This window comes from Scaptodrosophila lebanonensis, unplaced genomic scaffold, assembly GCF_003285725.1.
Source record: "Scaptodrosophila lebanonensis strain 11010-0011.00,11010-0021.00 unplaced genomic scaffold, SlebRS2 tig00000053-arrow-pilon, whole genome shotgun sequence".
In the NCBI taxonomy this organism is placed as follows: domain Eukaryota; kingdom Metazoa; phylum Arthropoda; class Insecta; order Diptera; family Drosophilidae; genus Scaptodrosophila; species Scaptodrosophila lebanonensis.
Genome location: NW_022060548.1, coordinates 10,260,657 through 10,332,745, shown reverse-complemented (window position 1 = coordinate 10,332,745; position 72,089 = coordinate 10,260,657). Strand labels below are relative to the sequence as shown.

Sequence of the window (72,089 nt, the reverse complement as noted above, 5' to 3'; positions counted from 1 at the left end):
AAAAAAGAAATTGAAGAAACGTCTAAGAAAATTTAAAATTGGTTTTCAAATAAATGTCGGCCCAAAACAAGAAATAAATAAAAAGGCGAAATTAACTCGGTCTCATAAATTCGAATTAAGAACAACATTTAATAATTTAATAACTCAAAACAGATATCATTATATAATTAATGTGTATTTTTTGAAGTACAAATCCAAACAAAATGAATTAATAACAAACTCTTTCAGTTTTGATGCAACAAATTTACAGTTTTCAATCTTCTGCAGCGAATTGTGTTTTATGTAACTTCGAATCGTCAAATAATTGGTAAATAAATAATAAATCTATAAATAATTTTTCGTTAAATAATTTCATGATATTTTTGTATTCCCCTTTTAAATAATGAGAAATCAACTTAAACACAATCTGATTCGCCAACTTCTTAAATCAGATGCAAATCTAACTATCTGTTCTAACTAAGCCGAAAACAATTTTTATTCTAATGATAAGCTTATACTAGGTGTGGGTGTGGGCGTGTGCCTTCTATGCACTCAATCGATACAATACCAATACATCAATATCTGTTATATTTCAATTACATTCACGTGTTTCTTATCAGTCAGCTATTTACATAGACAATGAAGTATCGGTTAATAAATTTAACCTATATCTGCTTTTGGCTTCAACATAATCTAAGTATTAATGGCTATAAAAATGAACAACAAATAAAAAAACATAAATAAGTAGAAAAAAATCATACATTTTTAAAACAGTTCGATAACCTAATCCGAAAAAAATATGTGTTCATAGTAAACGGAAAAGCTACTATTTCATATTCCGTATAAATTTATGGAAATTTGAATAAATTCTTAATCTATATAAACAGAGCAATAATAGCATGCCCAATTATAGTGGTTTCGATTAAGAACCTGTTTGAATTCACCTCAAATGGCGCGAAATTGTGGCAACAATAGTAAACATTTCGCGTTGAGCACTTTTTTGTAGCATACATTTGTGCGCGCTTTTAAAATGGCCCCAGCCGCGAAATGTAGAGCACTTTTTACAGTTCGTTTAACGCATTTTCATCGCACACTCATAAAATTGGTTGCTTTGCTTTTGACGCATTTCACTTGTCTATCCGTCTATCTGTCTCTTTGTCCGCATATTCTGCTGTCCGTCTGTTTGCCACTCGTATTGTGCGGTTTCTTGGGTGCTTGGTTTAATTGATTTGCTTTAAAGCTTAAGAACTCGTTTCCAATGACGGCAACTAGGCAAAACTTTGCCAGCTGCTGAAAAGAAAACTGCAGACAATTAAGCGAACCAACGAACGAAGAGCAACTGCAGCAATTACTTATTCGAAACCTGCCTCTGTTTCTGCCACTGTTTCACCCCAACCCTTGGCCCCTGCCAACTGACTCGACACTGTTAGTGGCTGTGGCAGCATCAGTGACGGCCACGGAGACGGCAGCGGCGTGAAAGTGAAATACTTTTACCAAGGACTTTCATTGTTGCGGTTTGGCTTTCGTTGCTGTTGCTGTTGTCTGTTGTTTGCGCAAAATATTGCACAAAATCTCTGCAGAATGAGTGTAGAGAGGAATTGTGTCAAGCATTTGGTTACGTTTTGATTCGAGTTTTCCGATGGTTTTGGCACAGCAAATTGCAAAATTCTTGCGGCCAGACTTAAACGCAGCTGCTTTTTCCCGATAAACGCAAAGCATGCATTAATTCAGCATTAATATTTGAACAATGCTGCTGAAAAGCGTAATAACAATTAGCCGCACTTCAAAATAAATACAAGTATAGTACATGCCATACCATATATACAAATACCATTCTCGACCACGCCATGGTCAGCCAAGCCACATATTAACATTTTAAAATACAATTGAATCAGAGCGCAAAAAGCGCGGAAATTGCATTGGTTAAGCATAACAAAGCGCCATTGGCGTGGTTCAGAGGGGGAGCGATATCTATAAAATGGAACCGAACGGAAAAAATCACTTTAAAGTGCGTGAGAAATTAATTGCAACTGTAACCGAATTGAATAACCGCAAATAAAGCGGCGCACATTGTCCGTCATTTACACACTCGGCTTTTAAAAACTGAGCACAAATTGCAATTGGGTTGAGTTTAAATGTAAAATTAAATTGTAAATGTTAAGCGTGTTAACGCAATTGCAAAAAGCCGGATCATGATTGGTCGCTTCTTCAGTCGAAACGTAGTAAATGTTTGCAGAATTCAATTCAATCTGTTTACTTAAATAAGACAGCGGAAATTGTTCAATATCACTTCTTTTTTATAGTCGGAATAATTTTTATTTCGATTTTGCTTATTTTGTGATTTTTACAGTTTTACTCCAAATGAACAAATAGTTCATAAGAAAACGTCGTAAATATTTTATTTAATGAAGATAGCAGATATTTTTCAATTCAGTGCCACTTCTTTTTATAGTTGGATTATTTTTTAATACAATTTTTCTTATTTTGTGATTTTTACAGTTTTACTCCAAATAAACAAATAGTTCATAGGGAAACGTCGTAAATATTTGCAGAATTCAATTTAATCTGTTTACTTAAGGAAGACAGCGGAAATTGTTCAATTCAGTCCCACTTTTTTTATATTATTTATATTATTATTTTTACAGTTTTACTCCAAATAAACAAATAGTTCAAAGGGCACAAACCATCAAAGCAAACAAGTATGCTTTTTTTCTATTCATACGTACTTGTGCATGTGTTTTCCATACTCATTAGCGTTTGGGAGGTTCTTACTCAATGGGTTTAATATTTTAAGCGTTGGTTGCACATCACTCAACATGACTCGCATTTGCATGACTAATCCAAATGCGCTGCAGCAAGCCCCCTTCCCGGCTACTTAGAGTCAATTGGCAACATGGGTGTGGATGTTGCAGGAGACAGTCTCGACGAGCAGTTCAACCATTGCCTGGACAGCCACTTAGCAGCGCCAACAGCTCGTCGTTTATCAATTGAAAGCGATTTGACGATGCTGTTGTGGTTGCCGTTGTTATTGTTGTTCTTGTCAGAATAATGTGGGTGTGGGTGTGGCTGTGGCAGTAGCTGCAGCTTCTTGTGGCTCTTCAGTCAGCACTCTAGTCCGATTTCTGCAAACAAATCTCGAGGCAAACAGAAGTGACGGGCTATCCCATCACAACATGTCTGGCATGCCAATCACCATGCTGCCCTGAACTAAGATCACAATGTGTGGGCCAGATGCTGAGGGTCTGTTGGCACTCAGAATGCCAGTCTGTTTGGATGTCACTTAACCGGATGGGAGCGCCTTTCATTTTATGCCCGAGGCTCTGAATAATTTCAACAATAGGGAAATTTATCACCTTTGTGCTCATAACTAGACAAAAGAGATGAGTTTATCGGAGTCACCCATTAACTAGTAAGCTTTTGAAAATTACTGTTCAATTTATAGTTAGTAATCGTAGTCACAGTCGAGTCAGTTTACAAACAAAATGAAGTCTGAATAAAAAATCTTTTTACTGAAAAAAATCTCTTCAAAACTAGAAAAATATATAAATAACGGGAAAGACAAATTTTTAATTTTACAATATAGATAGATAGCCAGATATATAGTTAGATAGATAAGTACATCAAGAGACATATACAGATAGATTGATTGATTGAAGTGCTGAAACTTATTTGATTGTTTTTCTAAATCTCTAAGCTGCTGAATTACTATATACTTATTGCTTAAATATTAGCCTTGAACACTTAAAAACTTGCAAGGAAAAATTAACAATTTTTAATTCTAATAAATCTACATTAGAACTTACACTTCGGGTCAGCATTAAATCTTCAATTAATTACAGAAAAAAGCAAACAGACAGTCCAGAATTAGGCCAGCAACCTTTTTCGAATTTTTAGTACTGCTGTACTCACAATATTGCCTAAACATTGAATCCTTCAGCTTTAAAAATTGCAGAGGACAGCAAATACAATACAAATATTTACAGAATGTATCAAGCGACCTTTTCTGAATGGCAGGCCCAATCGGGGATTGGGATGTCACATTTTTCCTGAGACCTGCAACAGCTTATTAACTGCCTTGAATAAGTGTGCCAGTTCATAACGTAAATTAATCCAAGGATATTTTAAGGACACTTTATATAGTTCGGTATGTGTTGAATCTGCCTTCAGTCAGACACGTTAATCGTTTGAAATAGGCACATATAGATATTTCTCATTCCCACGTTTGAAAGTTTCTCAACTCTATTTTTTGTTCAATGTCACTAAAAGCGGCTTATCCTGCTGTCAAAGCAGTGTGTGCTTGTGTGTGTGTGTGTGTGTGTGTGCGCTTGTGTGCGTGGCCGTGTCAGCAATGTTATTTATGTACTCGTCACAAAAGTTGCGCGTCTTATTAAAAGTTTGGTGCGCCGCTGCAGCTGGCACAGAAAAAACACAAAATAATATGAAAAAAAGGAAATGTAGAATGAAAGAAAAATCTGATTAACTTTGAAAAATTGCGTACACTTTGACTTTGGTAAACTATGTAAATTGCAGTTTTTGTGCCGCAACCCTTCCGCGCCACCCTTCCCCACATCCCTGGGCTCAGCCGCCATACACGAACAGTTTCAGTTTGCTGAAAACTTTACTACACGAGTGCTCGTACATAATTCCAACACAGAAATTTGCTCAACTCCATTGAAATTACAACACACTTGAAACGCTTAGCCAAGCAGCTCAGCTGCTGATTCGGGATACTGGATGCTGATTCAGATGCTGATGCTGATGCTGATTCTGGTGCTGATTCCCCCCCTCGCCAAACTGGCGCACTTTGCATAAATTTCAACTGAAGCATTGCACTTACTTGACACATTTTCTTTTCTTTACTCTCTGATACCGCAGCCTCGATCTACATGCCAGCGCTCCCCAGCCCTCGCTAAGTTCTTGTACAGTGGAATTAAATCGCAATTTAGGGGTGAAAACTCCATAACTTTGGAGCCACAGCAAACATTAACTTTGTAGCTTCAATTTTTTAAAGATATTTCTTTCATATGTTGTCTAAATATTTATTTAATAATTATAAATATAGTAAGTTTGGTGCTTAAAGATATTTCAGATTAACAAGTTTTTGTGGTTTTTTAACATGGATCAAAATTTTGTTTTTAATTTTCTTATTTTTCTAAACATATGTACAGAGTATTTCGAAGTCGGGACACCTGAATTTAGATTCTCTACTTGTTTTAAATTAGAAAATATCGTCATATCTTCATATTTATCTAATAATTATAAATATTTATTTAATAATTATAAATAAGTGTGGTGCTTAAAGATATTTCAGATTAACAAGTTTTTGTGGTTTTTTGTTAGGTGGCATATTTTGAATTGCAGTAATTAAAATAATAAATAAAAGAAATGCAAGTCTAGAAAAAGTTCCACCATGGTTTTCATATATTTCTTTATTATTCCCAAACTAATACATTTGTTTTTAGCATTAATATACTGCACCGTTAATCAACAAATAGGGGCTATATATTACTCTTAACGATAATTTGATAAATCGTAAAATACAAAAATTTTCAGTTGGAAAAAAATAATACGAGTGCCCAAGAAACTTAGTAACATTAAAGTTTAGTTAAAATATAATAATAATGTTTTAATATATTACATATCTTGATGGCTTTTTCAACGGCCAACAAGTTCATATAGAAATATTTTAAACTCTCAATGAAATATCTCCTATAAGTCAATCCAGAGGTTCTCAGAGCTAATTGTGTTACTACTGTCGAGATAGTTGCTGAAAGTTGGAAATCAGAGTATTTTAAATTTTTACATTTTTGCCAAATCGATAATCACAAATTTCAAATAACTTTATGCTGAAGTTATATTTTTCCATATTTTGAACACAAGTAAACTACTCTTGGGTTTTTGATTACATTTTCCCCCAATTTTTTTTTGCATATTAGAAACTGTTCGTTCAATCGTAAACTGTAAAAACACACTTTATATTTATATATTTAAGTTGATAAGGTTTTATAAGCTGTTCTCTTTATTATTAACTAATTATAGATACACACCAATTTATGATGCCAATTTTAGTGAATAAATGAAATGAAATGAATATTTTGAACATTTTTTCCGTCTAACTTTTGCTTTTTCTTCTACAAATTTAAAGCACAATTTTATTTTTTGTAGCTTATTGCACCTTACTGGGTTTTTTAAAGTAATAGTTGAATATACAAGAAAATGTTTTATTCTTGCAAAATGTTTGATTTGCTGAGCCACTGTGACTCACTAAGCTTCATTGTTGTTCATTTGAAAAAGTTTTTGTCTCTGTTACGCGGCTGGCAACAATTTACGGTTAAAAGCTCAACATTGTAACACTGGTTTTTCACTTTTCACTAAGTACCGGTTTTGTATTACACACGTAGGGCCGGGAGTGGAAGCAGCCGCAGGAACGGAACCAACAAAAAAGTGTGTGTAAAGAAAGGGACATTAGGGAATGAATGTGGGGAGGGACTTTTGGGGAGCAATTTGAAAAGTGCGCACAAGTTTTTCCACCGTCTTTTGTGTGGATTTTTGCTTCACGTGCAACGTGCAGCGTGCAGCATGCAACGTGCGAAGTTTGTCACTCAGTCAGTGAAATTGTAACGGCAACACTTTGTCTGTGCATCCTTCAGAGCCCCCTTCCCGCCTCCCTCCTTCAGGCAGGTGAGTTTCCCGTCGGCGTGTCAACACAAGTTTTGCATTTTCCAGTGTGTTTTTCTTTTGTCACTCCGTTTGCCAGTTGTCGAGTTTTGCTTGTGTTTTATCCGCCTCCTCACTAGACCCCCTTCCCCCTGCATGCTGTTGTTGTTGTTGTACTTGCTGGTTAGCGACGCGCCAGAGCGTCGACCATGTCTTTTAAGTAGTTAAATGAGTTTTCATAGTTTTGCGCCATTTGGCGCAACCCTTGCCCATCCTTGCAATCCTTCCCAATCCCTCCCAGTCCTTGGCTGCCACTCTCCTGCAGACTCGCCTTTGGTTTCATTTGCGCTGCGTGTAAATTAATTTTTGTTGTTGTTGTTATTTCTCTTCTTCGGTTAGTTTATAAAACTCACCATTGGGGCGCATTTTGTGCAAAACTTTTGCCCCATTTTATTAAAATTTAGAACAGTCGCAATTTGGCTTAAGAAAGTTGATGCATAAGTGCAGCGCCACACACAATAGCCTTCCATGGCGGACCATGGATAGAGATAGGGGGATGGTTCAGGAGTTTCCTGCTAAATAAGCAATAGTTATGGCCACCACTCACGCCCCCTTGCTTATGGTTTCAGTGTAAGGATTCGAAATTCAATTCGATTTTAAGTTTTGGGCCATTGATTGTGGTTTCCTTTCTTTGCGCCTTAAACTTGTATACTAGTTGGCAGAGCTAGAGAAATTAAGGCAAATATGTAAAACTCTGAGCTAAATAAACGCTTAAATAAATGCTGAAATCTAACAAATCCAATGCTACCATATAATTTAATAATTGCCATTCTTTGGACAGATATAATGGATATCCAGCTAGTTATGTTCCAAGAATCATTTGCCATCATTTCCGTCAGAGTGTATCTGCTTTTGGTGTGTTGGTTTGTAAAATTTCGAAGGTAGTTAGACCATATAGATCACATGTTATAGTTAAAGATAAGATTAGCAGGACGAAAGGCATTGATAAAGACATGTCAGGCTGTGTGTCTATCCATCTGTCTGTTGAAATAACTATTAACTATTCTGATTAAAATTTGCGTTAAGGGTTCTATCTGACGGACAAATAAATATAATGTTCAGACCGACTATATCAGATCACTACTCGTATATCATATAGCTGTTAACCAACTGATATAATATTGATTAAAAACTTGTTCATTTCTAAAGATATATGATCCAGATTGAATATTACGAATGTTGTAATCATTACTCGAGGGTCGCAAATGGTCCCCAGAGATGGTACCAAATAAGTAATCAATGTTTTCTACTGAAAGATCAGAAGCACTCGACTGCTCGAGTATATATTTAGATATAGCTTGAAATTATTGATTTAACTAAATTTAACTATTTAATTCAACATCAATTCAATGTGCGCTTTTAATTTTGAAAAGATAAAAGTTGACTGACATGAAATTATAGCCAAGCTATGTTAGATCCATAGACAATAGAAGTAAAAAATTGGCCAAAATACGTATCCCGGCTAAGCAAAAGTTAAGCAGAAAGAACTCGGAGCTTAAAGGAAGGAAAAAGAGAGCCCTCTTCTGAATGAAATGGCAAAAGCAAACATCCCAATGGACACACACTTTTACGAACACAAGCGGAACAGATTCATTTGGCAGCATTTGCCATGAGGGCAACCCTTTTCGGATTAGCAGATCAACGCACAAATGACCCAAACAATCGTCAGACGTCTTACGAGCACTCACGGGTCTTTGTAATCGGGCCATTGGGGTTGAATGTGGATTGGAAAGCTTATTGACGAGCAAGCTTACAAGTATGTGGCAAGGCATTTAGTATTGCTGTACAATGAATGGATATTTCTGCTTAAGTCCGTTGTGGGAAAACCAATATTCGTGTCCTAATTAAAGCAGTCGATACAAATACTTATATAGCAAAGGCATTTGTTTCTGACATTTCTGCTGAAGAAAAAGTTGAAGTGCAGCCTGTCCAGTAAATGATTTTCTCGCTCTTTGTTGCAAACAGTTGCAAATTTTTGACACTTTTGTGTGCGCCTTTTGTGTCCCAAAGAGCTGAGCAGCTGAAGCTGTGGTCTGCGACCCAAACTAATCATTATTGAAAACGTGTGGAAAAAGTTTTTAATGCGCCTCAGTGGCCACCACACAGCCTATGATGGTTCGCAGCTCGGCAAAAGTCATTCAAAAGTTATAACAAAATAGCTTTGGTCAAATTGTTTTACAAGCCAATTGTGTTATTTGTAGCATTACCTTTTGCTTTTGTTGCCTCTGCTGAGCCGGGTTGCCATTGTTTGTCGAAGCGACAAAGTCTCCCAAAGGGACTCAGCAGTTCCAAAAGGGACGACGATGACGAGAGAAATACCCGTAAAGTGCCAACACATTCAAAGAGGGTCTTACTGTGCCCTCGAAAGGGGCAAAATAGCTTTGTTGAGACGTCTCCAACTCTTCAGCAGCTTCTCCAATCACCTAAACATATCAATTTTGGACCAAGGCTTTAATTTGGTTTTCAAAGTGTTGCTGCTTATTTCAAATTGGTTTTATATTTAGAAACTTGTTTATTCGAAATTTATTCACATTATGGGAATTAAAAAAAAAATTTCATTTAAATTAACATTTTATGCTTGTTTATGCTTTTAAGTTGTGCACATGAAAAATGTAAATAATCATAAATTAAATAATTAGTTGAAGGGTACTCAAGTATTTGAAATACAATACAAAACAATATATTGGGGCAGCAGCTAATATCTCGTATTCTTAATCATTTAAGCTAATAGAAGAAGCATCAGCTATTCTATAGGCTTTGTTTTTCTTTAGTTTTATTTAGTATAAGTTATGCATTGTTTTGGGTTTGCCTCTCGAATCGACAGCTATGTTTGTCGATAAAATTAAATTTAAAAAATAAATTTGTTTTAAGTAAATATCAATAATGTAAAACATAAACTGTGTCTTCTCTGTACTCCCCTTAACTAACATTGTTTGTCTCCGTTTGGCTGCCCTCTTCACTGGCAAGGAATAATTTTGTTATTAGCAATGCTTCTAAATACTAATCTGACGGGATTTGGAAGGTAGGAGGTAAGCATCTGTTTAGTTAATTAGTCAATTAAATGGAAACTGTTTGGAATATTGTTGAACACAGTATTTGGTTTGGTTAAATATTTTGTTCTTCTTATCTGCACACCACATTCAAAAAGAGCATTTAAAGTGTGGCGTGCAGACAACGCTTTTTTTGGCTGCACACTTTTCCTTCTTGTTTCTGTTACTGTGCTTCGTCCTTGAAGTAGCAGAAGGACATTGATGTAGATTGGTTTGTGTAAGGAATTTTTTAAATCTAATAACCTTGGTCTGGGAAATCGTATTTTTAAATGAATTAGAAAATATAATGAAATCTTAAAGAGTACAAAATCAAGAGATGCCTTCGAGGTACTGCGGCTGTTGTTGCAACTGGTGTTCGTGTTCCAATTGCTGTTGTTGTTGTTGTTGCTGCTGCTGCCGCAGAAGCTGTTGCTGTTGCTGATGCTGTTGTGGTCGATGGCCGCCACGCCTCCTTCGTGTGCGTGCCGCCTTTTGTCGCGCCTCGCTGGCCGCACAGGCAGCCTTATAGGCAGCCTTCTTGGTATTCCCATAGTCGGCCCGTGCCGAGCTTAGTTGGCGCAGCAGCATCTCCACACGATTGCGTGCCGCCTCCACCAGCTGGGTCTTCTCGATGAGCTCCTGCTGGGCGCCGCTGGCCGCCGCATCCGCATTTCCCACATTCTCCTGGGCTATTTTGATGGAATTTTGGAGGGCCTGTAGCAGGAAGTGTGCCTGTTTGGCGGCCGTGGCCGCAGAGTTCAGATTGCTTTGGGAGCTGCTCATTGATGAGCTCTCCTCCTGCACCACCATCTCGGCCTCGCGCACCTCCTGCTCCAGTTGCTCGACAATTTGCTGCTTGCCCGCTAAAGCCGCTTCGGCTGCTTTGGCCGCCTGCAAGGCCTTCTCGGCCAACTGCGTCTTGACTTGCCGGGCAGCAGCCTCGGCCGCCGGCTGTTGTGTGTCCGAAGCCTGCTTGGCTTCCTGGGCGGCTTTCTGGGCTATATTCGTGGCCGTTTGCTTCGAGTTGCCTCGATTTAAAGTCATGCCACAGCCAGCCTGGTGGTCAGAGCTGCCGCACTCCTCGCCCTCTCCGTGACCCATGCGTTGAAACTGCGGATAAACGGGCTCTGATGATTCACCTCTCGAAAATCCATGAACAGCTTGAGTCTTCCCTTACCTGACGGTGCAGCTCCTGGGCCTGCGAGCTCGTTAATGTGATCAGAAGTAGGAGAGTCGCAAGGATAAGTGGCAGCGGTGCAATGCGCATAATTACGTGAGCCTTCAAAGTTTCTGTAACTTTTCTTTTCCAGTTGCCGCTTGAACATTTTTACATTTCAAGTAGTTTCCAAAGTCAACGTGGAGTAGAAAATACAATTTTGTGATGAAGCTTTGGCGACAGAACGAGTGTTGGCGCTGCTGTGTGTGTGTGTATTTGTGTGTTTGTGTGTTTGTGTGTGTCTGTGTGTGTGTGTGTGTGTGTGGGAGTTATAAAGTACAACTTTTATGCGCCATTTAACAAAGAGCACTTTTTCATTTTGACATCAGCGACTGCGGCTGGCTTAAAAAATGTGCTGCTCTATGAACTTCCAAGTCCATTAATTAATTCGGCCACTACATTTGTAAAGAGTTCTCCAACCACAACACGGCCGGAATGGTGAAAGCTAACTTGTCAAAGCATGAAAATCTCTGTCCACAAAAACATGCTCAATCATTAGTCCAAATTAGAGGTGAGCATCGGATGAAAGAAAGTTTTTAATCCATTTCAAGTCAATTTCTGCTAATTAAGATCGAAGCTGAGTAGTGAAAGGTGAATGATAAGCCTTTTTCTCAAATTGCTGCCAAAGACTATTAACTTATTTTATTCAGAATGGACAAAAGCTGCAGCTTTGTAAAAAACGAGCAACCAAGGAGATAAAGTGTGATTAGAATTATAGTTAGTCTGTTTTAAGTCAAACAAAAAAATTTGTCAATAAATAAAATAAACAAATAAAAATAAGCTGCTGATGGGGAAAAAATATATAAATTCAAGTTTGGGAGAAAATAAGACAATAGTTAATATTTATTTATATTTATTTAATAAACAACTTAAAAATTAAATACATACATGTCATCAAAAATGATTAGTAAGCTGTTGATGCGGGAAAAAATATATATAAATTCAAGTTTGGGACAAAATAAGATAATAGTAAATATTTATTTATATTTATTTAAAAAAAAACTTAAAAATAATATGCATACAGGTCTTAAAAAATGATTATTAAGCCGTTGATGGGGGAAAAATATATATGAATTCAAGTTTGGGAGAAAATAAGACAATAGTAAATATTTATTTATATTTATTTAAAAAACAACTTAAAAATAATATGCATACAGGTCTTAAAAAATGATTAGTAAGCCGTTGATGGGGGAAAAATATATATAAATTCAAGTTTGGGACAAAATAAGACAATAGTAAATATTTATTTATTTATTTTTATTTTTATTTTTATTTATTTTTCCATCGACAAACAATGCAGTCGATATACATAAAAAAATCAATACAATAGAGAACTTAAACTGAGTAAAACTAAATAAATAAATAAATAAAAAAGCCTATAAAAATGACAAAAATATCTAATAGCGAATCCGACACTGTGGGGGAATTTTATTTGCCAAACGGCCAGCTATGCCCCGTTTCACAGCAGAAAGTAGTCAGAAACGTTATTAGACCTATCAAAAAAGAAGTGGAGATGAAAAAAATAGCAATAAAAGTTAGAAGAAAACTAATTAAAATTAAAATACTTAAATAATAAAAGATAAAATATAATTAAATATTAAAGGTGAAGAATCACTGACCCATTGGGGGAAAATTTATTAGCCAGTCCGACAAGCTATGAAAACGCTTTTTAAATAACTAATTAAAATAAAATTTTTTTAAATTATTTTATATAAAATTAATTAAAAAATAAACACTATAGACATCTAAGAACATTTCATTTTTTATTTGAATTCAAATAAGATACCGATATCTAAAAATATCTAAAACTATTTATGGAAGCTATTTGATTTCAAGCCTGGATGATTTAAATATTAAATGTCCATTAACAGCACGAACGACTAAAGTGTATGCCTTTTCAGGACAAATATCCGCCTTTATGCTCAACTCTGGCACAAAAAGTGTGCGGCTTGTGGCGGACTTCTGGTGATTGTTTGGGTCATTTGTGCGTTGATCTGTTAATCCAAAAAGGGTTTCCCACAGCAGCCTACAATGTCTAGGCTTACCATGTGGTGCCCATTTTGTTTTTTATGTGTCCTGTTGACGTTGATGTGGTGTGTGTGTGCGTGTGCTTGTGTGCTGAAATGCTGGATTTGCAATTTGATTGAGCGGCACTTTTGTTTATGGTGGCTTAACGAAGGCGCACTAAAAACTAACATTTGTAAAGTGGGCCAACTTAAGTCTAAAGCCCAGATTCCAACTCTCCACTCGACATCTATTGTTTTTGCCGTTCTCTGCCCGGCTGGCATATGTTGTTGTTGGCATGCCAAATATTTGCGGACACTTTAATGTCGAGCTTGCCAAGTGTTGAATGCCTGCCAGCGGCCAACAACAAGAGCGACGAGAATGCCAACAACATAACCGAAAGTCATGCGATAACTTGGCGGCCTTGTCAGTCAACAAAATCAAAATAAACCGCAACGCCAGCAACCATGTCGCCCAATATAGCCATCGGCCCGAACAGAACCGAATAGGAAACTAGGCTTCTAAATGTATTCATTTCGTACAAGTATCGGTGTATCAGTGTATCGGTGCTTGTGTGGGTGCGTCTCTCTCTGTGTGTGTGTGTGTGTGTTGGTGTGACTGTGTGCGTTTGCTAGTTTCTCGTTTCCAATTTCGTTTCGGCGTATTTTCGGAAACAAATCAAAACAAATGAAATCAATTCAATGAAGCAAATCAAATTTCATGCGTATTTCGTCGCTTTTGCTGGACAATAAAAACTCGAGACGACCAGAAACTGAGTAAAATCAAATCTCTGGCTGATGTGTTGTTCCATAGCTACGTATTGTTGTAGCTATAGCTATTGTTGTAGTTCTTTTTGTGGTTGTTGTTGTTGTGATTGTTGTTGTTGTAGCTGTCGTTGGCTTAAATTGCGGGAAATATTTATGGGCGTTGAGTAATCCAAGAAAATAGGCGTAAATTGTGTGCCTATGCCTTAATGCATACAAACACATATAAACGCGGCATATATGAGCTGGACAGAGTTGTGCGTGAGCGTGCTTGAACGTGCGTGTGCAAGTGAAAAATTAAATTGAATTCGTATATGGTTTCGATTTTTTAAATAATTAAGAAGTTCGTAAATCGAATGTCGTTGCAAAACTGCGATATTTTTCAAATAAATTGAGATAAATTTTACAAAAATTATGAAACATAAATAACAGTTGCTAACAGCAATATCGATATTAAAACATACTACTAGAGGCATAGAATCATATATTTTAAATTGCCTATAAAATCTAAAATGTGCTCTAAATAAATCCAAATATGATTAATTATTTGTAAATAATTTTTAATTAATTTAAAAAGTACTTTTAAAAGATTTCTACATGAAAGTATTATTTTGTAGAGAAAATTTATATGTTACGTTAGACAAATAATTTGCACATGGATTTATATAAATAAAACTTGATTAATAAAAACTTTTCATTTAGAAATGCATTTTTTATACCAGCAGATAAGTTTTTGACTTTCCTCCAAAATGCAATAAATTTCTGAAAATTATTGGTCTGCACTCTTTAGATCTCTTAAGTCAAGAAATAGTACAAAACAGAAACCTAAACAAATAACAATTAATTAATAGCAATAAGTATTGTGTCGGGAAACTATATAAAATACGCTTCACTTAGAATAGACAAGTTTTCTTCATTATTTCTGATTGCAGAACTAAATTGAGAAATTACTTCGTGCGTGACCGACCGTAGAGAAAAATAGTTTTTTTTTGTCACGCACACACGCTTCCAAACTTAAATGTGGGACTTATATTTTATGCATAAGTATATGTGGAGAATGTGTGTCGACTTAGTTACAAACAAAGCACGCCCATGGCGGCAAATGGGCGTGGCAGGGGAGGCATAAAAATGCAAAGCAATTGTGGCCCGAGTCGAACAACATAATTTGTGTGTTTCTTCAACTGTGGGTGGGGCAGATTTCTAAGTGAGTGTAATGGCTGCTGTATGCATATGTATGTGTGTGTGTGTGCCTGTGCACTAAAGTGTTTGAATCTTCTCTGTGTGTGTGTGTGTGTGTGTGTGTGTGTGTGTGCCTGGCATTCAAATGAAAATCGACAATGGCGCAAATTTGCGTAAATTGACTTTTGAACAGAAGTTTTCAGCCCGCTGCCTGCAAATTGCCAAAATTGAAATTGATGTGGGCCTGCCCGATAAGTGGATGGGTGTGGGTGTGGGTGTGGGAGGGCTTGATAGCCCACGGCCATTAGCTCCGACAATGGCGATTACAATTCAGGCAATTGTTCAAATTATTCACACAGCTGCCAATCGAACGACTCATCATTAACATTTACCTGCGATGAGCAGTTGCTCTCGAAAAATAAGAAAATCCACAGTGGGCGCGAAAGCTCTCACTTTTGCATGAGCATTGGAAAAGTGTTGTTGTTGTTGCTGTTGCTGATGGCAACGCTGACTGATATTTGCACATTAATTTCATATCATTAAACATTTGCCTGCGATATGATTATTTACACAAAACACAAGGCGGTCGGGGAGCAGACAAAATCCCAACGGTTTTGTTGCCATTTAATTGGAAACGGTTGCCAGCAGCTGAATGGATGGATGGTTACCGGATACGAGTACCAATGGCGGCGAAAGGGCGTGGGAATGTGTTGTAGGTAGGAGGGTTGAGTGTTATGTTGTCGGTCGGCCATATACACATACTCCTATGTACATACATACATATATTGAAATATATGCGCAACGTTGGCAAATATGCTTGTTTGCTAAGCTTAATGGAAGTTATTACCGAACGGAGCTGATTAATTGTAGTTGCCGTTGCCGACGCAATTAGCTTGATTAAAAGTAATAAATGCCGCATCTAGTAGGTACACCTATGTTCACACTATTATGTAGTGGGGAATGTGTGATATGTGTGAGATGAGCTGGCAATAAGAAGGTGTTAATAACTAAAATATTATGAATTGCCAGAATGAAATCGACCCCTTAATGTATTATCGATTTTTGCTGAGCGCAGTTCTATGCGATTTATTTCTAATTCTTGATTCTTTAAGTTTTTGGAAACATAAAACTGTTTATCATATGCAAAGACACAAAGATATTTGTTGCGTATTAAACTAATGAAATTAAATGCAAGCTTAGTTAAAGCATAAATGCATTTCAAACGCTATACCTCATTCAATTGAGGTTTTAAATATTTTATAAAGACGACTGTTTCTTCTTTATATATATATTGACTATATTTTCACTAGACTTCGTCTAGTTTGTTTTTCTGCTCCTTATTTTTCATATCGTAATTCCATTTACAAGTAAATTTAGTTATTTAATAATTTAAGGGTATTCAATATTATATTGAAAACTCGTTTTGAAACAATATTCGTTTTAATGCTATTTATTATTTTGCAAACATTCTTTTATATTTGGAGTAAAATTTAAATATTCTTGCTAAATTTTACGCTTAATATCAACAATATCAAGATCTTCAAAGTAAAAATTAGGTAAAATATCAATTGGCAGCATTGCCTGCAATCTTGTTTTCAAATATATTTTATTTTTAATTCTAATAAATCAATATTTTTTCTCTCTCTCTCTCTCTCTCTTTCTGTTACATTATACAGATATTTTCAAAAGTATATAAGGTAATTAATATTATATTATTTGAAGCAGAACGTATTTACATCTGTTTTGTACTAAAAGCAGGGGATTTCCATTTAAAAGATTTAAAGACGCAAGTTTCTTCTTTAATACTTATGATATCTCTATCAAGAATTTCCTTACTATTATTAAACACAGGCTCGATTTTAATCACGCAAATTATTCATAAGGTAATGTTTTTAAAAATATTTCCAAGCAATACAAAGTGGAACTTTAATTATATGACAAGGATGATGATTGCATTAAAAATGTATAAGAGTAAACTATTAAGGGAATTCTTCTTAATTTTTCATCGATTTTAATCATATTTTCTAAATTAAACCGCTTAAATAACTACTTTCTTTAAGTAGTAAGTGTTTGATTTCTAAGGGAATTTAAATTTAATTTAATTTTTTCCATCAAACTTTAAATCATTTTCAGTCTTATATCAGCAGTTCTTTTGGCAATATTTTCTACACCTGCTTTCCTACTTTCGCACTAAAGTTTGATGATGAAACGTTACATAACTGTTTTCTTTGTCCCCATGGCCTTCTATCTATCTTTAATGATTGAATTTGAAGTCGTGCCAAAGGCTTAAATTCCTGCCTAAATTGCAAAGGAAAAATGGTGAAAACTATTCGAGTGGCAAAACCACAACTGCTCGCAGTATATTGTGAATCGTATTGCATTTCTCGCTTCCCCACTCCCCCATTCTCTCGGTTCCTGCCAAACGAACTTACAAAACTCATTTGCCTTTTTTTGTATAGCATTTGCACATTTGTCGGTTTGTCGGCGTCGCATTCGGTTCTCGTCACTTGTCTGCGCCTTTTTGCGTGGCCAAGTGGATGTGCAGAAGTGTTCCAAATGACACTCATCGTGGGCGTCGATGCTGGCATTCCACACCGCAAAAAAGGAAAACTTTTTGGTGTGCACAGAAGTGCGGTACTGAGCATAAAGCCATGTATTGGGCTTGGCCTTAATTCTAATAGGCCCTAAAACTAGCATCTTTTTTTTAGTACAATGATAATCAAAACTGATTGATTGAGAGAGTTTTATTCAGATAATAGGGTTATGTTTAACTTATTTAAGAAAGAATTGCAAATAAACTGCAACCTTTTAAATGCTCATCAAGAAATGGAGTTAAGCAGTGGTCTGAAAATACTTTAAAAATTTGGCTTATTGTCACAAAAAAGTTTATTATTATAATATAGAATTATTATATGTTGTAATTGAAGAATCATTATGTTACGAAATACTCGTAAAATTTTAATGGACTTTTTATGTGAAGAACGCACCTGTTATGATTTTTATTTAAAAAAAAAAAAACATAATCTTAGAAAAAACTAATACTCAAATTTTTGAGTTTTTTTTATTTTATAACTGAAAATTCTAAATTTGCAATCACTTTATTCTAAATATGCAGGTTATAAGACCATATGTGTGTTTTAGATAATGGGTTTGAATTCAATTCCGACTTATAATTTTTAGACTAATTGCAAGGTCCGATCTGAAGGACTTGAACGACTGCCAGATTCACTAAATTTAAACGAGAAGAGCTTACAATGTTTGCAGGAATTGTAACAATTTTAAGATCGTACTTTAATTTAATTAAATAAAAAATGGTTCGAATGTCAAATTAAAGGCATAAGAAACTAAATTCTACGGCACTCAGAATAGATCTGTCTTATTGAACTTTTTTCCCATCATCCTAAATAGAGTATAGTATGTCTAAGGCTACAAGCAGATATAGAAAAGTAATTTGAAAAGAAAGTTCTTGAAAATACTATAGTTTTCGATAAATTTGTGTGAGTTTTGTTTGCCTGACCAAGGCTGAAGTTCGTCTGCAGAACAACGAATAAAATCTTGACATGCTTACTAAAATCGATAGATTTGTGTGCAAATTATTTGCCATGTCTGGTCATAAATAAAGCTCTTCTGTTATTTTTATTCCACAGCAAATCCGTCAATTGAAGAAACTTTAAGTTCGCGACATACTTACATACTAAATTCGATAAATTTGTGTGCAAATTATTTGCCAGTCTGACCATCAATTGAGTTCATCTGTTATTGCCATTCCATAGCAGCTGTAGCTCATAACTGTAGCTCTGCAAACCTAATGCACAGCCAGCCCAAAAGTGCAACACACACACACACACACGAATACTCCGACACATATACATACACACAAATTCAATTTCCTACACTGCAAAATTGCAAGCGACGGTATACGAGCGCCATTCCAACTGCTCTGTCTATGGCTGTGAGTGTTTCACGAGTGTGTGTGTGTGTGTGAATGTGTGTATATTATATTTATGCCACACCAAGTGCTTATTGATGTCACATCTGAAATTGAAATCTACAGTTTTTAGCTGTGGACAGCGACGAACGAGCGACGACCAATGGCCAACCGAGTGTCGGGATCATTTACACTTGCAGCTTCAGTATCGCATTCAGTTTTGATATTTTTTTTTAATTTTGTAGCTTTTGCATCGCTCTCACTAGTTCAGTACTTTTCAATTAAGCAAGTTGGCATTTTGACATTTTACATTACAGTTCCCTAAAGTTTGGAGCCATGCCGCTATCGCATAATGTTGTTGCTTGCCAAAAACATAATTTAATATTTATAAGGCCGTGAAGCTGTGGAACAGACAGCGTGAGATCCCACAGAGAGACGTGTGCTGTCGGGGCCACAATAAAAATTAATTTTAATGCATACGCAAATTGAATTTAAGCAACAGGAAAATTGTTCGCACACCACAAAGGTGACTTACTTAGTGCTGCTCAGGTGAGGACGGCAGCCCACATATGTATGGAAAGCACAGTGGCGAGTAGCTACCAGAAATCTTTGCCCAATTCTGTGAAATAGGGGGGCGACTGGAGGTGGTCTGCATATTCAGAGCAACAGACCACAAAAACCGAAGCATAAAATTTGCTCTAATAAGAGCAAGACTTTGTGTTCCTGACAACGTTGATGTTGATGTTGATGATGATCAGGTTGCCTGAGAAGCAAGACTGTGATGATGATGATGCGATTGTGGCTTTTGCCAGGCAGATATGTGCTAGTATCCTAAATTTTAGCTCGTAACAAGGCTGGCAAGCCGGGAGACTTAGGCTATGGACAGGCAGACAAATAATTTGCACGTAATTTCCTTCAGTTTTACAAAATTACAATTGTTTTGAGCAAAAAGCAATGGAAATGCTGTGCGTAAACGAAATGTTCTCCTAAATAGATATGTTCATGGTCTATTTCAAGGATTTGCCGAGTCCATTTGAAATGTTGTTGTCTTCCTAACATATAAACCATCTAACAGCATAAAGCCATTCACCATTAACGTGTCTTAGTTAAGTTAAAAGCTGCTCTTCGTCAATTACTCTTGTCACATAATAGCTTAACTGCAAATATGACAACCTTTTAATATTTACGCAATTTTTAAACTTGTTTTAACAAACATATTTACAAACTGAACTTTCTGAGCCATCAAATCTGTAAAGAATGGCTTACAATTATTAACGAGTGGGGTATAATAGTCTCAGAAAATAATGCTTTCTATAAAGAAGACGGTAACTGTTTCAATTAATCATAATTTAAATACCGTTCTTATTTTTTGGCAATATTTGACATCATACTTTATCTTTGCTATAATTTTCATTACTGGCTTGCACAAGTACTGATTTTAATGTGAAACGTGCAAATAAATTAATATTTTGATGAAAAAATTAAGCTTGAAGCATCAAATATTTTAAAATACTTTGACGAACTTGAATACAAATATTTGCAGTGAATATTTCTTCCAATGTTGCATTTAGTTCATAATCAATCATTTTGTAATTCACACTTTATTTGGGCACTTCAATAAATTATTTATAGGACTATCAAAGAAACAGTGATTAAATATTCAGCAACGATTTGTTGATGAAGTGGCTGTTTAATATTGATATCTATTTTATATTCATGCACTTAATCAGTCTTAAGTGAAAACTCCAGCTATCCGCCGGCAAGCAATTTCAAAGATGACAACGTTAACGAATTAAGTAGTATTAGCAATTTAAGCTTTTTATTATTTTTGTGTGGCTCTGAAAATTCCAAACTTACATGGGTGGAAAGCAAGCTTAAGTATTTTCAGATATGGTATCATCATAGTCCCTCAGGAGGTGCTGTCACAACTAAGCAGGACGAGATAAACAGCAATGGATGAGGAATGTACGTTTTCTTTGAGGTTTTGAAGAGTCTTTGAAGAAACTGGAAAGAATTTATTGACGCCCCAAACTCACCCTTCGATTAAAAGTGTTTTTTCTTTAATTTAACGATCTATGCCAATACAAAAAACGCCAAAAGTTATAAACTGCAGTGTATGGATGAACTGAAATTTGAAACACCAACAACTGGCCCAGAAGTGTCGCACGTCACTTCTGTTTGATAATCCAGACAAAGTCTTCAAAGTTAATAACACCATCGCCATCGTTATCAGCCTCGCGTATCATCTCGTCAATCTCCTCATCCGTCAACTTCTCGCCCAAGCTAATCATCACCGAACGGAGCTCGGGAGCATTGATAACCCCATCACCATCTCGATCGAAAATCTTGAATGCCTCGCGCAACTCCTCCTCGGATTCTGTTTCGCGCATCAAATTGGACATCATTGAGCAAAACTCGTTGAAATCTATCTCGCCATTGCCGTCTACGTCCACCTCCATGATAAGTTCCTGAAGTTCGGTTTCGCTGATGTTGTGCCCCAAGGAGCGCATTACCGTTCCCAGTTGATTTGTAGAGATGTTGCCGGTTCCCTCTTTGTCGAAGACGCTAAAAGCTTCTTTGTATTCGACCAGTTGTTCATTGGTAAGGTCAGCCATTTTGAGAAAATTTTTATCTGAACTTTTTGTTCGTGCTACTGGTGCTTTCGAACTGGGAAATGAAACTATGATATACGAATCGCCAGCTACTTTGCCTGCCCGAACCATCCCCCTACCGCTCCGACATCATTGCGACAAAAGCCACATAGTTAATGTTGCCCTCGGTGTCTGAATCCGCGTCGCGAATGATTTCCTCGACGTCATCTTCGGACATCTTATCGCCCAGATTGGTCATAATGTGTCGGAACTCGGACTCAGATATGTATCCATTGCCCTCCTTGTCGAACACTTTGAAGGCGAGTATCACCTCGTCTTCGGGCGTCATATCTCTGTATCGTCGCGACATTATAGCCAGAAAGTCACTTAAAGTCAACTCCCCTGTATTGTCGGGATCGAAGTCTGTGAGTATTTCGGTCTGCTCCAAATCTGTGGGCACATGAGCGACGGCTTTCATGCACTGCCACAGCTGCCTGACGCTAATCATGCCCGTATTTTCCTGATCGAAAAGATTGTAGGCCTCGGTTAGGTCCTTGACCTGCTCGTCGGTCAGCGTATGGGCATGAATCGTTCGCTGACGTTCCGCGGGCGGTGAACTGAAGTCGAAGTTATCTTCCATTTTCGGGGACTAGGCAGGCGGGCGGTGGTGAGGCAGACAAAAAACGCACTCTGTTTGTCTTGGCTATTGCACTTAAATTTCAGGTCTATTTATTGTTAACGACGAAAAAAAAACTAAACTATGTATAGTGATGGTTTTAGCAGCGCCAACCCCACCGCCATCTCGAGCAGCATCTCGTCAGCCTAAGTCTGCTTCATCATAGCAACGAACTCTTCGTAATCAATCATGCCATCTCCATCGGCATCTGCTTCGCGTATCATCTCTTCGATTTCCTCGTTGGTCATTTTTTCGCCCAGGTTGATCATCACCTCCTTCAGCTCGTTATGACTTATGAAGCCATCGCCGTCCTTGTCGAAAATTTTGAAAGCTTCACGGATTTCCTCGTCATTATCGCCGGTGGTCATCATGCGAGCCATCAGCTGGCAGAACTCCTCAAAATCTATTTCGCCATTGCCATCTATATCGACCTCATTCACCATGTCCTTCAGCTCGGCCTCTGTGGGGTTCTGGCCCAAGGACCTCATCACTGTGCCCAACTCCTTGCCAGTAATGGTGCCGCCGCCATCTGTGTCGAACAGTGCAAAGGCCTCCTTGAATTCGGCAATTTGCTCCTCGGTCAGGACAATTGACTGCGAAGTGTCCATTTTTCAGCCGTATTTTTTTCTCTGAAATTTGTTTGAGACTCGGCCGAAAGCTGTTTATGTTTATGTATTGCTCCTATTGTCTGTATGTAGGCTTGAGTTATAGCTCAATGAGACTACGACCCATTCGTTTTCACGGCAAGTCTTCTTCCTCCAGTAATCCAGAGCTTCACAACGGGTAGTCCAAACAAGAGGTACGGCCTAGAAGGACTGTATAATTTGATTTTTGTTCTACCATCAAACTATTTAGCTATTCATGAGAGCAAAGATACGAGCTAAGCTTGAATGCTCGTTCCCCAAACTTATGCAAATTAGCAACAAATCTCGTAAATGCTCTAAAGTGCGGCGACGCCTCAGTTGCATAACTGTGCTGTTAGTGTCCAGGACCGTTTATGCCTGATTAAAGTCAAACAAACATATTATATGCCACGCACACACACACACAAGCTGACAATCTAGTTTACCCAACAAGTTTGCTCTTTGTCCTCAAGCAGGGGTCGGTTTGAGAGTTTCTCGGAAATATCTGCGAGAAGTAAAAGTAAAAGTTCTTTTTTTACGAGTATAATGTTTTGGATAGAGAAGACCGACCAGGGTTGCCAACTGATTACTGATTAGTGTGGCCAAGGTTTGTTGGGAATTTATTGTGAAACCTTAACAATTAGTACACTTCTGGAAAACAACAGTTGTAGTATTGCATCTGCCTAAAGATATGGTATTACAAAAATCGCAATGTGAAGATAGTGCGAAGATCGCACTGTATTGTAAAAAAAAATGGTGTAAAAAGATTAATTTATTTATTTAGTTGATAAGTTGACAAATAATACAGGATGATACAAAAATTAAGAAAATAAAAATATAATAATAATAATAATTCCAAATAATAGGAAACAAAAGGAATATACAAATTAAGTTTATTCGCCAGCAGTCCAGAAACTCTTCCTTTTTTAAATATTATTTTTCCTGCCCCTGAAATTTGAGTCGTTTGTAGAAGTTAATTATGTGTCTTATTTATTTCCAGATTGTTAAATATGATACCAAACTTTCTTAATGAAGTATTTATAATATATGGAAAAGTAAGTAAGTATTTCAATTTTATATTAAAGAATGAAATCTCTACCTTTTAAATAAGATCTACACCTCAGACCCAATTGATTTAATATGATTAATAATAATTTAATGAGTAAACAACCATCTTATATAGCCGATATTCATTTGAAAGGTGACTCACTAAAAATAAAATTTGTATATACTTGTAAATAAAAATATATGTACTATATATATTTCGAAAAGAAAACTATCTGGTATACAAATTTGTCAAGCTACTCTCGTTGCTCTCAGGATGCCTGACTCGATGCTAGTGGCACACTCGACTAATCTATGTTGAGAAATGTTGACAATGTTCGGGGCCGGGCCAGCCTATACACGAGTATACGAGTTGGTACTGTTGAACGACTACGTTTTGCTTTCATTAGCAACGCATGCTGCACTCCGTTTGTCCATTATTGTTGTAGTTGTTGTTGTTGTTGCTGTAGCATTCGCATTATGTAAAACACGCACGTGTGAATGCTATGGCGAATAGGCAGAGCAAATATCGAAATTGTAACCAGAACTTATGGCATAGAGGGAAGGAGACTCGATACGAAAAAATGCGTTGCATACCAAAAGGGGTTCCCAGCTATGCCCGCTGGTTTCCCCAAAAAGTTGCCGCAATTTACATACAAAATAAACAGAGAGCGCATAAAACAAAGCGGCGCGTTTAATTAAAAAAGTAATTAGCAGCTGGCTGCAACAGAAAGATGATGAAGGCAAAGGCATAGGCACAGGCCGAGGCACAGCCTTTATTTAAAATGCGCCGCTGGATTAAAGGGAATGCATGTTAATGCCACGAATGGTAGCTGACAGGCGGCCATTTTATAATGCTGTTGCTGTTGTTCCAATCTTTTTAGGGCCAATTACTCATGCCTAATTTAGCTTGTTGTTGGCTTAGTAAGCGCGCAAAAAAAGCTCATGAATATATGCTTACCAAGTGAACGGGAGACTGGCGTTGAAGTGTAAACGCGCCGATAGCAAGACTCCATCTCCCATTTTGGCCGACTAGTGAGAGGAAGTCGCTTCAATAACCTCGTTCCCATGCCACTGGTGTGCCACTTGTGTGATGGAAATTCTCATTGAAGTTGTGTGCAAGGCAATTTTCAATTAAGCATATGAAAGCGTTCGGCGACACTCTGATTCAATTGCGCGCCCATCGAGTGGCTGGCCAGGGAAAATGAATGCATTCACTGTTATCTGTAGTGCCCGTGCCCGCTATTCAGACAGTCAGCCAGACAGACAGACAGTCGGACAGACAGATGGTTTGTCAATGGTTTTCATTCGCTCTCAGTCAGTTACAAAGTAATGTCATTCAATCAGCTGCTCAACTCGCACATTTGTCTGTGTCGGTTGGTTCAATGGCCAAACATTTTCAATATGCGTTTCTGCCAGCATGTGCTGACATGTACGAGCATGTGTGTGTGTGTGCATGTGTATGTGGGAGTGTGATTGCAAACCGGAAATGAAATGTGGCTCGAGGGCAAGCAATCAGCTCAGCGCAGTTTCTTTGACTTGGCACTGGTTGCTGGCAGCAGGGACTGCGCTTGAATCTGCGTGCTGGCTCACGCAAGCCGACGTGATTGTGAAAGTTATAAAAAAGTACAATACTTACAACAGCCAAGTAGAATTGTCTATGTGTCGGTATATCAGGAAGTTGGACCAATTTCTGAGTAAGTTGTTAATGATAATATTAGAAAATTGTGTTGCTTTAGAGAATAATTCAATGATTTAAATATCGTTAAAAAAATCAGTATTTCCCAATAGTTCTTCTGTAGAGAAAACTAACTTAACGAATCAATTTGAAATATACCCCGAGCGGCCGTGGAACAAAACCCCGAGGGAATCCCATTTTGGACAAGAAATATATATTTTATATATACAAGTACCTGTCTGAAGTGGCATTACAATATTTCCTGAATTAATTGCTTTTTTGAAAAGTCGCGAAAAATCTTTTTGAAATGTCTTGCGAAAGGTAATACTTTTTTTTACACTTTTTATACCCTGTACCCGTAGGGTAAAAAGGGTATATTAGGTTTGTGCAAAGTATGTAACATACAGAATGAAGCATCTCCGACCCCATAAAGTATATATATTCTTGATCAGCATGACGAGAGAAATCGATCTAGACATGTCCGTCCGTCTGTCCGTCTGTCCGTTTGTCCGTCTGGATGAACGCGAGGATCTCAGAAACTATAAAAGCTAGAATAACCAAAGTTGGCATCCAGATTCTCCTAGGTCCGAGTAAGGACGAGTTTATTTTTTTTTTTTTAATTTTCCCCCCCTTCCCCCGCTGCAGAATTTCGTCAATAGCGTCCACAATTCAAATGCTACCTAAACCAAACTTTGCACACATAATTTATATATAATTGTCTACTGTTGTTCATTTTATTCAATTCGGTCAATTCTAAGAAAAGTTATTAGCGAAACAAATTCTCGCCAGTACAACCCCCCCAAACTGCAGCAACAAGTTCGCTCTTCTTTTTCCTCTTTTTGCTGCTGCTATGGGCGCATATAACTCAGTGACGGAAGTTTACCTGGGTACAGGGTATTACACTGTCGGGCTTGCTCGACTGTAGCGTTCTCTCTTGTTTTATTTTAATAAATAAACAAATGTGCTGTAGGTACAGATATTTGATATTTTAATATATTTTATTACAATAATGATATGGAATGATATTTTGTTAAAATTTCAACTTAGAAAATAAGAAAGGATCAAAAATAAGTAAGATCTTTAAGGTCTATAAATGCCTCCGACACGTTGGGCAAATTTTATTTGCAATTTGGCCAGCTATGTCCCGATTCATAGCCATATTTTTTTAGAGACATTATAAACCTAACAAACAATAAAATAATATAGTAGAGGCAAAAACTAAATTATATTTAAGTGCTAATTAGATAAAGTAAAGAGTAGAAAGAAAAAGAAGAAAATCTTCAACCCGGTGGGGGAAAATTTGATTGTCAGTCCATTAATCTATGGAATAGTTGGTAAAAAAAATCGTGAAGAGTCTTTTAAATATTGAAGAAGAAGCGTGTACCAGGCGTTTAACAAAAATCGAAAGAAATTAATTATAATTTTTTTGATGGATTGAACATGTTTAAATATTTAGTGTGTGCCATCATCTTTCACAATATTACAAAGAAAATTGTGCGAACGTGAGAGACAAAATAAAACAAAATGCTCATCAAGTGTTGCAATAAAAACAGACTTCGTGACAACAGTTTTCTGACACGCGCACTGCTCTGCTCGCAATAAAAACTGTGCCATTGTCGTAACTTTGGCAACAACAGCAATAATTACAATAATAACAACTGTAGCTCCTGCCTTGATTGTCAAGTTTTTATCCAACGCACTATTCATTACCGGCGAACCGCACTAACTTTTCACAACTCTGAAAGTCAAGCCAAACATAATCCATGTTGCATGCCACATAAAACTAAACAAACACACACACACGTACATACATACATGAACTTACAAGCATTGTGCAAACATTCGATGTGCTTGACAGCGTACTTAAAGGAAAGTCAAACAACATCAAAAGTCCTTCTCCCTTTTTCTCTATTCTAGCAGAGTTTTGTTTGTTTTCCAACAATGGCACGCGCTCAGCCAACTCTCCGGCAGGTAATGTGTGGGGTTATATCAGATTTTGAAGGGGGAATATCTAGGATTTTCTAAATCACACAGGCATCGCTTTACTTTTCTGTAATAAAGAATTAAACGCTTAAGCTAAGCTTACCAACAATTTAAGGCTGCGAAAGTTTTATAAAATGAACAATTTTTGTTCAAGAAAATGCATAGTCTAGAAAAAAGTTTTTATGTTTCTTCAATAGAAGATTCTTCTTCACTGAACAAATGGGTTTCGAATTGTTTGTGAAGCCTGCAATTGTATTTGAATTTTTACCTGTGTTTGATTTTTTATAATTATGTAATTTTTTCAACAGCATTTTCTTGACTTAAGCCATGCTGATTTAAAAGAAATATATGTATAGTATTTTTGTAGAATTGTACGGAAGACATTTTAAATCAATTTGAGTTTTGTTCGATGGGTCACAATCGAAAATCATCATTATTTCCATCTCAGAGCTATTTAATTAGTTTACCTCCTACGTTGCAGAAATAGGAAGCAAAACAATTAATAGAACATTTCTAATATAGTTCAATAAATATATAACTTTAATGATTGAATATCCAATTCATGTCTTATCTTTGTTTATTCATGGCCTACCCTACTGTCAATTTGGAAACAATTTTTTTGATGTCTCGGGTTAGAGCGCACATAAACGCATGCACATTTGTGTCATATTTACAGAGTTTCGGTTTCTCTGTGGTAGTTGGAATTGTTTTTGAATTTTGAAACACTTTTGTTGAGTCCTTCTCCCAGTCATTATAATCTAAGTGTGGGGAAATTGTATTACAATACCATCTAGTAGCTTATTTCGAAAGACGTACCCTGTGCGAAGGACAGCTGGCAGCAACCCAGCAGCAGAACTAATAGAGTCCAGTAATGTTTCTTCAACATCATTTTCTTCGCTTATGCAGAGCTGATTTAAAATCAATATTTGTTATAGTACTGGTGGAATGGCACGCTTGAAATTCTGAATCAATTAGTTGCCGTAGAACAACAGAATTAAAAAGCCATAGAAGCGACGTTCCTTTTATATATTTGTAACCACATTAAATAAGAGTATTGTTTTCCCCCATAAACTATACGTACTATAGGCTGATTTTGCAGCAAATCATTACTCATTCGATCCAAGCTGTGTATAGTAGCTTTAAAGTATTAATAGTTTACCTTCAGCCGTAGAAATAAAAGGCGAACAAATGCAGACATCTTTTCTAAAATTACTTAATTTTAATTGAGCTTCTTGAACAAATAACTTTATTGATTGAACTAACAATTTTTGAACAGTAACCTGCCAACCAATTTCCCAAGCCCTGTTCGCTTATTCATGACTTACAGTTTTGCCGGCCAATCTGGCAAAAAGGGTGTTCATGTCACGGGAGAGCGCGCACATGAAAGACCTAATACTTATACCATATATACAATCTAGAAGAACGGAAATTGTATTATAATACCAACGAGTAGCTAAAGATAAAGGACCTACCCTCTGCGAAGGACCATTGGCAGCTGCCCAGTAGCAGCAGAACTGAGAGAGCACTGAAATGTTTCTTAAGCAGCATTTGTTTCGCGTATGCAGAGCGGATCTTTAATATTTATTAATTACAAAAATGAATGCTTGAAATTTGGAATCAATCAGTTCCAGATAAATTGAATGGAGTAGGATGCAACACAACTAAAATTAATTAATTAAATTAACCCAATTAATTTGCTATCCTCTATATAGAAAGAAACATTTGTTTGCGCATTCTTCATAATTATTTACATTTTCCTCCTAAGTACGAGGTATAATAAGCTTACCTTCTGCTTCAGAAATGAAAACCAAACAAAATAAATGCAGGAAAATATTTAATGTGGATTAATTCTTACTGATATTCATAAAAAAAATTTATTGTTTAAAGTTCCTGCTTTTGGACTTTATTTCTGAAACCAATTTGTAAAATTTTCAAGGTTTTATTATTAATTAATTAATAATCTAGTAATGCTTGTTGCCTGTCCATCTGCACAACGATTGATCGGATTTATAGTATAGCGTTTGGAAATCGAACATTACCGATATAAATATGTATATACTTATAGTTCATATTAAGCGAATAACCAAGGCAGCGACAAACAAAATTTCAGGGAAGAAGTGGAAATTGTAAAAAATTTCATTTAACTTAGCAAACTTCTATTGAATATGAATATCTGTGGCTACTAGTTCGAGTGCGAGGTTCTGAGAACTATTGGAAGAATCAATTACAGGCTTACATTTTTATGGATATCTACCATTAATTAAAAGTATTTTTAAATTTTGTAAATAGTTTGGAAAAAAAGAAATTGAAAGCCGTTTCACTAAAAGACTCAACACCCCAAATAGCATTTTATTTATGGTTGATTTTTGGTGTTTTATTGCAACTATCTTTTATCGACTATATTTATGATCATGATCGACTATTACAGATATTTAAACCAATATATTATGAGTAGTAAGCAACGCAATCAATGGAGAGCTACTCCTTAATCAACTGAAATTCTTACTCTTTCTTCTTACCAACTATTCCATTTATAATATCACGAAATACAGCGCAGATGAAGGCAATTGGTCTTTTCGAATACTGACAACGTGGGTTCTGTTTTTTTGTGGTAAGGGGCCTTGTAGTTGTTGTTGTTGTTTTTGCCCCCAATTGGGATGTGGATGCTGTACTGTTTTCGCCACTGCCTTCGTCTAATTAACATGAGAAAGAGATACATTCTTTAAGATGCAATAGTCTCAGCATAAAGAACTTACCTGGCCAAGGAAAATTTGGGTGGTGGATGCCACCTTTATTTATGGTTCGATAAAAATACTCGTATTAGAATTGATTTGAATAGACTTTGACTTGCTAATTTTACCTATCCATGAATTTTCTGGTGTCGTCAGAGACTGGTTCCCCCGAGCTTGATCTAAAGTTGTAGTTTTGTATTAATAACATTTAATCAGAACAATAAAAGCTAATGATAAAAAGGTACCTGCTGTTATGGGTTGGTGCCTCAAAAAGCAGACCATAAAAGCTAAATATTCACAGCGCATCCTATTTTTATTGACTTGACTTATAAGCAGCGTGTAGTAACTACGTTTTGTAGATGTTCGAGTCTCAACATGCAAAAGATTTGTTACAGCATGTGTGTTGAGATGTTTTTTTTTTTTGTTTTCAAACCATTACAAAATATCCGAATGCTTTCATTATTGCAATTACATGCTTTTTATTTGCTGCAACCGAAAGATAAAAGGGTACATCACTAGCCGAGCTAACATACAGATGGAGGCGAGGTAGACTTCCAAAAGTAAATATATTCTTCAATAGCATGATGATCTATCTGTCCGGCTGGATAAACGGATGGATTTCTGCAACCTGCTGGATCCATGCTGATCAAAACTTGTATGTCTACAAAAACGCCTAACATTTAGAGCCATGTAAAGCATAAACATTCCTCGAGTTTCAATTGATCTGAGTCTGCAGCAACACTGATATTAGAGTCAACAGAAAAGCTGACTCAATTTTCAAATTATTGACAAAGCTACCACAATTGTTGTATAATAGAATAAATTAAAAAATAAACAAAATAAATAAGCCGAACTTAACTCCAGAGATAATGTCTATTAACAAAAACATTTCAAAATCAACTAAACACACCACAATACACATCATTGTGGTAAGCAAAGAAATTAGAATGTACGAAAGGGAATATATGACTCGGACTACACACTTTCTATTTATAACTTTTAAAACTTAAAACTCCTTAATGACGACGGAATCACATAGAAATGCCTTCATCAAAATGAATAATAAACTTTAATCTAGAAACTGTTGTTAGAAACGAATGAGCCCGACATACTTGTAGTATGTGTAATTGGTTTATGGGGCTAAGGTAAAGTCGACAGGTTTAAAAATGCAAAAACTAATAAAGCTAAAATAATAAATGATAAAAGAAACATTTTCAGTACGCCTATAAAACAGCATTCTTTAAACAACAATTTTTATTCTTTTATCCAAAACAAACAATTGAAGAAAACCCCTTAAAGTAAGACCCCGTTCTGTGTAAAAGTCTTCAAATTTACATCAAATTGACGTGAACTTTGTGTCATGGCCTTGCCTTGTTTGCTTTTTTGCCACAAATTGCATTGCGGGTGTGGCCAGTCGGTTAGTGAGTCAGTCGAGCATGTCAACGTTTTGATTAAATTACTCATACGCCCCATATGCACTCAGTGGCAAATTAGTTGCTCAGCAGCGCAATGGTTGCACTCTTTGGTCCACAACAATGGAGTTATTGTTATTGTTTTTCGTTGCTGGCATTAACTTAATTAACTTTTACACCCGCTTGCCTTGTGCTGTACGCCCTTTTAATTAGTTTTTAATTATTGTGCAGTTGCTCTCTCCACTACGCCCCATAAAATTGCACCCGCCCCGCCCCGGACTGGACTGGACTGTATTCCGTTCCCAGTTTAGTTAATTTTATTTGTATTTGAAGTAATTCTGCATTCGGTGCCTTGTTCATTTGGCACTTTATTTCTGCCCGCTTTGTTTTAGTGCACTTTGTTGTTTGTTTGTTTGTTTGTAGGTTTATTTGCTGGCCCGGCCAAAGTTGTATGCAAACCCATTAGCTTAATAGGCGAACCGGCAGGCTAAATACGAGCAAGCCGACTTAGTTTGTTTAACGTAATTCACATTGCTTTAAATTAATAACATTTTCGCATGCCCGACCTACTACAAATGTTTCGAACAACTTTCAAAGCCTTTGTACTGTTCAACAAAATTGCTGGCTTATGTGGTCTACATCTAATTGGCAGAGGGTCTTAGCTTTTAAGTTTGTGGTCTGTGAAGTTTCTTAACTAGTTTTAAAAATAATCAAATATGTGGATATATGCTTGGGAAAGCATGAAAGTATAAAGGTTAATTGACTCTTGTTTTTGTGGCTTATAGGTAAGAAATCTTGTATTTTTCAGCTATTTAGAATCATGTTTTTCACTTCATTCCTGCACCTAATTCATGCCCCACAGGCTCAAATACATTTTAAAAATAACACTCTAGAAACAAAACAGTCAACAAAGAGCCACACACACACATTTCGAGCATTGCAGTCATTCTACGAGCTGCATATTTAAGCCAGAATCTCAGTCACATTTTGACAAGTGCATAAATAAACCGAAACAGCCGGACCGGGAGCATTCCTCACACAAAGCTCTGAGCAAATATTTATGCTTCACATTTCCATTGCCGTGAACCACAAAACAATAAAATTCGCAATAAAGCAATAGCCGTTGGTTGTTGGCCGACAGCCGTACCCGCATGTGAAATGCTCGCAAAGGCCTCGAACAAAGCGAGCAGGCAAGGCAAAAATATTTTTCATAACTTGAATGTTAAATGCAAAAAGTGCGGCTGACTGGAAAACCAACACAGGCCAATGCAGACAATGGCATAATGGAATGGTGGCCGGCAGTGCTCAGTCGTATGCAAATGCATGAAGGCAAGGACATGACAAGCAATTAAGATGAACTCGGTCGGATAAGGCTACCTGAATCAAGAGATCAGATCTACTTCGTAGGCAAAATAAATAGTGACAGTGACAAAAACAAGCCAACAAATTTATTAAAAAAACATAATCTTGTATTCAAATCCTGAAGAAAAACTGAAAGAGCAACTGTAAAGCAACTTTCACAACATAACTAAAGGCAGACTTCCACATTAGTGAGTCGGCGGCAGTGTGTTTGTTGGCAAGCATCTCTCCCACATCCTCCATCAATTCCCTATAGGTGGGCCGTTCACCTATGAACTTATACTGCGACTCACTGCAAGCTATATATAAAATAATTAATTACCAATTAAAAGTAAATTACAAATACCTACAGGCTAGAGCCGAACAGCAAATCGTCAGGACCACGGCGAATGACAAAATCGAAATGCCTGCCATGATGCTCGCAACGAAAATGTCGTTTCTGATAGCATGAAAGCAGCAAAAAGTCACAAATCAAAAACAGTGGGACTATTTTCAATTCTAAGAAATATTAGTTTGCTCTGCTATGGTTAATAATAATTATTTCCGCGTTATACAAAAATCGAGCAAGCCAAACTGAGGAATACCCTGTACCCAAGCAAACTTTCGGCGCTCTGTTGTATGCTCTGTTGCGAAAAGAAGAAAGAGCGAGCCTGCCTCCTGCAGAGTGAATTTGAATAACTTTTTTTAGAACTGACCAAGTACCCAGTTTTTTTTTGAACAGTAATTGAAATTTGTAATTGTGGACAGTATTGAAGAAATTTGGTAGCATTGTGAAGGGGAGGGGAGGGGGAAGAATCAATAAATTAAACCAAAGTCGTGTTGACCTTCACATTTGGTCAATTTGGACTCCGCCGTCTACAGAATCTAGGCGTTCATCCAGACAGATGCATATGGCTTTATCGGTTCGTCTCGCCATGCTCATTTATATATATACTTATATATATACTTATAATATATATACTTTATAGAGTCGGCGATGCCACATTCTACATATTATTGGTTAGTTTAGAGTTGGTCTTCTAACAAGAAACAAAACAACAACACTTCCTCAGGTTGTTAGAAATGTAGAAAAGAATGCTCATTACGAATATATATACTTCATGGGGTTGGAGAAGCCACATTCTACATATTATTTGTGAACTTAGAGTTAGTCTTCTAACAAGAAACGAGAAACTCCCGCAGGCTGTTAGAAATGTAAAAACAAATATACAATTGTAAATCTTTATAATTATAGAAAAGTTATAAGAATGCATTGTTATTTGTATACGAATTGGTTTCAAAATTAGGCAAATATATTAATATCTGATCGCTTCTATGCCAACTGCAAAATAAATTAGTCCTTCATTATATTCAAAGCTTAAGTCGCTTTGAACTGCAACTTTAAGGAACTGACATTAGATTTATAGCAAAAGTACTTTTTTCAGTAGCCACACCCCTTTTGGCTGTATTTTAGCTCACAGCAGTCGGGAATAGGAAAACCATTCCTGTTCTTGTTGTTCTTTCCCTCACTTTCGGCCAAGTACTCCGTCTCTTTTCTTTGGCCGTGCAGCTCTGTCGTGCGGCTTAGCATAAGCCACTGTAATTTGTTGTTAACAAAGTTCATTCAATAAACTGTGTCCGGCATCGCCTCGTTTCCCTTTGATCTTGAGGTGGCCCCCAAATCGGCTGTCAAACATTTCACCGATTCGGTCCGACCCGGTCCGACCCGTCTCAAGACCACTGCTGTAGGTAACTTTTTTAGCGGCTTTAGTCGGCGTACACACTTAAGCACACCTTTGAAGTAGGCTTTGCAGCAATCTTTCTCTTTCTCTTTGTTTATCAACTGTTTATTTTTAGGCCAGGCCGTAGCAATTTTCCCTTGCTTGCGAACCTTAATTTATTGCCTGTCAGTCGGCAGACAAAACGCCCGTCGGCGCCAGTAGCAACCATGGCCAACAATAATGTCAGTGCGTGGAAGATAAACGGCTTAGCAGCAGCCCTAAAGCCATATCGAGTTCTACTTGTGTGTATACAGATATTGTATCTACCATTACGTATTTGTATTTAATGCGATTCTTTCTTTTACTAATTTCCATGCACTTGCAGTGCCATTTATCACAAAATGTTGTTTGCAAGCCATAAAATGCAACTTTTATTCAAGTGCAGGAAGTTGTTAGCTGGCAAATTTTAGGAACATGCTATGCAGAAACTGTCCTTGCTGCTCCTATAGAGCTCTGAAAGCTCTTGTTGCTCATTTTCTTGCTGTACCCTGTACTCGAAACCTGAATGGGCATACTAAAAAGTCCAAATAAGTATAACAGGTGGAAAAAACTGGGGCAGACTCGTGTTATAGGTTTTACACAAATGTATTTTATTTACGGGATTCAAAAAGTGCTTGAATTACAAGTATTTTATGATGAGATTAGTATTTAAGTATAGGTTTACAAAAAGGGTTTACATTCCCTTAATACCCAGTACCCTACAACTGTCACCTACACATATTTAATCAGCATGATGAAAGGATTAGATATAAACCTTGCTTGGCATATAGAGTTGTCTTATTGATACAGAGATAAGGTTGCTTAAAAAACATATGTATTTTCATTATTTTATAGAAACTCGGGAAAAAAAACACTCTTAGTAGGATATTTTTTCAAGTAAGTTAATTATCAGAAGTTGCATCAAAATTAATGCTGCATATCATAAATATAGCTGCCATAGCAATAATCGGTCGCAGAAATCCTTCATGGCAAAAAAATGTATTTATTTATCGAGCCATTGCAACGAAAATGGCCATTTAAAGGCTTTTGGTAATATGAAGCCTTATCCATTACCTTTAACTGTTAAACTGGGAAACAACAAACTATACAGCTGTCATATAAACGATTGAATGACTGTGCTGGTGAGGGGACAAGTATGGGGCATTCAAGAGTCAGGTTCGCCGAACATTTGCGTTCAACTTGTTGAAGTTGTTGCACTTACTTGGTTGTAGTGCTCCATCCAACTCAACGCTGAATGCAATTATCACCCAAAGCTGCCGGCAGGTACTAAAAAACATTATGTGCTCAAAATGTAAATGTCATTTGTGTGTCGAGCATGCGAAAAATAGCAGCAGCACCAACAACAACAACAACAACTGCCGGCAAGTGGTGCACATTTGAAAAATGTGCTGCAACAGAAACAGCAGTGCTGCGGCCTCCTCTTTCTTTCAACAAGCAAATGGTTACCAACTGGATGGTTAAGGAGGACTGCTGCAGCGTATGAATAAATGTTGGCACAGACAATCGAGGACCGTAAATTCCGACCAGTCAGCAAGCAAATAGGTGTGAATAAAAAAGAGAGAGGCAGAAAAAAAATGAAACAACACTCCAGGACAGGTGGAACAATGCCGAGCAGCAGGCGCAGTCTAATTGGTATAATAAAATGTCATAAAATGGCGCAGCATAGAGCAGATAGTGGCACAGCCTGAAGCAAACGGTGCAGAGTACATATAAATGGTGGTTCGATAGTTAATTGAGTGGTGCACGCTCACCTTTCAATAGACAAGCACATCGATACATTGCGGTTAGTATGCTTATGTTGAAGAAATCCTTTTTCCAAATTTGAGGCTAACATTTAAGTTCCGACAATGAGAAGCGCAAAAGAGAACTTTTAGGGGAAAAACCATTCAAAGCAAGCAAACCAATTGGTTGGAATAGAAAGTAAAAAACTGGAAAAGAAAAACTAAACAGAGGTAGAGTATGAAAGGAGATTGCAATTGACATTAATATTGCAGTTAGTTCTCTCTTAAATGTCCGTTTTCAAATAAACCTAATTCAGTTTTTACACAGTAGATTTATGCCAGAAACAACCGTGTAAAAAAAGAAGTTGATCATATGCAAAAATAGGTGATTGGTTCGTTATCTCTAAAGAAATACACAAGTATATGCAATTTTTAATTTTCAAAGACCGCATAAAAACAGAATTAGGTGTAGTGTGGTTTAGCTACATCTGTTAAATATCCATAACTTGATTAAAATTGAACATAAATACTTTAAGCAATATTACTCCCTATATTCTATTGCCAATTCTAGCTTCGTTTATAACTAATGTAAATCGTACTAAACTCTATAAAACCACGCTTTTGAAAGCAATTATTTAATGCTCACTCCCTCGCAAAACACAAATGCCAATAACTATTGAAGTGCCAGTTGGGGCTGAGCAATTCCTTTTAAAATCGCGCATAACTAACATCTCTCCCCCATTTTAAAGGGCGTCCTTCCACTCACTATGCCACACATGTGGCGCCATTAAATCAACGCGCATTGCTGCCACTGCCACTGCCACTGCCACACCATCGTGCTGCACTCGCGTAAATAAATACAATCAACAAAATTAGTTTCATTTGAGAAAATGGCACGCTGGCAGCTGACGACCCCAAAACCAAGTGAGCTCTAAGCTGGCCCAGACACTAACCCACACATACACATACAGCTACACCTATACACACACTCAACCACACTCAACCACGTTGCACATGCCAGGCGCTAGGAGCACTCACCTACTGCCATTGGCGAACTGAGCTTGTTGTCAAAATAAAGCCAGACGCCCACAGCTCCCCCACTCTTAATGCCGCCGCCGCTTTTGATCTCGCAAACTGCTGATAAATGATAAGATGCTTGTCTCTCTGTCTGTCTGCCGGTCTGTCTGCCTGCCTGCCTGCCTGGCAAAGTGTAGAAAATTGCACTAAAAAAACAAATAAGTGTATAGTACTTATGTGTGTTTATATCTCGTAAAATAACACAACACAGTTGGGGCAGCAGCGTCTCACCTGTAAGGAAAAATGCTAGTATGTAGTGTGCATGTGGCTGCTTGAGGGCGCACTGTCCAACAAGAAGCTGATCAAAATTTCACCGAGCACACATTAAAACCAGTACTAAACTAGACCAACCCACATATACGAGGGCAGTCGCAAAAAAGGTCCAGAAATTAGTCTTGAAAGGTTACCAACATGTATCAAACTTTTATGTTTGCATTCTAGCTAATTTTTGAGGCAAGATAAGTATAACTATTAATGGAGAGATATGCGAGCAAACTACTTATATAAATTTGGTATATGAAGTTCTAAAATATATATATATAAAAAAAAATTGATTGAATACAAAACTATTTAACTATATTTATAAAAATGGAAGTATGTTTGTATATATGTTTATTCCCTCAGACTTTTGCTCAAATTTTATGGCAATATTCAATTTCAATATAATACCGAAATCAAAACTCAAATTGGTTTGGATTCTCCTTTCTGACTTAAGCTGATAATGAAAATTTGCAATTTTTTATTAATATTAAAGGTGGTTAACAACAATTGATAAGCAAGAGCATCACATAATTGTTAATTGTAGATAATCATTATTTTATTATTATTCTTCTTAAAACAATTGCAGATACACTGAAATTAGCTCGCAAAATATTCCGAATTGTTTGCTATTCCCCTCTAAAGATAATCATCTTATAACAATTTAGCTTCTGTAGTTACCAATTTGCTTTGTTTTTTAAATCTTTATTCTTTTTTTAAGATCTCTTCTAAGGAGGACAATTATTAAATTATATGGTAGCATTGGATTTGTAAATCATTCGTTCTGTCATGATGATATTTGCTTTGTTTGAAATCGATTCTATCCTTAAAATGTATTCCTTTTAAGGATTCATCATCTTGGATGTGAATCGAAACCTAAGTTGAAATGCCAATATGTCGTATTCCCCTACACTTTTTTGACAAAACTTATGTTCCATGCTCACAAATTCGCCAAGAATTGAAGTTGGCCAAAAAAATACCAACAACTTTCTTAAATTAAACTAAAAAGTAGAGTAGTTGGTAAGGAAAAAATATAAAATCTAGTTATTTCTTGGTTAACAGCCAACTTTTTCTGGGACTATCCTCGTATATCGGTTTATATAGCACTGTATGTTTGTAATTATCTATTTGTGTGGAGCAAGTCAAGGATGTGCTGAGCAACTCAATGGCGTTCTAATGTGACCGGTAATTCCAGTGGCCGTACACATTAGCAAAACTTTCGCATACAATTAAAATTTTTGAAAAAGCTACGTGAATAAAGTTTCACAGCGTAAAGTTATACGCGACTTTTGGTAATTAGTGACTGAACGTGGCACCAACTATGGGGGATCCCCATCAGCTTCCGTACAACTTGGGCGCTCTCGCTGTTGACGGGCAATGAATAATGAGCGGCAAGTGCTAAGCAGCCTTGCACGTTGCCTGGCATTTTATAAATCTGCATGGGACGCAGTGACAATATTACCTGGCAGGCCGTGACTGTGCGTGAGTGCACGTGAGTGCGTGTCAGCTTATTATTTATAGAGTTTTCTCACCCGACTGCCACTCAACTTTGCCTTAATGAGCATCCAATTACGCTGCCTCGACAAAAAGTGTATCTTTATGCAAACATAATTATGAAATTGCTGCACATGCAGAGCTCGAGCTCGGTAAACAATATGTCGCTCATACGCAGCGTTGGCCATACCTCAACTTTTGCAATTGTGTTTACACAGGTTCCTCTGTCTCTCTGTCTGTCTATCAATATTTTATTGGCTGCGTAACATTTCATTATTTTTTACGCTCTTTGAACAGACAAATGCACAATTTAATTTATGCCATCCCCAAGTAAGAATACAAAAGACAAACACACAAAATTCAATACTGCACTGCTCAGTAGCGCATTGGGATGTCGATCCGTACTATAATACTCTGCTGCTGGGCCGGAGGAGTATATCAGTTGGAAAAGATCAACCAATGGGCACAAAAATATAATAACGAATATAAAAGCATTCAAATGTAAAACGATTCGTGAATAGATTGCCACGAAAATCGTTAAAATGTTTCATTATATAGTGGGAGAATGCTGTTGACACTGGATGATAAAGTTCATTATGTGCTGAGCACAAAACCCAAAAAAAAAAGAAAATAATTATTCAAAGCGTAGGTCTGCAGGGAACTGAAAAGTTAAGAGGACAGAGGAGTATGCATCCCTTTTAGGGAAACACAATATGTAGGATTGCTGCCGTTCAAAGATTTATAAGCGAAAGCCTGCTGGAGTACGTTGGCAAGCCTAGGATTCCCTTTAACTGTGATAGCCAGAAATAATGCCCTACTCTATTATCAATATTTTGCAACACAATTAATATTTAATATTTATTTATTTGTGTTTTACAAACATAAACAAAAAATGTATTATTAATTTAAAAAAAAATAGTTAGTCTTTAAGGAATTGGTTTGTGCAGCGCATTGTCGTGTCGTCGTAATGCCACTCGTACGCTATCTTCCCCTTTTTGTTAGCTCTGGAGTTTTTACATTTTTTAGTCAGCCATGGCCAACCCTTTTCTCGTTTTCTGGTGCCATTTCGTTGTCTTTTATATGGCACCCGACTACAGCTACAGCGACAACTTCTGTTGTATATGGCATATATATATTTGCATTTTTTTATTTTGTACTGACACTGACTGTCCTGACCGCCTCCTTGCGCTTGTTTTAATTTCGTTTGCGCGAGCGGCGTTGCTGTTGTTGTTTGTTGTAGTCACAGTTTTGTCGACAGCTTTAACAGAAAAAAATTGCAGCAAACATCCTTTTTTATGCTGCTCCTCCCATCAGACTGACTGCGTTGCGATTCTCAATTGAATTGTCAGCATTTTACAGTGTGGGGGAGATGTGTCATAAAATTTCCACTCGTTAAATTTTTGAGCCAACCATAAAGGCGAGGAGAATGCACCCAATGACCTTCATATACTTACATACACATCTCTATATATGCTTACATACTATATGTATATCCTTGCTTTCAATACACACTTCAATATTCTGTTATATGACTTAACTGGAATTTATGCGTTGGCCGAAAAAGGGAGCCGCGCTGCACTGGGAAGTGCACATTAAATAAATAAACCATAAAATGGCGCACCAAATGTGCAAATGTGTGATGTGTGTGTTGCGCGTTTCAATATGAAACCATAATACTCCTATATTCACACATTCCCCTTGCGCAAGGATACAGCTGTTGCCGGCAAGTTTCTCTGTGGCTTATTGGCCTTTTTCTCCCTGTCTGCAAACATCCGAAATGCATTTTCATTATAATTATACTCTAAATAACTGAGCATTGCAGCCTTTTCTCTGATCTCTGTTAAATATAAGTTGAAGAATTCTGAATTTGTCCACAAGAGTAAAAGCGAAAATAATAATTAAATTAAAATTAAAGCTGTTAATCTCTGATCTCTATTAAATATAAGTTGAAGAATTCCGAATTTGTCCACAAGAGTAAAAGCGAAAATAAAAATGAAATTAAAATTAAAGCTACAAGTAATAATTAAATTATTTTAATTTGTAGTCAGGATTATATCACGTCTGTTTTAATTTCTCTCTCGCGATCGTTTATTAGTTAGCCCTTGCTTTTTAAATTTAATCTGAAATATTTAATATTACATTTTACATTTACATTACATATACATTTAATTGTAATTTAACTTTTTGATTGCTACAATTAATGACAGCATAGATATTTGTATTAAGACTTTTCACTATAATTGAAGTTGGAATTTCATGCAATTTTGCATCTCTTAAAGAAATTCTTTTTGTTCTCTCAATGTCTACATTTTATGTAGTAAGTAAAAAAATATATTATATTAATATTTCGACTTCTTATAGTCATGATTTGTTTGTAATTTTGCTCTTACCATTTTTTTGAACACCGGAGTTTTTCTTTCTTCAAATATTCAAGCAAACAAATCATTGAACATAAATAGCTTTATTTGACAGAATTTCAAGAAATTAAATTCCATTCAAATTTATATTTGGCTATGCTTATCAATATATAATAAATTAATTACCTTAATTCATCGTGAGCCGCAAATATCTCTTTGAAGTGTTTTCAAGCTTCCTTTGTCGTATACTTCTATTAGAAAAAAAATGCAATCTCTTGCAAAAAAGTGCATGTGTGGTTCGTTGCAGCAAAAGCTCAGACTCCTCATTTTTATTCTGCTCCTGTGGTAATCAGCTTGCAGCATATTTGGAAAGTTTTTCCATAATGCGCCCGGCACTGTGCAATGAAAAGCAGAGTTTTGTTAAGCGAATGGAGCCGGAGTCGGCTGAGGACTGATATTGCCAAAATGTCCGTTTAATTCAACGCCAACAAAAGCCATTTAATTTTATAGTTGTCAGTGGTTTTGTGTTTCGTAAAACTGACAAACTAATTTGTTTGTTGTTTATTGTTACAAAAATTAAGCTTATTAGTTAAGCAAATGCTGCAAATAAACAAATGCAGAAATACGTTATTATTACAGTTTTTCATTTCTGTCAATGATTCCTGCTCGTAGGCAGAGATTTGTGTGCGAGGGCGGGCCTTGTGTGCCCAACGGAGCGAGAAATTCAAATGCCATATAGACAAGATGCAGAATTAATTCATAATTTAAATTCAATGCGCATTGTCGGCACAATTATGCTCATTATATAGTTGTTGGCGATGTTGGCATTGTCTATATGCGAGCATGTACACATGTCAATTATCCAGCTGATTGGGCATCGTTGTTAAGTTGTGAGCGGAAAAATGTGGCAGCTGTATGCTCGGACAATGGATGCGCTCAAAATTGAAACGAATTAATTCATAGAACATTGAAAAGCGATAAAGCATGTTCATTAGTCGAGTGCACTGTTCAGATCGGGGAAAACAAAGCGAAAACAAAGGCTACAATTCGGTTTGTAGTTTGCATATTTAAGCAAACACTGTACGCGGTAATCAATTGTGCAATGAAATGAGAAAAGAAAATGTGAACTGTTCACCAACAGTACTTATGTACTTATATATGTATATTGACGAGCACTTTTATTGTGCAAGCCTATCGTTAAAATGTATTCATAATTTACAGTTCATTAACACTTGTATTCCAAAAAGAACATTTCCATCTCTCTTTTCTGAAAAAATGAATAAAGAAGCAATTATTAAAGCAAACTGTTTTAATCAAATAAAAATGTCATTTCACAAATTAGGAATACAATTTGTTTCAAATTATTTAATTTAGTTTATTGAATGAGAATTTAGCATGAGAATTGAAATGGACATGAATACATTTTTAATTCGTTCTGCTAATTTATTTTCTTATTCAGCAATACCGATTATAGCACTACTTATTTTGTTTAGTAATCAGTTATTCCGCAATTAGATATTCATGTGAAATATTTATGCATCCATTTGCGTATTTGCACATAAATCGTCGAACCTTTCAGCAAGTACCTCAACTAATTTCCACATCAATCGACGCCCATTGACAACCAAAAGCAATACATCGTATCGGAAGACTTGACTACAGCTTAAAGCAGCCAATTTCTGATAATTTCCGCTCAATGCTGTCAAAAGTTTTGGGCTTCCATTGAGGCTGTGACCGAGACTGTGACTTAGGCAAGTTGTCGACAAGGCTGCCGTGCCGTTAATGAAATTAATTAGCTACTAATCAAATTTACGACTACAAGTTGGGCCATTGATGGAAGCGCTTCTATTCGGCGAATATTACGTGCCATTCTAGCTGAAAAGTTTTATCGAGCTGCCAGACCGCCTTTACGTCAAATGCAACTTGTTAGGCTCCACTTAATTAGCCTAATTTCGTTAGGTATTTTTAGTTGCTTTTAAAATAAGTATCTAGGCTGCGCAATGCACCGAACTCTGATGCTGATGGTTGCTTTTGAGTGGTCAATGCGGCGTATGCGTAATGTAATTGTAAAGCGACCGAAACGTTAAGCAACAGAGAGCGCAAAATCGATTAAACATCAAAGGCTTTCAAATATAGACGCAATTCCAGTTAAATGTTGTGCATGGGGACCGCATTGGAAAGCAGCATTGTAAAGTCAATCATGAGCGAAAGTAGATAGTAATTCCATGAAATATGAATTTCATGGTATTCATCAATCATATCTTGTTTAACGTAGTCAATAAGAAGCATAGAAAAGGCAACCTAAAGTTGCAGCTTAAATTATTATATTTTCAAGATTATTCGAATTCATGCGAGGCAAATGCGTTTCACTCAAGATTTTCATTGAAATATGTTTATTTAGTCAATAAATACATATGAGCTTTGGGCGTAAGTGATTAAGTTTACATTAATTTGTACATTCAATTTAAATTTTAATTTAAAACTGGAATACCTTTTTATCATTTGGGCAAAAGTGGTCTGAGACAGTACTATATCTAACAAATGAAAAGCAGTTATCTTAAAAATCTTAATTTGAAGAGAGTAGCTAATAGATAATTAATACAATAATAATATAAAAATAAAATTAAATAATTAACATAAATATTAATTTGAAGCTAATAGATAATTCGATTACCTAACGAAATAGGATTTAGCGAGGGAAAATTTGATTGCCAGAGCTTACGAAATTCTATAATTTGAAAATAATTGAATGCCTGCTTATAGATTTAGGTGTAAGGATTACACTTTATTTCAAATCCAGCCCACATTATGTATAAGACAAACGATTTTATTCTTTTTTTTTTTAAATGACATTTTTTAAAATTTTTAAAAACGGTTTATTAATATTTTTATTTTTGAAGCGATCTTGTATTCAAGTTTTCTTCAAAAAAATCATTGAAAAATAATTGGATAATCAAAACTGATATTTGAAAAAGCTATACAATTGAGCTTTTAAGCCATAGTTTTTTACGAATTGTTTAAAATGCAAATCAGCGACTCAGTTGGTTAAGTTGTAAGTAGAGCAGTCACGTTTTAGGAGAAGTCATTAGTTCGCATAAAATTACTTGTAAATTAAATTTACATATTAAAGAATGAATCGTAGTTTATAGCGGTTTTTGACGAGCTATTATTTCAGTTTGATTTTATAAACATTGCTCTAGAGGCCTAAATTGTAAGGAGCTCCCAAATTGTGTGATTGTGTCACATTAACTTAAGAATTAAAGCTTTGGTTGCTGTTGATGGCAACGTTTCCTTATTGTTCTTTTCTCCAAATTCTGCAAAAACAGAGATTTTCAAAGTGAGAAAACTTTTCGGGCTTTCGTGTAAGTAATTGTAACAATAATAGTTGCCAACTCTTGCTTTTTCAAAAGATGGCAGTTGGAGAAATGAATTCTTTAGGTTTTCGTAAAAGTCGTTATGTATGCGCCACTATAAATTATTTTGTAATTTTGCAAATACTTTGCGATGCGTAAATTGCTTTTACAAATTTATAATTCATACTCGTGCACAGCAATTTGACACTTGAAATGCTTGGTGGCCCGAATAGCTCAGCAAATGTCCAGGTACTGTCAATTTGTTCAACACAAATTGCAATTTAGATGTGGCAGTGGCAGGGGCAGTAGCAGCGGCAATGGTTGTAAGTGCTTCTTTGGATGCTGCCGGCGTTGCGTTGATTAGTTGTGGAAAGAAGAAGGCTGCTGTTTTAAATTCAACAGCTGGCCAACTGACTGCCCGTGCCACATTTTAATTCCTGCTTGCTTACTTATTTATACGACGAGGAAGACAGCGGAAGACTCCTCGGGCTGACCACAGACCGCAGCTGAAAGACATTCACACACACACACACACACACTCACACACTCTACTTACTGAGTAGCGAATGGCGGTACGTGGCCATATCTATCTATCTAATGGAAAATTATGTCGTAAGGAGCACATAGAAGCGACCGCTTGGCTGGCTATTCACCTCGCCTGCCCGAGCATGTCAGGCTCTGTCTGGCTTTGCGTTTTATCTAGTGTTGCTTTGCTTTGCTCGTATTCGTCCTCGCTCCTCGCTCCTTGCCTTATCCTGCCTTGCCTTCTTCTGCGAGGCTGGCGCTGACTTTTGCAATTGCTTGCTGTGCGTAAAATTTTCATTTCATTTCTAACTGAAGCTGACCGCCCTGCTCCGCCCAGCTAAAAGGAACTTCCAGTTAGCTTGGCTTTGTTTGCTGTAAGCTTTTCAGCTGTCTCGATGTTATGGCAACTTTATATTAAAAAGAAGAAGCACAAATACAACACTTTATGCCATTCGTTTCAGTTTTCGTTGTCGATGTCGATTTCGATTTAACTTATAGCATTTGACAGCTGCAGCTGATTGCACTCACCACACGGAGCGAGTCACGAGCGAGGTTGCAAGTGCGTGAAATTTGAAATTTATGCTTCCTGATGCCTTCACTGCTTGCTCAACTTTATTTTTATTTCTCTGGAGGAATTCTCTACAAATATACAGTCAATTGGTTTTGGGTTTGATTGACAATATACTTAGTAAGGTGTACAAAAAATTTAATCTTTAGCTTATTTTCTGCCTTTGGTGGAGCTACTTCAAACCTAATATTTTAAGTTTTTGCAAACACATATATTATTATATTATTATTTAAATAACTTAAATATAAATAACTCATTTATTAACAGAATTAACTGGTAGCAGCGATTAAGTTACTTAACTTATCAATAAGCTACGACTTGACAGCTTTTTGCAGTTGAAGTTTGTTTTGCGAGAACGAAGAACAGAAAATTAGCGACTTCCTCTTCTCTCTCTCTCTCTCTCTCTCTCTGTCTCTCTCTCTCTTTTCTCTTGATTGAGTTCAACTCCACAACTGCTGCCATTTATGAATAATTATCTTGCCAACTAATAAGAAAAATATTCATAATATTTCATAAATATTTTTTGAGTTTTTCAAAGGGCTAAATTTAATTAAGATTTTTTTTTTAATATGCGAGTTTATTTCTTGAGACTCAGGTCTTCTGAATTTCCAAAATGAGTTTATTAAACTTCATTTAAACAAAAAAGAATGTTACAAGCCCGAAAGTGTCATACCTTCTACCTAAAAAAATACCCTCTGCAGTGTAATATGGGTTGTTATCAGAAAAAAGAAAAAAAGTTTCAATAATAGCTTTTCTTGCATTTAACCGATTTTAAATCAGAAAAATGCTCGAGCTATACATATAATGTAGGTAAGCACATTCGTTTATTTAGCTTTGGTCTAGTGGGTAGTTTTGGCGAAATTTTGTATAGGAGGAGGAAAATCAAGCTGTTGTCTAGGTGCTAGGAAATTCCACATACCAAGTTTGGTGAAAGTATGAACAAACATTCATCCAGAGGGACTTACAGACGAACGAATGGTTGGATTAAATGCTCTCGTCATACTGATATATATTCTCTATACCATTAATTTAAAAATTGTGAAAATATAAAATGTTGCTTTAAGTAAAAATTGCAATTATAAAAATAATGATGATGAACAATTTAATTTGTTGTCTGTTGCTCACATTTGCTGATCACTTTGATTTTATTCATAAATAAATTTATAAAACAATAATAATAAATTTTATTCATAAATATGTGAATAAATTCATTTCATTTCATTAACAGAAAGACTTAATTTTGCATAATCATTAACTAAATCACACCTAACAGTCTGCAACAAAGTCCACTCAGCAACCTCCCACCAACCCACTTCACCCACAACTGTCATCGAAAAATTAATTTGTCCCATGTAGACCCACTTCGGAGGGGTTGTTAGCATCGGGTCTCATTGCATGGGTGGCGTGTAAATTTTTAACAACTTGTGCTGCTCTTCTCGGGCATCTAATCACTGGGTTGTGGTTTGTGGCCAGCGGATGTGCCACATGTGCATCATCCGAACAACACTTTGTATAGATTTTTGGTTAGTTCTGCAGATAAAGCAGAGACAAGCAATAAAAAAGGACACGCTAGCTTCAAATTGCTGTGCCAACACAACAACAACAACAGCAACAATAACTGCAGCTACAGCAACAAAAAGTAATCCACAAAGCGCACAAATTGCAGAGCGCAGTTGAAGGGAAAAAGGATTGTGAGCCTCACACACACACGCACACACACGCACACACATATGAACATTTTTAAAAACGTGTGCTCAAAATTCAGAAATAAATCCCAACATGTGTGCGTGTGTGCAACCAAATATGCAAAAACTGTGAATTTGTATTCAATTTTCGGTCAGACGCACAAACTAAACAAATGAAAGTCCATACGTATATCTGTACACTTGGAAAAAAAAACTATTCTTTCAAAATCGTACTCTTAGAAAATTGTCATTTCAAGCAAACAGGAGACGATTTATAAATGGAATTCATTTTTTAAAAATTAAAATCTTTAATTTATAATTAATAAGTCGCTTAGAATTAATTAAAATTATAGATAGGCCTAGGTGCACCTAAACTATAGCGACTTCGTCTTACAAAATACAATAAAATATAGATATTTACTGAAATGCGGATTGAACAAAATTTAAATTCCCCTTCATTAGAAAGAAATAAAAAAATTCTTTGAAATTCATATACAGATAATTTTAATATTATATATTAACATTATAAATATATACTATATTCTTAAGCAAACAATTTTATTACAAATAGAGACTCCTTAGATGTAGATTGTACTTTTTTATTTATTATTATTTTATGTATAATATTTGTTTATTGACTTTTTTTAATATTTGACCGTTTTTAGTCTTTCAAATAAACAGGGAGTTAACAAGTTTTCTTTCAAGAACCAAAGCTATTGGAATTTTTGCGTTTTTTCTATAAAAAATATAATTACAGAATCCATTTCGTATGACTACAATTTATAGTTAGCTCAAAGGTTAGCATATTTCAAATATTATAAATTTACTCTCAGTTTTTATATATAGTATTTAAAATATATATATTTTTTTTTGAATATAGAAATTCCGTCTAAATTAAAACATCTATAAATCATTAAAAAAAAACTTTATTTTATTATTTAATATTTATGTTTTTTTTTTTTAAATAGGAAGTAAACGAAACTATTTGTTGCTTCGGCCTAAATTATAAATGAAATATATATGTTCTTTTTTCTGAGTGCATATAGGTTTGTTTGTGAATAGAAAAAGTGAAAGCAAAAGAACCGAACAACTTTGAAAGGCGCTATGTAAGCTCTGGGGCCAGTAGGGCAGCTGGTTACCGGCTGGACGCAAGAATATGAGGGTGGGGATAGGGTCTAGGGGTGGGTGTAGGGGTTTCGATGGTCAGTTCGACAAGCTAGCGACATTCTGGCAACAAGCAAGTGAGCGAGCAAACTGACAACGCAGCGCATTTGAAAATTGATCACCGGAACATCCGTGCGCTGACCGGAAATGCGCAAATGCAATTGCATTTCACATGGCGCTCTGCATTTGATTTATACTGACATAGGTGTATGTCTATGTGTGTGTGTTTGAGTAGGTGGATGAGTGTGTGTGTGTGTGTACATATGCATATGAATAAATGTTTTGGGTAAATCCATTGTAGGACCTTTGAAAAGTTCTGCTGTCGCATTTACAGTCCATAGTTGACAAGTTAATGACTCTTTAAAGCTTTTTAAAGAACTAACATACGCTTGCTGATTTCCCCAGCGTACAATGCTCAAAATATGTGTTGGGCCGCACAAAGGTAAATTCCCCGCCGTGCAATTGAGGCTGACGGGATAGTAACTGGGATGCCCAGCGAAAGATATACGAGAGGCAGTGTCCATTTATCACAGCCGCAACGGCGACTCAAGTTTTGTTGTAGCCTTGCGGAATATGGTGTTTAGATCAAATTAAAGCTTTCCAGAACTGAAACAAATATATCTAAAGACAACGGTTTTTTGCGATTTGGGTGTCCACGTTGTTGAGAAAATGTTTCCGCTATTAGGTCCTTCTAATCTACGATATCTGTTCATCGTAGATTAGATCGCAGCCATTGGTTACCTTGTCTCTTAGAAGTCCATATTATCTATACTCTTTGGTGTAATCAGGATGCCTTGAAAATATGAAAAATAATAATAATTTAAAAATGTTTTATAAAATGATTTACTTTCTTCTGTATTTTTGAACGTGCTCCCTTCTGCTGGGCTGTGACTGAAATAACTTTTTAAGAAGGCTTGGATTCGTATTACTTGCTTTGGGGGTTTTTTTTTAGGCTGAGCATGTAAAAAAAAATTGACAAAAAATAATTAATTTTGTTTACCAATTAAGGTTTAGACTGACAAGCAGCTTGACAAAAAAAAAAAATAAAATATGGTAGAAGAAACGAGAATAAAATAGAAAATTAGAGAGAAACTTTAACAGAAAGAAAAATACAAATTTAAAAGAAAGAAATGAACAAATTGAATTGGCAAAACAAGTTGGATAATCTCTGTCTCTGGGCGCCAACTAATTAACCATTCCGGCTAGTTTTTCCGAAGAAAAAATTCTGTTGAAAGTGAAGGCTTTTAATGAAAATAGATAGAGAGAGAGAGAGAGAGAATTGAGAACAGGTGGCAAAGCGAATTAAAAAAAATGCATATAAATAGAGGAATATACTCGTATTAATAAGATTTCTAAATGCAAAGTTTCCCATCCGGAAAGGATTTCAATCATATGCTGCGGGATATACACAATCCGTGACTTTGTATCTATTTCTATATCATTTGCAAGCTCTTGTTGCTGTTCTCTTTTGTCTGCAACAACAGCAATTTGGTTGACAATAGCGACAAGATGTTTAATTATGTAACAAACATTAAGCAAAGTGCTATAGAGTCGCTTGGAATGCGCTGTCCACTCCCAGAGCCACACACACAATGCAACTTGTCTGCGTTTAAGTGAACTTTGCATGCTCCCAGAGCGGTCTATGAAGGGCGGAGGAGGAGGGCAGGGGCGAAGCGAGGCCAAGCTAAAGCGAAACTGCAACAACGGGAAAGAGAAAAGGTAAATAACACTTTGGAGCGCTGAAGGCGGATTGCTGGCAAGTTCTACACAGCCGTCGCTTCACTTTGCCTTACAAAGTTTTCACTAAAGAACTCTCAGATTTATTTCAATGCGCAGAGCCTGAGGTGAAAAAACAGCAGCATCTGAAACAAAGCACGGCATCATCCTCAGCATCAGGAGCTGGAGACAGGCTGCAAAGACTTTTGAGGCAACTTAAGACAAACGCACGTTCCTCGCCCTCATAAAAAAGTTGGCCATAGTCTGAGAGACGGACAGGCGGACAGTCAGAGTATGCAGTCAGGCAGTTTGCCTTAAACTGTGTCAGTTTCTGCGTTCAGTCAGAAGAAAAATAATAAGCAGAAGGAGTGTACAGATAGTTGAGTTGAGTGTTGGTTAGAAAAGGAAATTTATGTTATTTTGCCAAGTGGTTGCAAATATTTCCCAAAGTAATATGCAAAAATGTGTAAAGTAAAGTAAAGTAATGCAATGCCAAGCCAAGCCAAGTCGAGTCGAGTCGAGCCAAGTTATTTATTTAACTACAAAATTTACTTAAAGTTGGCGGACTGACAACGACGACAACACAGAGTCAGTCAGAAGGCAGAGAAGCATTCAATCTTCATCACCATTGTAAACTCATTTGCATGCAACATGACAACAACAACAAAAACAACAACAGCAAAATAAAGTTGCACATAAATAATGCCCTTTGCCACTTTCTGGGCACATTCTGCACATTTTTATGCATCCTTGGAGGATTTGTTGTGCGTCAGCCAAAAATGTAATTTTCGACACGCGCTTCGGCCAATTGCCGCAAAAATTTGCATCACTTTGAAAAGTTGAGCCGCAGAAGGAAAAAGCAGACAAAAGAATTTACTTTTAATTAGGCAACTGTCAACGGTTTGAGTTACGTGTGAATTCCATGCCCCCCCTCCTTCCATCTGCCCCTCTACCCATCTTCCAGCTGCAAACTTTCATTGAAATCTCATTAGCATACCACAATGCCAAAGACCACAAAAGTGCCACTTCCTCTGTTGCTGTTCCAGCCTCGGCATTCTCGCATATGTTTGTTTGATGTGAATTTGTACATATATACTATATATTTATATAGTGTGTGTGTGTGTGTGTGTGTGTGTGTGTGTCTGTATTTCGCTCTGTGCGGTTTCCTGTGAATTTATCCGTCTAAAGGCCGAAAGCGTGCATGGCACGAAACAACTTTCTGTAATTAGTTTGTACACACTGCCGACTATTATTGCTTCAGAAGTGTAAACCAGAGTGTACACACTTATATCCTCACATACATATAACACATATCGAGTTTATGGCAGCCAATTAATTCTGAGAATACAATAGAGTATAAAAGTATTTATTTAAAGTAAACAGGAATTTCGAAATATTATTTTATTCAAAATAATCACCTCAAGAAACATTTCGATTTCGACTATTATTGTTTCATAATTCTAAACCAGAGTGTACACACTTATATCCACACATACATATACACACACACAAGTATAACACATATCGAGTTTATGGCATTCTCATTCTCATTCTGAGAATACAATAGAGTATAATAGTATTTATATTCCAAAGTAAACAAGACTTTCTAAAAAGAACACAGAATATATATTTTCACAAAATAAGTTTATTTTATTCAAAATAATCACCATTACAACGCATTAAAATGTTTTGTTGCATTGAAGATATTTCATGCCCTTACCATTATCAAGTGTTGCCTCATCAAGTAGTTCATGCTTCCTGAAAAACATTTGAGCCAAGCTGTCAAAGCAGAACTGTCAAGTGAGAAATGGCTCGAAAAGAGGAAATCAGTCACAACACAGCCCTGCAGCTGACCGGTTAGACAAAAAGTAAAATAAAAATAAAATCGAAAACATTATTTTGGATTACCTGTACCATGTCGTCGGACGATTTGACGGTGCAGGACGATATGCCGACGGACGGATTGAAATCCTTTCAGGGCATGAATGACTGTTTGCTGGAAATTGGGGCATCCCTTAAAACACACAAGGCAAGGAGGTTCAGGCCCGCATCAATATTCTTGCGGGGCGGTGATTCCCTACCTGATACGGACTCCAACTGCGAACAGATTGATACGAAGAAGAGAAGAAAACGTAATCGCTCTCTTTCTAATGGAAGGGGTAATGTAAAGAAGTATCCGAAGCTGAACCGAAGCGCTTCAACCTAAAGGTAGTGTAGGCATTAAAATGATAATTTATATCGATAACTAAGAAAGCTCTTCTCTAACAGACTTTACCAACACTGTCCAGCTGTATCACAGAAATCACTAAGCAGATGTACAGATTTGTGTCTTTGAGCCAATAACTATTATGTTTTCAACAGCAATCAATAAAGTATTATAAATAGGGTCAAAGTAAAATAAATGCTCAAAACTCAGTCAGTGGTTACACAATAGATGTTGCTATAATTCGCGTAGTCTTTGCTGTCAATCGGATTTGTTGGCCATCTTCTACAACACTAAATTCCTAGTTTGTAAATTTATCTGGCAACCAAACAATTGCTTGTGAAAACCTAATAAATAAGCCATGGTGTTTATGTTTTAGTTTGAAAAAGCAATGCTTTATATATATATATTTTTTTTTTTAACAAGAAAGTAAGTTAGTTTTTCGTTTACTGTTAAATTAAATCTAACCATTGTAGCTACATACAAATCCGATCTTCCGTTGAAATAGTTCGCTTTACATGTGGTTAGATCCTGTGGATAGTGCTGAATTTTCTTCGATTGAAAATTCTTATTTTTTAAAGATTTTCTTGAATATCATTAAAGTTTGCAATGATTTGATGATTTGATGCGATTCATACGGTTCGTTTTTAAAGGAATTGGCGGGCTGTCTGGGTTTTATATTTGGTTCGTTGCACAACACTACTCCAAAAGAGAGAGTTCTTTGAAAGAATCGAATTATGCATCATGAAAAGAATTGTGTAGTTGGCAGAAGCTTTTGACTTGTTCTTCATTTATGAATGTTTATTGCTTTAAGGTAAAAGTTGGATATACTATATCTAAATCAGCTTAGATAGTGCATCCTATATTTAGCCCAACACTTGCTTATCTTTAAAGTAAGTCAAATCAGCTTGTTATCATCGATATTTCTTGAACTGTTTTAAACTGGAAATAATATACCTAAAAAAAATATATAACTTGATGCCTGATTCATGAAATGATTTCTCGCATAAACTGTAAAATACAGTGCGCGTTTCTTGTAAAATGCCAAAGTTCGCTGCTCATTGGAGTAAAAACTCATGCTACGGAGCAATTCAAGTGCGATGTCGACTATAAAATTGCATATCGAGTTTTTTGAGCTTTTGTTACTTTTTGAACTTTTGTTGTTGCTGTTGGTTATTGTGGCTGATGCTAATATTGATGCTGCGCCTGAATTGTTGAATTGGCTCTTTTTTGTTGAGTAATTGTTGACTTGGGAAAAGTTGAAGAAATGCAAATGTATCCCATTTCACAAGTGCGCAATGAAAAGTAAATCTTAGGGAACTTTTTTGTAAGAGAAAACTTCCCTTCTGGTAAGAAACTGTTATTTCGAGTACCAAATGGATGAATAACGGTTGAAATATTCCACTTTGATCATGAAATACCGAACAAAAATAGTTGAATTATTAATGTTTTTGTTGTTTCAAAAGAAGGTTTCTCATCAGTTAATCAATATTTTAATTCCATTTGATTGTGCTGCTGTAAAGCACATTTAATATTTTTCCGGTGTTTGTTGTTGAACATGAAAGAGGATTTCATCTTTAAGCAGTTTATGGAGATTTTAATCCAACTTGTTGCTGATGGCCGCAATATAAATAACATGTTTGAGAAATTCGCTAAATTGGGGTGCCAGTTACTTGCTTGTGGCAACAATTTACGCGCAGCTGAGATTACTTTTTAGCTAACGGCATTTTAAATTTGAGATTCTACAAGCCATTATTGTCTTGAGAAAGTCGAGCTGTGGCCATTTTTCATTGCCTCGACAGCGTAACCCCAAAGTCAAAAGTTGCTATGGCTCTAGACCTGGACAGTATATTGCCCATTTTTATTATGCGCAACGAAATTAAAAATTAAATTTCGCAACCAGAGTTGCCACCCCCGCGGGCTGGACGAGTAGGAGCAGCGGCAACAACACTGACTACAGCAATAAAGGCAACAACAACGGCCCCTCAAGCGTTGCGGCCACGTAACAGCGCAATTTGCGAGCCGCAAATGCCTGAGGTAATCAGTTGCCGCAAATTGTTGTTGTTGTTGTTGTTGCTGCTGTTGCTAATATTGTTGTTGTTGCTGCCGCTGTTTTCTGTTATTGGCCCAGACAGTCAACAGTCGGACTCGCACTAAGCCGCTACTGCTGCTTACTGCGTACTGCTTTCTTTAACATTTTATTATTATTATTGTGCATTATACAGGAAATTGACAAAGAAGAAACTTTTTCTGCCTCTGTTGGCTTAAAAATAGCAAATGGAAAAAAATGGGAGGCGGCCAACAGTTGAAATGCGCCTTCGAATGCCACTTGAGAATTTAATAAAAAATAGAAGAAAAGAAAGAAAGCAGAGCAATGGGAAGCGCCAAAGAGAGGGACAGGCAGAAGGATGGACGGACAGACCAACAGTGAATGGCAAAAGAAATTGTTGTGCACAAGTGCCGGTTAAATATATTTTAGACAGAGCACACGACTAACGCCTTGCTGGCTCCCCATTCGCGGCACAGTGGTCCACTTGACGAATTATATAATCAAAAAATGTGACAAATTTCAAAGCACAGCTACACAATAAAATTTTACAATAAAATAATTTAAACTTTCTGTTTTGTTACAAAAATTTTATTGGTCTACTTGACGAATTATATTTTTTACAAATTTTTACAAATTTCAAAGCACAATAAGCACAATTTTACAATAAAATAATTTAAACTTTCTGTTTTGTTACAAAAAAAAAAATATATATATATATGTATTTAAACATAACCAATCTGTTGTAAATATTAAATAAATTAAATTTTTTTACTAAAAACTTGATATACAAAAACTTGCCTGTTCGTGCCGTTAAATTTTTTTAAATATTTATTTATTTATTAATAGTTTAAAATTCTACAACGTTTAATAATATCTTGTATTGTCATTTTTTGTCTTGCTCTGTTAGGCTTATTTATTACGGTTTTAAGTTGGAGTCTATATTTCTATGTATTGTTTCAAATACTTAATGGCCGAGGAGCAGCGGGCCGGAAAAGGCCTTATAATAGAATTATATTAAAACTTAAAATAAAACAAAATAAAACTTGAAATAAAACTTAAAATAAAACTTAAAATAAATAGCTGGTAGGTTAAGTGTTTTTCAACACATGGATGATGCAGTATATATGATTAATATTTAACATATTAATACTATATTTGTTTCGATGGCTGCGTAAGAAATTGGTGGGCTAATCGTTTTGCCGTTTGCTTTTTAATGCAGCGATTTAGTTACAAAGAAATATATTAACTTTTGCTTCAACTTCAAGGTTTTATTGTGCACTATTTAAGTTTCCACACTTAAGACGTAATTTGCACAATTATGTATTGTTATATTATAATTATATTATATTATAATCGTTATATTGCTTATTATAAATGACCAGCAGATATTTGTATTTCAACAAATCTAACAAAATGTTGCACATTTTATTTTACTGATTAATTGTCAGAAACGTCGTAAATCATTTTTTAAATAGCGGAACAATTTTCTCAAAAGGAAGACATAAGCGATGGTACTTGAAATAGGAAATTGATTACAGAAAACAAAAAAGTGTTATTTAGAGCAAATAAAAGAAAAAGTAAATAAATTAAATAAGTACATACATTTGTTCAATGAGTACACATATATATGCCACTGTGCGCTGTCGCCCTTTTACGCAAAATAAATCAGCGAGTGGGCGTTGACAATGTGTGGGAGGCACTGGGTCGTTCGGCTCTTGGTTTGGATCTGGGTGGGGGGTGGTGGGCTGGGCTGGGGGTTTGAGGTAGGCACTTGAGTTGATTTATGGCAATAGCAGGTAAGGCATTTTTGCATAATACAAAACCAAATTGCTCGAGCGGCAGCCTGCAAAGCTCAAGAGATACCCAGGGCGACAGCAATTGACAGCGAGTAGATTGAGGGCATGGCAGGATGGCAGGCTGGCAGGACGAACGGCACGAGTGCGGCGGCTGAAGTTGTTTTGAAGTTTGAGCCGGAAAAAGCGCAAAACGAATCAAAGCCGCAACAAAATCAAGTGCAGTTCGTCAGAAACGAAGGGTGGGGAAGATACTCAAGCTGCCAGTCAGTCAGCCAGTCAGTCAGTTCATCAGTCAGTCAGTCATGGCTTGACATTTAGTCAATTGTCTGGCAGCAGGCGCAGCTCTTGAAGTTGAAACAATTCGTGTTTTGAGCCATATAATGCCACTGATATTTTTGGGACCAAGTGTGTGGTGGCATGTGACGCTCATTAGAACGAATTTTAATTACACACAGCAGCCAAGTGAACTTTTTCTCTGTCTCCTGCAAAATGATCCCAAACTTTGGCGAAAAAAAACACCTAGCAGAGAAATAACGAGCAGAAAGCGGACCGCAACTCAAGCTGTCGGCACGTGGCTAACAAGACAACGAAGGCGACGACAACGCGTCCTTACCTTCTTACCGGATGCTGAAAAATATTTATGGTTGTAATTAAAATAAAATGCCTGCCCAAAAGAAGGCAACACATTTTAATGAACAATAGACAAATACAATTAAACGGCATGTATGGCACAGTCAGCACAATAATTATGCAGCCCGTTTCCAGTGCTACAACTTATTAGCAATTGCGAATAGTTTTCGACATTTTTTTTATTAATTTTTTATTATTATTAGTTTCTAGTGGGACAAGAATGATTCTTATAAATTAATGCACTAGTCACAAAAATTAAATTTTCTTAGATAATAAAATCTAATGTGATTTGATTAGCTTACTTAGCATATTTTTATTAGATACATTTTATTTATACGTAAATTTAAATTAATTTCAAAAAATCCAAAAGCAGACAGAATTTAAAGCAGTTTCTAATGTTAATTCAATTGCTAAGGAAAGGATTCAACTATTGAATTAGTTTAAATTAGTTTATAATTGCTAAAGCACCTGCAAAAAATATTGAAAAAATGAAGTTTTTTCACTTGATGCTAATAAGTTTTATTACAACATCAGAGCAATCAATTTTAGAAAGCTAAGCTGGTTTCTTAGAGAAGTAAGAATAATAAATATTTAATAATTATTTCACTGACAAAAGTAGAATAATAAAATACATCTTATATATTATTTTTGAACAATAATAAAGTTGTGTTCTTTAAGTATGAGATTAGTTAAAAAACAAAAATGACAGGAAATTATTATTTATTGAATAAGATTATAATAAGATAAATAACACTTAATTGAAAAATACAGTATGTTAAGTAAGAGCTTGCGGAGTAGAATACGCCATCACAGTCCCCGAATGTCATTCCAATTGGAGATGTTTGGACATTTGCATATAAAGCAGTAGTTTCAGGGAAAACGACTATTGGCTCGTCAGCAACTTTTCCGTCAAATTCGACAAATTTGGAAGTCACTTTCAATCGAATATGCGAAAGTTTGGTCGAAATCATGCCTCTCAGATGGCAAGCGATTATTGACTCCTGAGCACAATTGTTAAGATTATGTGCAAAAAGTTGTTTAAAAATAAAAAAACATATTGCTTATATAAACAATAATATGACCAGGACACATTTCAGAATGTAAAGCTGGATTACTTGGGATGTACGAGTACAAATAATTCTTGAGTTGACTGTAAGCCAGTTTGGAATGCTTATTAAATTGATAATGTTAATGCTCTCAGCACTAAGCACCTTGACGCTCAAGATAAAGCCTCAACAATTTTATGGCCAACAACTTTAATAGCCGACGGGAATTGCTAATATTTGGAAAGGATTACTCGGCAAACACCTTGACACAGTGCCTGGCCAGGAGCTGCGAAAGAAGGAACAAGCAAAATTTCATTAGACTAATGTGTTGGATGTCACATCAATGTCGGTCGCAGTGTAACAAGCAAATGTGAAAATCCCAACAAGCTGGGCAAACCTTTTCCCGAACAACAGCAGCTGGGACGACCGCACTCTTCACTCCTTTCAAGGGGCAGTGGGTGTGTGGCAGTCTAAGTGAAGTGTGTCTCAGCTTTGTTGTTGTTGTTGTTGGCTTGGTTTGTTGTCACTGCAACATGTCAGGCATTGTGCGGCTGCTTCCCATTCCTGTCGCCATTGCCGTCACCATTCGCTGCAGTTGGCATTTGTTGTTTTGTTTCTCGCCGCCCATACATCTTCGTCATTGCAGTTGTCACTCAAGATGCGTTGCAAAAATGGCTGCACGAAGCCCAGCACAGTTGTTGTACTTCTTGTTGTTGTTGCTGTTGCTGTTGTGCGGCATTTTCGCAACATTCTTAATAAAATGAAAAATTAGTTGCACTCAGAAAAACAAATCAAACAGTATTTCGTCACAAAATCAAGTGCGCTCATGCCCAGAAGTTAGTTGAGTTCAAAGACTCTAGTTTGTAGAAAAAATTAAATTAAACGCGCTTTTAAAATCTGTTAGTAAATTATAATGGCGCTTTTAAGGTACCTACGTTTCTTTCTGCCTCTTAAAATGTAATGTTTTAAACGGCCAGACTACGTTTTATAATTTTCAAATTTTAATTCCTTTAGTTGTATTGAATTGTTGTTAAGAAGCTGAGATAATGTGAGATTAAAGCCAATTCTTTCTATTAAAAAATGTTTCAAACCTCCTAGATATTCCTAGTGAAATGAAAACTTAAAAAAACTTATTAAAAAATCACAATAATTTTAAATTAAAAACAAATTTGGGGAAATTTTGGGTGAATTAAAAAAAAACTTGTTTGTTGAAACTGAATTGAAGAGCGATTTTTTAAATACAATATAATTACACAAATGCGTAGTTTCTTTAATATCCTATATTATAATTCTTCAAAAAGTTCCGGTCAGTCTTAAAGGCCTATTTTATTTGCATATTTATTTTAGTTCATTCATTTTATTTTATTATTTGTTTTTCTTTATTTATACTGATATATTTCCAGTAAAGAGATTCCATACTTACATCACAATGTTCTTCAATTTGAACATTATCTGTGCGTTGTTATAGTCGTAATTAATTTCAATCTTGCTAAAAATATAATTAATATCAAATTATTTTTTTATTCACGCCAAAGTATTACTATTCTATTTCTTGTATAATATTTCATTTATTTCCTATTTTGTTTTTCATCCGTTTTGTTTTATATTAATTTTATTTTTATTCGAATTGACATTCTTATTACCATCCGATGATACATAGAGCACGCATTTTGGATTATTTGGTTGGCACACATATATAATTGGCGCTTCCTGTGCCAGCACCTGGTCCATGAGTTTCGCTATAACTAATAGACAAACGGCGAGCACTAACTTGAGCTGCATTCTCCTAACTGAAATGAGTTTTAAAGCTACAAAAACTTGATAATTTTATGCCTAAAATGTGGTTATATAAAAATAAAATCAATTGTAGAAGTTTGACACGCTTAATTAGATTATTATTATTAGTAAATAGGCAGTTAAGATTCGATTACTTATGGTCAAAAATATAGAAACTCAATTACCGGTCGACCTTTAAATGCCAGCCTGGGCAGTCTATTTTTATGCCCTCGCATGTGGTCGCTATGCCTGCTGATGTGAGAATCGATTTATCCTTTGGCGGGACAGAATACTCTGCATATAAAATATATACAAATTAATAGAATTTTAAGTAACAGTCACATTTTTAATAATATATTTAAGTATAGGGCTGTAAAAAAGTTCATTTTATTTTAGCTATAAATTATGGTATATTCTATTTTTTATCACAAGATAAAACAGAGAGTTAAAACATCAATTCAATTCTACTTTCAACGATTAGTTTTTTGACCACCCCTTTTTGCAAACTCCTCAACATATAAACAATCACAACATTTTCATTACCAACGGTTTATGGTAAATAGCTTAACTGATGCATTTTATTAACGCCCTCCTATAGTTATGTTATTAATATTTTTATTGATATTTTTATCTCCAGAATTAGACACTGATTCGTCTTGAGCCCAGGTATTATACATGGCGATTGAAAGAATTACGATGCAAATTGCAAGTAGCCTCATCTTCACAAGTGATGGTGTCAAGTCGATGATCAGTTTTGTCATCAAAACGAGAAAGATGCGATATTTATAGCATTTAGTAAGTAGTAAGCAGAACGAATAACATAATATGCGGGACGATTTATAAAGCGTAAATGGCAAGGGTTGTAATCCGAAGATCGAAATACAAACTGAGGCGACTTTAAGTAAATGAGTAGAAAGTTCAAGTTCAGAGGGCATTTCCACTGATTTATTTAGATATATTCTCGGTACAGTTTTATAGTTTCATTAACAAGCACGTTTCTTTTGCTTATAGTAGCTTATAGTTATAGCTTATAGTTTATAGTAAAAACATTAACTGATGAATTTTATTAAGACGAAGATCAGTTTTGCCATCAAAACGAGAATGATTTATAGCATTACCAGATATCGGAGGCAATATTAAGATATGCGGGACGATTTATAAAACGAAAATGGGAAGGGCTGTAAACCGAAGAGCGAAATACAAACAGAAGCGACCTTATATAACTGAATAGAAAGTTCAGAGGGCATTTGATTGTATTACATTAAATAGGTTTTTATCAATTGGATTGCAGAAAATATCAAAACATCAGCTATAAATGTCAACTATTCATATACCGTTGGCGACTCCCGAACATACCCTATTCCAAAAGTCCTGATTTACTTTGAGAAATACCTCGTAGTTATGGTTTTCTCATGGCTATAAAAAACCACTATATTTCCCATCATAATTTTGCATTAAATCGTTCGCAAATATTTCTTTTACTTACGTGGTGTTCCATTTAATCCCCTTTATCCTCCCGTTAGAAAAAAACACAATATTTCAATGATCATCTGTTTATTAGAAACATTTGTAAATATATATATTCTTTTTATTTACGTCCTTCTCCTATGTTTATATCATTAATATTTAAATTATCATTTTTATCATTTTGCGCCAATGTAAGAGATTGGCTGAAAGCCAAAATCACGAAGAAAATTGCGTATACTTTCATTTCTACAACTTCAGATGTTAAGCCAATAGAATGATATGAATAGAAAACGAATTGATGTGATATTTATATGAGAAATGGAACGACTACCGTATACAATAGAATTTAAAATTAGTAACGCAAAGGAAACAGTTTCAAATGTCAAGTTGATACAACTTTCTACTATGTTTACATCATACTTAATATTTCGTATTTCCACCTTGTTGAACCAATTTAAGAGTCTCGTTTAAATCCAAAATGAAAATGAAAATTGCGAAAAGTAAAATTTTAACAACTTTTGATATTTTCTTATTCTTTTCAATATTTGTATATTTCTACATAACAAATGTTTTCAGAATTAAAAAAAGGTACAGAAAACTATTTAAATTTGGAGACAGTCGTTAAAGTTTTGTTATATAATTTTATGAGTTTCATAAAAAACGTTATAATGAAAACCATTGACCATGAACCATTTCCTTCACATTTGATTAGCTTTTAATCCAAACTTTATTTATATTTGCACTATTAATGAAACCTCTCGAGTGCATTCATTATTAACAAAAGAGGTATTAACATTAAAACCCATCTTATAGAAAGATATGCTCCTTTAAACGGGTATTATTGCATATCTTGAAGCGAAAGATCAGAGAAATTTAAATACAAGTATACTACAATAATAAATAATGTAAATTATAGTATTAAATAAAACCAATTTATTTGGAATTGTGAACTACTTTTGAACTGGAATTGCTGGTTATTTTAAATGAAGTATCGCCCTGGAATTCAATTGGCGGTAGCTGGATTGATTGGAGACGGCATCTCCATAGTTTCAGAAGTGAACTTCTGTTTCCCTCTTCTATTGGTTTCCGTGTAGCTTTGCCTTTGCAGACTCTTCTTTTACTCTGAATTGGTTTCGTATCGATAGAAATCAGAGTCTGCGATATAAGCAGCAACACCACACTCAAAGGCCAATACAATTTCATATTGATGAACGTTTTCTTGTATTTCAAAAGCTCTTCAAGGTATGACAAATGGAAAGTGGAATAATATTAGCTTTGCTTTCTTCACGCTGTTGCATATTTGCTTTCGACTAAATAAAACTTTTCCAATGCCTGTTTAAACAAATCGAACTAAATTGTTCTACAACTTAAAGCATATACTTTTTATTTATTTAGATGTTGGCTCTATTATGGTTATCCTTTAGCTCTGTATGACTGATATATGCCACATGTGGCTACATTACCTTCGACCGCAAACTCAGAGCCTGGCCAATTGAGGGCTCAACTCAGTTAACCGCAACAGCCAACCAAGAACTGTGTGGCTACTTAAAAGCGCTCTGTAGTGTACTCGCACAGGCCCACCCTTCTGCTCGCCTACACCCTGCACCCTTCACCCTTCACCCTTCAGAAGCCATCACCCAGAACTCTTTCATTGGTTTATGATGCTGGGCGCACGTGTTTTTGGCAGCACTTTGAACGTTCTGACCAGCATTTTGGCTGCTCGGTACGGTACAGGAATTCATGGCCACTTAAATGCTGTAAAATGTGCCGTTTCATAGACCGAACTGCCGGCACTAAAAACGAAAAGTTCAGCTCAAAACTTTAACGATTTTACCTTTTTGCCATCGCCATAGCCCCGTCTTGGGCATACACACACACACACACATACACACACACACACACCTTTGGCACTTTTATAACTCATCTTCCTTTTTGGGTCAGTCATAAAAAGCATAAAAGTTAAAGGCGAACTTTTTGCGGAGGTCGAATGGTAAATCAGTTTTTATTGTGCATAAATTAAAAACGTTCAATTAAAAGGGGGGTGGTGGCCGTTGGGGCCTCTTTCGTTGTGGTGCTGCTTTTTATTTGGCACATTAAATTAAAGTTTTGTGGCTGACACGTGGTGGTGGCTGGCCATGGGGCGTATACGTAATATGTATTAAAAATCTCATTGCCACAATTATTCATGCATTTGTTGCACATTAATGCCGTATTATTGTTAATAGTTAAAACACAGAAATGTGCATAAATAAAACAGAAGCCAATTAAGCGTGTTTTTTCCAGCTCTTTGTTATTACTCGCTCCATTTGCATTCGGCTTAATTATGTACCCCCATCCCCCCAACTGATCGATCGGTCAGAGCAGTCAGGCAGCAGCCCCTCAATGTTTTCATTTTCATATTTACATTTTTAATGCGACGAAGCGACAGCTGCATTCTGGGACGAATTGGTCTGGTGCGGGCTGGCGTCGCTCAATTGTCAAATATTACCAATTATGATGGAATACAGTACACAGTTTTTTATGACCCCGATTGGTGCGGGTATATGCTAAATGGTCTGACTGTATGTAACAGACAAAAGGATAAATATTCCTCTGTTCGACAGTATGAACATCGATAACTTTTGAACCATTTAAGCTAGGAACAGAGCAGTTTAACAAAAATTACCATTTATTCTTCTGTTCGACAGTATGAACATCGATAACTTTGAACATCGATAACTTTTGAACCATTTTAGCTAGGAACAGAGCAGTTTATCAAAAATGACCATTTATTCCTCTGTTCGACAGTATGAACATCGATAACTTTTGAACCATTTAAGCTAGGAACAGAGCAGCTTATCAAAAATTATCGTTCATTCCTCTGTTCGACTGTATGAACATCGATAACTTTTGAACCATTTTAGCTAGGAACAGAGCAGTTTAACAAAAATTACCATTTATTCTTCTGTTCGACAGTATGAACATCGATAACTTTTGAACCGTTTTAGCTAGGAACAAAAACTGTATATAGCTTAATTATTTTCTATAGCTGCTATTGGAACAACTTGGGGAATATCCTCTTAGTACCAGCAACTTTATATTTATTACGCATTTGCAACAAAATTAAACATTAATATCTCATCTAAAGTTTCATTACCTAACTGCCATACTAACGATTTTAATTTAGCTGAAGGGCCCTTCGTGTTGGACAGAATGGCGGGTAAAGCGCATTCAGAAGTCAGACAAGCGTCCGTCTCATTTTTTTGTTGCCTAAAGATAATGTGTTTAATATAAATATTAACGCATGTTTATTTATTAATGAAATGAAAGAAGCAGTGAGCATAGTTGTGAGTGAAACTTGAACTGCGCATAATTAATTTTTAAATGCAGCTGCTGTAACATAAACCACAAACTACATATAACAATAACCGGTAACAATTAAAAAACGTGTGCAAATGAGCGACGAAATGGAAATATAAAAAATTGCAGACAATTGTTCATGAAAATGGCAATTAAGCGTTCTTGTTTTTACTTAAAGTATAAGCGAGTACAGAAATTCAACACCAAACAAAAAAAGGACAATAAAAATGTGTCCACGCTTCTTTTATTGAAAAGGTCACTTCAATTATCTTGACTGACTTGAATTGGATTTGTGATGAAGGCCCAAAATAAATAAATCGATAAATATGTTGCTTTAGCTTCTAATACATATATACTTATTTAAATAATGCTGGCAATTTTCTCAGCTGGCAACTTATTTTCCTTCCAGCATTTGTTCTAGTTGCCGATTTATTTTAGAAGCGATACTATAAATGAATTAACTGTTGTTCCATTGACTTTTCATGCTATTTTACAACTTATGATATAATGAGGATTGCACTTTATAATTACATAATTCATTAAATTCAGATTTACTCCATGAAGCAATATTAACAGTTGAAACTAGTTCTTCTCCTAGAGATAATACAATAAAACCATCTGAAAGAAATTTTGTGAATGGCAATATTATTAAGTGAGAATATCTTAGAGTACTTTTTAAGCAGCTTAAGCAGTTCTGGGCTTTTCACATACTGCTCAAATGCTTAATGGCATAAAATTGAATCTCGTTTAATTGTATATTTAATTGAATTCTTGGGCTAGGTCGCATTCTCTAGTATTGGTCATGTTACATTTAATTAAATGTGTTCAAAATCTTTCACTTTCTTTGCACTTACCGAGTTAGGCTGGAATTGAAATCCTCGGCTTTTTGAAGCAGTATCTGCGATCCACAAAACAATTATGGGGAATATGGATTCTGTTTTAAATTACTGGCAGTTGGCTGTGTCTGTGACTCATTTTCGTCCCCTCCCCCTAATACGATGTGCCTTTAATTTCGCATCTCATGACTCATTTTGTGTTTTTTCTTGATAATATAAAGACACTTTCCCCATAAATAAACTTTATTTCATTGGGAACTGTAATTAAAATGAACTTTGTACACATTGCCAGAGGTTTTTTCTAGTTTAAAATGTTAGCCTCTCCTTTTTTTGATTCGTTGAAGTATATATTCACATTAAATTAAAATGTGAGCAACTTTCTGCTCAAAAGCAGCTTCATCATCCAAACGCAATCGCATCATGCTGGCAGACACATACGTACCATATAGTCTGACTGGCATACATACCCGTACATACAAGTATTTGTATGTCCCGAGGCGGTGAAAATCAATTTGTAGCGTGACAGACAAACAATTTGCGAGTGGCATGAAGCTGCCTAGAATTAAGAGGCACAAGGCAGTGCGCTTTCAAAGAGCACCAATACGCAAGGCAAGGCACGTGGCAACATTGAGGAGGGAGATACGACGATGACTTGACGATGCAATGCAAATATCTTGAAATGCATTTGCCGATGCTGTGATTTGATATTTCGATATGCCATGGCAAGAGCTTATGCGCAATAGCTGTGAGCATTGCGAGGAATATCTGCAATGCCCCGCAACTCGTCTCGCTGTCCTTGAGCCAGGCCTGCAGCATACTGCCACTTCAACTGCTGCCTTCAACTGCCACTAACTGCCTCCAAATGCCAGCATTTGCCACCAACTACCTCAGAATGCATGTTGACTTTCAATTTCTGATTCGCGCGCGCCGCTTTTGATTATAATTCCTTATCGTACTGCGGACGCACAGTGGGGTTTGGTCACAACCCCAATCCATTGGGAGTTTTCGAATTTTTTTTTGTTTTTCAAAACAAGACTAAGGATTTTCTTTGTTGCAATGCTATTTTGGTATTATTAATACTTATTTTTATAAGATAAGTACAGCTAGGATGCTGATGATAATTATATTAACAACAAATTTTTATTTTTAAACACCAATCAGCATGCAAAGATGGAGAAATTTTTATATAATTTTGAATATACCCTATTCCCAGAAATGTCCAAGGTTTCGCTTCGATTGTTTCTGGCAACCCCAAAGTCGTCCTTGATGCTAGTTTTCAAATGCCTTCTAAGACTTGATTCTCGTATAACACGATGCTTGATCTTCTCGATGGAAATACCAAATTCTGCCTAACAAGTCTAGAACTGTTTATTTCCGTAACATAAAAGAGAAGCAATGATGTGAAAAAGATTGAATAAAAATGCGATTTTTTTAAAATATCTTCTTATTCCAGTTTACTTCACTTGGGAGCTTAGGACTTCTACAAGTACTTTCCATCTAACTCTATTTCTGGCCGTGTCCCATGTGATGTTCTAATGGGATAATTCCAGAAGGGTGGTCCGTCGCCAGATCCACTTCTCCTTCTAATTCTGCTAGCCCGGATGGTTGCTTTAGAGTTCTCACGTTCCATTGTCCGATTGTTTTCCATTTTGAAATGCCTATAGACGTCATCGAGGTGGATTTATTTCTCTTCTATTAGTTTCCGTAATCAGTGAATTGTCAATCGATTGGCCAGATGCGAAAACGCGCATTAAAAGAAATATAACTATAATGTCACTTTATTGTACATTTTGTTGAAAAATCTTCACACTTTGTGTTTAGTTGTGTATTTTTTTAAAGTATTCATTATTTATTTACTATAAGCTCTGAATTGGCTGTTTTTGTTTTGCGCTATTTTCACGACCCCACAACCCACTGTGCGTTGTTGGCGGGGACTGAGCCGATGGCATTTGCTTTTACATTTTTTATGTGAACAATTTCGTTTTTTCTGTGATTTTGAAGCGCGTCGCATTGGCGGCCCATTGAGGCGTGTCTGCATGCAATTTCCGTTTTAACATTTTGTTGATTTTTTTCCCTTCGCTTGCTGCTGTTCGTTGTCCTTGAATGTTGAGCTGATTGAGCTGAGTTGTGCGCCTTGCTGCCGTTTAGCTGATTGCAAAATGCTGACAGCTGTCGAGGGGTGTTACTTAATACCATGACTGGCTGGCTGACTGGCTGGCTGGCTGGATGGCTGGCTGCCTGTCTTATCGCTGTGCCGCACACGCTGCGTATACGCAACATTTTAAAGCTTCACAGCTTCTCAAGCACTTGTCGAGCCGACGCACTCGAGTGCAATGTATACGTATCGCAACATCTTTATGCATATTGTCAGCTGGGAACTTTGTCACTTCGAGCGCCAACAACAACAGCAACAGCAATGCCAGCTGCAACAACTTTGTTACCGCGGCAGAAACACGCGCCTCGTATCATGTAAGTCTTGCCAAAAATAAGAAAAGCAGCAAAACGAAGAAAAACTTTGTTAATTTTCGCCTGTGCACGCAATAAAGCAGCGGCAGCAGGAACACAGGCTCTGCAAGGAGCAGGATGTGGCAGGAAGCGGCAGGCAGGAGGAACAGACATCACGTGCGCATTTAAGTTGCGAGTTACAACAGCGACGTGCGACAAGCGGCGACACAGTGACACACACAAATACAAACACACACACACACACACACGCACATGTCTAGGTAGCTAGTTAACGCGTGCTGGTGTAAATTTTATACACACTTTTACACTTCAAATAAGTCAACTTAATATGTGCAGCTGTTTCTGAATTGGAAAAACTTAAGTCTTTTTTATATGCAAAAAAAAAGAATGGTGATTCATAAATTAAATTTTTCTTCTAAGTCTAAAACTATTGGAGCTTCAATTTAGTTGTGGTTTTTTGCATTGAACTTAAAACTCTGCACCGAAAATGAAGAAAACTTTCTAGCTCCTAAACAAATATTACTTGTATTGATAAATAATTTCATAAAATTCATAAACTATATGGGCCGCCATATTTTATGGTAAAAGTGGTATTGAAATCAAAATAACGACCTAATTATTATATAAAGAAGAGCTTTTTGCAAAAACAAAGAGGACAACAAATTGTGTCAGGACCTGTTGTAGTGAAGGTGCTGACAAAGGCAGGAAGGGTATCATTGTTGTTAATTCAAACAAGCTGTTGTCATTCAACAGGGGTAGTTATAGGTATCAGCGGAAAAGTGAAAAAGAGAAAGCAAAGCAAACGAAAACATCGATATTGAATTTTACACTTAATTGTCCTGTAACTTGTAAACCAACTTGCTTTTATAAATCAGCTTTTGAGAGTTAAAAATATGTCGGAAACTCATTCGGAAATGTTATTGCTGTATTGAAACAGAATCCTTATCAGGTGATCTCCAGCAGAAGCACACAGTTCTCTTGCTTTAAAATTGTTACAAGACGAAATATATTTGGAATCTCAGTTTAGGTTTTTGAAGAGCACTATCTAAAATAACTTAAAGACTTTGAATCATTGATCTCGATTTACGAATAATAACAATTTGTACTTCCTTTTTCATTACATTAAAAGTTTTTATTTATCTAGTTATATACGTTGCTATAATTATCCGAATAATGACACTTGGCCAGCAAAAAATTTGAAAAATGATTTTGATGTTCTATTCAAAAAACTTCCATTCCTCTTTTATATTTTAAAACAATTTTAAAATTAGTTTGGAAAATATTTTAAGCATTTCAAATATATGTAAATTTTTGCTTAAATGTTTATAAAAGCCTTCATTTAAATATTATCTTAAATACTAGTACACAGATTCATTTGGAGATCAGTTTATTCACATCAACAGAAATGTTTGTTAAGATATTTAATGGATTTTTTTTTGAAATGTCCACCTATTTTCTTTCAGTGCACATAGACATACGTGTAGTTGAAAAACATGACGCCGCATACAAATGACTCTGGTGAGCTCGCATTTTGCGCTATAATTTCGCGTGCGCGCGCGCGTTCGCAATAAAAGGATATGCGAGCCGAAAAGAAGGACTGCACCCACACATACACACACACACACATACATTAAGCGTAAGAGATACCGAAGCCGAAGCCGACGCAGGCAGCGCTGCATAATCAGCGACGCTGCGGCAAAGACGACAACATTTATCAAATGAAATGCACGTGCGAGTTACCGTTACCGCCGTCTCTGCCGCTCGTTACCGTCGCCAGCACTTGATAAGAGCTTGTGTGCGAGTGTGTGTGTGCGAGTGTGTGTGTGCGAGTGTGTGTGTGGGTGTTGAGTACGTGTGCCTGCCATGTCAGCCTGCCAGTTGCAGGCACCTTTTTGCATAATTTTAATGAGGAAAGTTTGCGTTTGCCTTGCGATAGGGTCTGGACTGCCAGCGAAAGGCGAGGCGGGGGCAGGGGCTGGGGCCGGAACCTACAGCTCGTCTAAATGAATTAGCACAATGAGATTGGCAACTTGACTTAGTTGTAGATAAACATGCATCGCCTGCGAGTGCATTAATGTGTCAGCACTAAACAAATCCAACAAATAGAAGCTAAACACATAATGTGATCAAATAAAAAGGCGTTGCACTAATTATAAACACAATTTATAGAGCAGAGCAAAACCAACTTCATAAAATCGACCTTGAGCTGCATATATATTTACTAATTTATTTATATTTATAGTTATACATTTCTTTTATATGCACTGGTGTATTATTCTTTTTTTTTTATAAAACTTTAATTTTACTGTTATTATTTACAACAACTTAAATTAAACTTATAGAAATATGCAAATACAGCTTAAACTAGGAGTTTAGTCTTATTTAATTATTTATTTCATTTAATTATTAATTATTTATTTTTATATTAAATAAATCTATTGAAATATATGGTATATTATTCAAGAAATTTAATATTCATTTAACAAATTTCGCAAACTAATACGTTTAATGTGAATATATATATATAACAGACAAGATTTGGCGATCTTTTCTTCTTATCCTGCTTGTGCCTTTCCATCTTAGATTTATTGAATCATTTTCGATTATTCCAATCTGGAATTTATTTATATTTCACATATAAGTCAAAAATATAATGCTATTTCAGTTAAAGACAATTGGATTTCTGCACTTAAATATGATTTTCTTGTCTACAAAAAAATATCTTTAGAAGTAAAGTAAGTAAGTAAATATATACTCCAAACTAATATAAAAGCAAAAGTCTTTATGTGAAATAATCCGCGTGTTCAGTAAAACACAGACTTTCTTAAAGAGAAAATTAAATAAAAAGGTTGGGCTTAAAGGGTGGGCTTAAAAAAAAGTTGTACAGAAAATGAAAAACTTGTTATGCAATAGAAAGGGCTTTAAATATTAGTGTTGAATCACATTTTATTTGTGAACATATTCAATATTTGCTTTGCCATAAATAGAGAACACAGCTTAAACTATTTTCTATTCACATATTGATTTTTTATTTTTATTTTGTGGAGAAAAGTTGAAGCAACTGAAAATATTTTGCATTGATAATCTGCTGAGCAGCAGCTGGTCAATTGTTTGCCTTCACAAAGCACACCAACACACACACACACACACACACACGCTTATTTATACATACTTGTGTAACAACGTTGCATAAACCTAGGCAAATGGCACACAAATTGCTTTCTGTTGTTAAAGAAAGTTTGCCACCTTGCAGCAAATGCCACAACGCCATTGCTTCTGATGTTACACTTGCTGCTCATTCCTTTTGATAATGTTGTTGTTTGTGCTGCTGCTGCCAGAGCTGCTGCCTGAGCGGCTGCCTGAGATGCTGCCTGAGCTGCTACTTCAGCTGCTTAAGTGCCGTGCATTGAGTTGTTTTCCTTGTAGCCCTCTGCGTGTGTTTGCATATGCAGGGGGCAAGTGGCAAGACTCTGACTGCGACTGCAACTGCAACTTGCTTGGCAGCTGCTTCGAGTCCTGAGAAAATCAATAGAAGGCGCTTTGTTTTTGCAGCCGCACTTCAACTTGAAAATGTTTTGATAAAGTAAATGTGTGAGTAAATGTGTATGTGTGTGTGGCGCCTAAGAGTAGGCAACAACAATGGCAGCAGACTGAATTGTGGGAAAGTTTAAATGCAAGTGCCAGTCAGTTAAGACGACAGCTTTAAATTTGCAAATAACAAAAAAGAAAAACCAAGAAAATATTGGCAGCAGCAAGCAGCCAAAAAAGCAAAGCTCGAATCACAACAAAAAGTAGCATAATAACAACAACAAGAACAACACCATGGCTTGTCAAAATGGTTAAGTAACAAGCAAAAAAGGGAAGAAGAATGGAAAAAATGAGGCAAAA

The 72,089-nt window shown here is 36.1% G+C and overlaps 3 protein-coding genes, 2 long non-coding RNA genes and 2 pseudogenes across 5 annotated transcripts; 1 reads left to right on the top strand and 6 right to left on the bottom strand.

Annotated features, from left to right (window-relative positions):
- Positions 1 to 10,199: 10,199 nt before the first annotated feature.
- On the bottom strand, positions 10,200 to 11,062 carry LOC115624280 (uncharacterized protein CG45076; the record flags this gene model as incomplete). Its single annotated transcript, XM_030518904.1, has 2 exons — positions 10,903 to 11,062; positions 10,200 to 10,835 (listed from the first exon to the last, which is right to left on the bottom strand). Coding segments are annotated over exons 1-2 (726 nt in total), but the record flags the coding sequence as incomplete, so codon positions are not given.
- A 9,797-nt stretch (positions 11,063 to 20,859) lies between these two features.
- Positions 20,860 to 21,589, bottom strand: LOC115624402 (annotated as a pseudogene).
- LOC115624403 (calmodulin) lies at positions 21,514 to 22,077 on the bottom strand. The gene has a single exon (XM_030519134.1). The coding sequence runs from the start codon at positions 22,045 to 22,047 to the stop codon at positions 21,544 to 21,546; it is 504 nt and encodes a 167-aa protein (XP_030374994.1). The 5' UTR covers positions 22,048 to 22,077; the 3' UTR covers positions 21,514 to 21,543.
- A 23-nt stretch (positions 22,078 to 22,100) lies between these two features.
- Positions 22,101 to 22,757, bottom strand: LOC115624404 (annotated as a pseudogene).
- Positions 22,758 to 28,608: 5,851 nt separating this feature from the next.
- LOC115624320 lies at positions 28,609 to 29,047 on the bottom strand. The gene is made up of 2 exons (XR_003995453.1): positions 28,884 to 29,047; positions 28,609 to 28,825 (listed from the first exon to the last, which is right to left on the bottom strand). It is a non-coding gene; the product is annotated as an uncharacterized LOC115624320 (long non-coding RNA).
- A 764-nt stretch (positions 29,048 to 29,811) lies between these two features.
- Positions 29,812 to 30,477, bottom strand: LOC115624316. Its single transcript, XM_030518945.1, has 4 exons — positions 30,389 to 30,477; positions 30,272 to 30,322; positions 30,168 to 30,200; positions 29,812 to 30,104 (listed from the first exon to the last, which is right to left on the bottom strand). The coding sequence occupies exons 1-4, from the start codon at positions 30,447 to 30,449 to the stop codon at positions 29,914 to 29,916; spliced, it is 336 nt and encodes a 111-aa protein (XP_030374805.1). The 5' UTR covers positions 30,450 to 30,477; the 3' UTR covers positions 29,812 to 29,913.
- A 21,959-nt stretch (positions 30,478 to 52,436) lies between these two features.
- Positions 52,437 to 52,990, top strand: LOC115624278. The gene is made up of 2 exons (XR_003995445.1): positions 52,437 to 52,800; positions 52,861 to 52,990. It is a non-coding gene; the product is annotated as an uncharacterized LOC115624278 (long non-coding RNA).
- Positions 52,991 to 72,089: the final 19,099 nt, after the last annotated feature.

Bases quoted from the DNA above. Each gene is read 5' to 3' on its own strand.
- LOC115624403 (XM_030519134.1), bottom strand. From the start codon at position 22,047: ATGGAAGATAACTTCGACTTCAGTTCACCGCCCGCGGAACGTCAGCGA.
- LOC115624316 (XM_030518945.1), bottom strand. From the start codon at position 30,449: ATGCGCTGTGAATATTTAGCTTTTATGGTCTGCTTTTTGAGGCACCAA. The intron at 30,201-30,271 runs GTAAAATTAGCA...CCATAAATAAAG, and splicing joins ACCAGAAAATTCATGGATAG to GTGGCATCCACCACCCAAAT. The intron at 30,105-30,167 runs GTAAGTTCTTTA...CATGTTAATTAG, and splicing joins CCCAAATTTTCCTTGGCCAG to ACGAAGGCAGTGGCGAAAAC.